General features: G+C 43.3%; 2 protein-coding genes across 2 annotated transcripts; both read left to right on the top strand.

Annotated features, from left to right (window-relative positions):
* Positions 1–31,751: 31,751 nt before the first annotated feature.
* On the top strand, positions 31,752–32,780 carry LOC144493986 (trace amine-associated receptor 1-like). The gene has a single exon (XM_078213561.1). It carries the CDS (start codon positions 31,752–31,754, stop codon positions 32,778–32,780), a length of 1,029 nt encoding a protein of 342 aa, XP_078069687.1.
* A 29,381-nt stretch (positions 32,781–62,161) lies between these two features.
* Positions 62,162–63,202, top strand: LOC144494130 (trace amine-associated receptor 4-like). Its single transcript, XM_078213725.1, has one exon. It carries the CDS (start codon positions 62,162–62,164, stop codon positions 63,200–63,202), a length of 1,041 nt encoding a protein of 346 aa, XP_078069851.1.
* The last annotated feature ends 8,887 nt before the right edge of the window (positions 63,203–72,089 follow it).

The raw sequence follows: 72,089 nt of genomic DNA, 5'->3' as shown, positions 1-72,089 counted from the left end.
TGTCTCATGAGGCTACCTGTCCATTCAGGTATTGTTCTAATAGACCTTCTCTGAACTGCTTCCAGTGCATTTACCTCTTTCCTTAAATAATGAGACCAACACTGTCCACAATACTCCAGATGTGGTCTTACCAATGGCCTGTATAACTGAAGCACAACTCTTGTATTCAATTCTCCTGGCAGTAAATTGGATTTGCCTGCTGTACCTGCATACTAACCATTTGAAATTCATGCACTAGGACATTCAGAGCCTTCTGAATCTCAGAACTCTGCAATCTCTCACCATTGAGATAACATGCTTCTTTTTCACTCTTCCTGCCAAAATGGACAATTTCATATTCTCTCACATTATACTGCATTTGCCAGGTCTTTTCCCACTCACCTAACCTATCTATATCCTTTTGTAGCCTCCTTATGTCCTGTCCGTATTTAATTTCCTACCTATATTTGTGTCATCAGCAAATTAGCAAGCAACCATATAATTAGTCCCTTTATCCAAATCGTTTACATAAATTGTAAACAGTTGAGGTCCCAGCACTGATCCCTGTGGTACCACTTGTCATATCTTGCCTACCATAAAATGACCCATTTATGTCAACTGTTTTAATTAGCTAACCAATTTTCTATCCATGCCAAGATGCTACCCTCTACCCTATGAGCTTTATTTTCCACAATAACCTTTGATGTGGCACCTTATCAAATGCCTTCTGAAAATCTAAATACAGTATATTCACTGATTCTCCTTTATCCATAGCACCCATTACTTCTTCAAAGAACTCCATTAAATTGGTTAAACATGATTTCTGTTTCGCAAAGCCATGTTAATTCCGCCTGATTACTTTAAATTTACTTAGGGCTCTTTAATAATAGCTTTTAACTTTTTCCTCTGACAAATGTTGAGTTTCTTGCTTTCTGTCTCCCTCCATTTTTGAATAGTGGACCTAATAACATTAGCTATTTTCCAATTTAATGCAACCTTCCCCGAATGTAGTGAATTTTGGAAAATTAAAACCAACACATCAACTATCTCACTAGCCACTTCTTTTAAAACTCTAGGATGAAGTCCATCTGAACTCAAGGTCTTGTCAGCCCTTGGTTCCAACTGTTAAATACCACTTCCTTAGCGATTGGGTTCCTTCCTCCTTTCCAATTCCTGATTCACCACTAGTTCTAGGAAGTTACCTATATCCTCTATAGTGCAGATTGATGCAAAGTATTGGTTGAATTCATCTACCATCTCCTTATTTTCCATTTTTAACTGTCAGACATACTTCCCATCGGACGAATGCTCACTTTGTTGACTCTTTTCTTTTTTAAGTATCAGTAGAAACTCTTACATTATATATTATATTTCTATTTCTTATATTTCCAGATAACTTTCTCTCATGTCTCCCTCTTTATTAATCTTTTAGTCATTCTTTGCTGTTTTTTACATCCTATCCAATCTCCTGACCTGCCACCCATCTTTGCACAATTATTATACTGTGTTTAATTTTTTTAGTTAACCACGGATGATGGGCCTTTGCCTTGGAATTTCTTTTTTTGTTGGAATGTATTTCTTCTGTATATTCTGAAATATCCCCTTAAATGTTTGCCACTGCATCTTTGTTGACATACACCTTAACCTAAACTGCCTGTCCACTTTCATGAGCTCTGCTTTCATGTCCTCATGTTTCACTTATTACTCTTATCTCTTATTCTCTTATTTCACATTAAAATATGACACACACTTTTCTCTCCCTCAAATTGAATGTAAAACTCAATCATATTATAATCACTGTTAAGTAAGAGCACCATCACTACGGAGTCATTAATTAACTTTATGTCATTGCGCAATATTGGGTCTAATATATCCTGTTTCCTGGTTGGCTCCAGAATATGCTGATGTAAGAAATTATCTGAAAAACATTTAATGAGTTTGTAATCTATGCCCATCTTTGCCCATTTGATTATTCCAGTCTGTATGTAAATTAAAATGATTCAGGATAATTGCCATAACTTTCTGACAAGCTTCCACTATTTCTTCTTTGATATCCTATCATACAATGTGATACTGTCAGGGGACCTGCACATCATTTCCACAAGTGACCTCTTGCCTTTATCATTCCTCATCTCTACCCAAGCCACTTCTATATCCTGGTTTCCTGAACTGAAGTCATCCCTTTCTATTGTGCTAACAGAACTCTCCACTTTTGTTGAATTTCTTATCCTCCCTAAAATTTGTATAGCCTTCAATTTTTAGGTCCCAATCTAAGCCATCCTGCAACCATGTCTCTATAATGGCTATTAGATCACACTTATTAATCTCAATTTGCACTGTCATTGTTTCGAATGCCACATGTTCAGATACAGAGCCTTAAGCATTATCCTTTTATGATTTTTGTAATCTGTCATATCTTCTCATATTTGATTCCTTGCCCCACTATTTTGTTCTACTTCCCAAGTAATGCAGTTTGCAAAGAACTAATCCCTATACAGTTCAGGTGCAGATGGTCCCAATGGTACAGCCCCCACTTAACCAGTACTAGTGCCAGCACCCCACACACTGGAACCCATTTCTCCAACACCAGTCTTTGAGCCACTTATTCTTGTGTCTCTAATTTTATGTACCCTATGCCAATTTTCAGGTGGTCTTGTGGAGCAGTGGGTAACGTCCCTGCCTCTGAACCAGAAGCTCCAGGTTTGAGTCCTACCCCAGGACTTGATGGCCAAGGAAGGTGTGTTCATAATGCGGTCAAATAGGCTGAGTGTCAACCTGCAAAACATTCCATACATGCCAACGACTGGTGGTATGAGCGGGAGAAATGCCTGGTCAGCTACACTTGAAGTGGAGTGGCGCCCGTCAGGCTATAAGCCCCTGGTGACAGACTAGTGACCTGCTCCAGAATTGCTAGCCTTGGAAAGTCAAAAGCCTGCACTATGAGATGCAGGAAGAGAATTGGAATGGAATGCCAATTTGCACATTGCTCAAGTAATAATCCAAAGAACAAAGAACTGCACAGCACAGGAACAGGCCCTTCGGCCCACCCAAGCCTGTGCCGATCATGATGCGTGCTGAAACCAAAACCGTATGCACTTACAGAGTCCTTTTCCTTCCATTCCTATCCTATTCATCTATTCGTCTAGTTGCCCCTTAAATGCTGCTATCGTACCTGCTCCCACCACCTCCCTGGGCAGCGCATTCCAGATACTCACCACTCTCTGTGTAAAAAACTTGCCTCGCACATCTCCTCTAAACTTTTCCCAGCGCACCTTAAACCTATGTCCCTGAGTACTTGACTTTTCTATCCTAGGAAAGAGCATCTGACTATTCACTCTATCCATGCTACTTATAATCTTGTAACGTTTGAGGTTCTGCTTTATAATTTAGTGCCTAACTCTTAATAGGCTCTACGTAAAACCCCTTTCCTACTTCTACCTCTGCTATAGTTACCTACAAGAACAACGACAGAAGTGTTTGCTCTGGATCACACTGGAATCCAGGAGCTGCCACATAAGCAGCCTTGACACATTACTTGCCCTGATATTGTTAATCAATTTCAATTAACTACTTAATTGTATTATACATAGAACATAGAACAGTACAGCACAGAACAGGCCCTTCGGCCCACGATGTTGTGCCGAGCTTTATCTGAAACCAAGATCAAGCTATCCCACTCCCTATCATCCTGGTGTGCTCCATGTGCCTATCCAATAACCGCTTAAATGTTTCTAAAGTGTCTGACTCCACTATCACTGCAGGCAGTCCATTCCACACCCCAACCACTCTCTGCGTAAAGAACCTACCTCTGATATCCATCCTGTATCTCCCACCACGAACCCTATAGTTATGCCCCCTTGTAATAGCTCCATCCACCCGAGGAAATAGTCTTTGAACGTTCACTCTATCTATCCCCTTCATCATTTTATACACCTCTATTAAGTCTCCCCTCAGCCTCCTCCGCTCCAGAGAGAACAGCCCTAGCTCCCTCAACCTTTCCTCATATGACCTACCCTCCAAACCAGGCAGCATCCTGGTAAATCTCCTCTGCACTCTTTCCAGTGCTTCCACATCCTTCTTATAGTGAGGTGACCAGAACTGCACACAATATTCCAAATGTGGTCTCACCAAGGTCCTGTACAGTTGCAGCATAACCCCACGGCTCTTAAACTCCAACCCCCTGTTAATAAAAGCTAACACACTATAGGCCTTCTTCACAGCTCTATCCACTTGACTGGCAACCTTTAGAGATCTGTGGATATGGACCCCAAGATCTCTCTGTTCCTCCACAGTCTTCAGAACCCTACCTTTGACCCTGTAATCCACATTTAAATTTGTCCTACCAAAATGAATCACCTCACATTTATCAGGGTTAAACTCCATTTGCCATTTTTCAGCCCAGCTTTGCATCCTATCTATGTCTCTTTGCAGCCTACAACAGCCCTCCACCTCATCCACTACTCCACCAATCTTGGTGTCATCAGCAAATTTACTGATCCACCCTTCAGCCCCCTCCTCTAAGTCATTAATAAAAATCACAAAGAGCAAAGGACCAAGCACTGATCCCTGCGGCACACCGCTAGCAACCTGCCTCCAATCCGAAAATTTTCCATCGACCACCACCCTCTGTCTTCGGTCAGACAGCCAGTTACCTATCCAATCGACCAACTTTCCCTCTATCCCACACCTCCTCACTTTCATCATAAGCCGACCATGGGGGACCTTATCAAACGCCTTACTAAAATCCATGTATATGACATCAACTGCCCTACCTTCATCAACACACTTAGTTACCTCCTCAAAAAATTCTATCAAATTTGTGAGGCACGACTTGCCCTTCACGAATCCGTGCTGACTATCTCGGATTAATCCGCATCTTTCTAAATGGTCGTAAATCCCATCCCTAAGGACCCTTTCCATCAATTTACCAACCACCGAAGTAAGACTAACCGGTCTATAATTACCAGGGTCATTTCTATTCCCTTTCTTAAACAGAGGAACAACATTCGCCATTCTCCAGTCCTCTGGCACCATCCCCGTGGACAGCGAGGACCCAAAGATCAACGCCAAAGGCTCTGCAATCTCATCCCTTGCCTCCCAAAGAATCCTAGGATACATTTCATCAGGCCCAGGGGACTTATCGACCTTCAGTTTATTCAAAACTGCCAAGACATCCTCCCTCCGAACATCTATTTCCTCCAGCCTATTAGCCTGTAACACCTTCTCTTCCTCAAAAACATGGCCCCTCTCCTTGGTGAACACTGAAGAAAAGTATTCATTCATCACCTCGCCTATCTCTACTGACTCCATACACAAGTTCCCACTACTGTCCTTGACCGGCCCTAACCTCACCCTGGTCATTCTTTTATTCCTCACATAAGAGTAAAAAGCCTTGGGGTTGTCCTTGATCCGACCCGCCAAGGACTTCTCATGTCCCCTCCTAGCTCTCCTAAGCCCCTTTTTCAGCTCATTCCTTGCTAACTTGTAACCCTCAATCGAGCCATCTGAACCTTGTTTCCTCATCCCTACATAAGCTTCCCTCTTCCTTTTCACAAGACATTCCACCTCTTTTGTGAACCATGGTTCCCTCACTCGGCCATTTCCTCCCTGCCTGACAGGAACATACCTATCAAGGACATCCAGTATTTGTTCCTTGAAAAAGTTCCACTTTCTCTGACAGTTTCTGTTCCCAACTTATGCCCCCTAATTCTTGCCTAATCGCATCATAATTACCCCTCCCCCAATTGTAAACCTTGCCCTGCCGTACAGCCCTATCCCTCTCCATTGCAATAACAAAAGACACCGAATTGTGGTCACTATCTCCAAATTGCTCTCCCACAACCAAATCTAACACTTGGCCCGGTTCATTTCCCAGTACCAAATCCAATGTGGCCTCACCTCTAGTCGGCCCATCCACATATTGTGTCAGGAAACCCTCCCGCACACACTGCACAAAAACTGCCCCATCCAAACTATTTGACCTACAAAGGTTCCAATCAATATTTGGAAAGTTAAAGTCCCCCATGACAACTACCCTGTGACCCCCACACATATCCATAATCTGCTTAGCAATTTCTTCCTCCACATCTCTATTACTATTTGGGGGCCTATAGTAAACTCCTAGCAATGTGACCGCTCCTTTCCTATTTCTAACTTCAGCCCATATTACCTCAGTGTGCAGATCCCCCACGAAGTGCCTTTCCGCAGCCGTTAAACTATCCTTGATTAACAATGCCACTCCTCCACCTCTTTTACCAGCTTCCCTACACTTAGTGAAACATCTATACCCCGGAACGTCCAACAACCATTCCTGTCCTTGTTCTACCCACGTCTCCGTAATGGCCACAACATCGTAGTCCCAAGTACCAATCCACGCCCCAAGTTCATCTACCTTGTTCCGGATGCTCCTTGCATTGAAGTAGACACACTTCAACCCACCTTCCTGTCTACCAGTACCCACCCTTGACCCTGATACCTTCCCCAATACCTCACCACCCTCACTGACTTCTGGACTACAACTCCCTTTCCCACTCCCCTGACAAATTAGTTTAAACCCCCCTGAAGAGCCGTAACAAATTTCCCTCCGAGGATATTGGTGCCCCTCTGGTTCAGGTGCACCCCGTCCTGTTTGTACAGGTCCCACCTTCCCCAGAACGTGTTCCAATTATCCACGTATCTGAAACCCTCCCTCCTACACCATCCCTGCAACCACATATTTAACTGCACTCTCTCCCTGTTCCTCAACTCGCTATCACGTGGTACCGGCAACGTACCAGAGATGACCACCTTCATCAACACACTTAGTTACCTCCTCAAAAAATTCTATCAAATTTGTGAGGCACGACTTGCCCTTCACGAATCCGTGCTGACTATCTCGGATTAATCCGCATCTTTCTAAATGGTCGTAAATCCCATCCCTAAGGACCCTTTCCATCAATTTACCAACCACCGAAGTAAGACTAACCGGTCTATAATTACCAGGGTCATTTCTATTCCCTTTCTTAAACAGAGGAACAACATTCGCCATTCTCCAGTCCTCTGGCACCATCCCCGTGGACAGCGAGGACCCAAAGATCTCTTGGCTCTCAGCTTCCAGCCCAGCTCCAGAAATTCCTGCTTTAAATCCCCGTCCCTTCTCTTACCTATGTCATTGGTACCAATGTGCACCATTAGTTACTTACTTATGTTGCTTTTATTATATTTTATCAATGTTACCACCAGTGTGTTTATTATTTTAAAGCTTAATACTGAACAGATCTTAACTGCTTATCAGATACTTACCAAACAGTTAGCTCCTTTCCCTGTAGTAGAGTAAGAACCAATTCCTCTAGGGCGAGAAAGGTAGAGAAACCAAAAGGAAGTAAGCACCACCTTCCTCCCTTCACCAAACTTCCCACTTACCAAACTCTCAGGTACGCACTCAGTTCCTCTGTGCTCTGTTTGCCTGAGCTGCACTAAAGAATCCTGAATTTATAGTAAACTGAACCAGGGCTAGGGAAAACAGATTCAACCAGCTAATTAACCACTCAGCCCTTCAGCAAAATGTGTTTACCTGTCTAAGGTTGGAAAAATGAATGAAACTTAGGCCAGAATGTTACGGCCATTCACGCCGGTGGGATTTTGCCATCCCGCTGCAATAAATGAAGATTTGGCTGGATGCCAAATTCTCTGACCTCACTGCAGTGGGAGCATGGCATGAACGGCTGGTAAGATTGCGTCCTTAGTCTACCTACTCAGTACTTTCCAGTGTAGGGAGGGTGCAGAAGGTAGTGTGGGTAAGGTGGTAGGGTGGGTAAAGGGTAGGGTAGGTAAGGGGATTGGTTAGGTAAAGGGTAGGGTAGGTAAGGGGGATGGGTGGTCGCTGGGTAGGTTGATGAGATCAGGCCAGGTCGGATTGGGGCGGGGGAGTCAGTGAGAGTCAAGTCATGAGGTTGGATCAGATCATGTCAAGGATGTGTCAAGGGGTTTGGGGGGAGTTGGGACATCAAAGAGGAGTAGGGATAAGGTTGGATCATGGAGAATCATGGGGGGAGGGTAGATTGAATGTTGGGTGGTGGGTGGGGCAGTGGGGATTGAGGTTGGTCCATGTCAGTGAGGGTGGAGCTGGGATGTCTTGAGAATCATGGGGTGGTCAAGGAGTTGGGGTGATAGCAAGGGAATTGGGTGCTGAGTTTGGGATAGGTTGGATCAGAGAGATTCAGGGACTCAAGGTGGTCTCAAGTTAGGGTGTTGGGGGAGTCGGATGATAAGTTTGGGTCAAGGGAGTTGGGGTTGAGGAGTTAAGGGGGGAATCAGGGGCTAAGTGTAAGTGATTGGATGTTAGTCCTGTAGTTACACAGGTATTAGACTAGGATTTTTCAGTCTAACATTTTCTGGGTAACTATTCAGATAAGTAAGTTAGAACCTGAGACTATTTCAGAGTCTCCTGTAGAGCAGAGGAATTTCCCATGGAGCATTCAAATTTCTGAGCAGTTCGCATGGAATCATTGTGTTGGGACTTCTGAGGGTCCAGTAGCGTAGTTTGAGGATTACATCCGGTTTCTGACTATCTGGAGTCCAGTAGATTAGGGCTGTGGTCATTCTTGATGAGAAATCTTTTATTCTTAGAAAGCCACCTTGCTTTGATACCACAAGATCTGCATTCTTTAATAGTTAAAACAAAAAATACTGGGAATACTCAGCAGGTTAGGCAGTTGAATATTTTCAGCAATTTCTGTTTTTCTTTTGGATTTCCAGCATCCACAGTATTCTACTTTGCGATCTGCTTCCTTTTGTTTAATGTCATTCAGATGTTGCAATGTAGGACATTGTGGGAAATTAGATTCACAGAAATTAAAGTTTATCTGTTTAGAAGAGTTAATCATTAATCCATGGTAACATCTGTTGCTTCAAATTTATCAAGATTGCTTCAGCACTTTGTATAGCCCTGTTTTAATAAGTCTCACCTGTACATTTTCACAAAGATAGATCATGACAGTAATAAATTAGTCATGGTCATATATTTATTTTGTAAATGGAATGATCCATTGAGAGTTTCATTACTAAAGATTGATTGAAGCAGTCAAAACTCAGTTAACCTCTCCTGCAGTTGCAAACATTCACTGGTTTCATGCAAAAAGGAGCATATGAAATTTCTGCACCATCTCTGATCGGTAAACTTAAATTATTAAGAGAGCTAGTTTGGTGAAAGTAAAATAAATTCTAATGTTTCCAATGATTTCTCGAATAGTTGTTCTAATTTACACAACGATGGTTGGAATTCTCTGGCCATTCCAGCACCGCTACTGCTTCCAGCGAGAACAGAGAATTTGGCACTCAACCAAATCGGCGTTCACTGCCACGGGCCTGGAGAATTCCAGCTATGGGCGGGGTTGGAGAATACCAGCGTATATTTTGATGCAGCATTGTAAACAGTGGCAGGAAGGGTGTTGCAATCAACTTTATAAAGAGTAACAGAAGGAGTGCCACAAATGATCATGGCATCCAGGGGAATTGAGAAGGAAATTAGCCAGTGATTTTGCTCCTCATAGTAATCCGCTGCAAGTCTATTACTGCATTTGTCCAATGGGCATTAGATCAGCTTAACTCTGATGATGTTCATGATAGAATAGCCTGTTAAGAAATATTACCAGTAGGTCAAATATGAAATCACAGCAGCTTGGGTGAGATACCATCAAGTGACATATTCTGTGCCCACGGAATCAAACTTCAGCAAAATATTAACTTCTTTCAGGACAGGAGAGGAAGAAGTAGGGAAAAAATTGTTGATGGGGAAGACATGAACAAAACCCTTCAGCCATTTGTGAGTGTATCACGGATTAATGAGTTAATGTGTGTTTCTAGTGGAAATCTCTGAATAGGGATACAGATTTGTAAAATTAAATGTCTCTCTGCCAGGCACTTGGTATTCAATGGTCACTGTATACTTAAGATTAAAGTTTCACAATTAATTGACAGTAAACAATAAACTAACTTGAATAGATTTCATTTTCATTAGCAAAAGTGGATCTATGTTAGTCTTTTTTAGGGTGAGTGCACCTTCACTAATTGCTCCCCTTTCTCCTGATTGCATGATGCCTCGTGATTGCTTCCTTTCTATAATTTAGTTTTTTTCCTCTGTATTTTGTGCCCACCATACTTAATGGGCCATGATTCATTCTAGCAGAGCACATAATAGCATCTGCCATTAGTTGATGTGTTCTAGCGTGCTTAAGCTTTTACATTTCCTGTGTGACAAGATGCTGTAAGTATGAACCGATAACATTGCCGTAAGGGAAACTGGATGCATGGGGCTTGAGTGAATAATGCAATCTCAATCCTGCAATCAGATTGAATTCAGTGTCAAATCAGGAATGGAAAGAGAAGCAAGGAGAGTGAAAGAAAAATTGGAGTGAAATAGAAAACAAAAAAATGAAAAATATCAAGTGTTACATTTTTAAAGTCTCCGACATGAAAGAACGTGGCTTCACACTTGCAGGTTAATTTTCAGTTCCAAATAGGTTCTTTTGAAGTAATTAACAGTTATCACATTGTTAAAAGTGTACATTGACTTATCTGGACATGACCTAACTTTCAGTGGTGAGTTTAGTTCATATCTGTCACACAGATACAGCAACTTCATTCTATTCAATGCATTTCAACAGTGAAGCAGATGGCCAATTCATGAAGCCAATGCCAGAGCAATGCAACTCAACCAGCATTTGAGTTCTTACGCACAGCTGTACCTCCCCTGAAGCTTCCACCTACATAACAGTGGCCATCATCAGCCTTACCATTAGTGTGACTGTACAAAGTTAACTTCAACCTGAATTTATTGAACACTTTGCCCAACCTCCTGCTTTTTAACTTGGTGTTTCTTTACTCAGCTGAATTTCTGTTCATATTGTTCATTTTATTTGGAGCCTGCTTTGAAAAATACCCTTCTAGCATTGTTTGGTCCATGCAGGATCTGAGTGCTCGTCTGGGTACCTCATCCAGGCCAGTCGCTTTCCGTGGGTTGACTTTCGAGAAGGCTGCTATGACGTCTGCAGTGATGACCCCGGATATAGGCTCGTCCGAGGCTTCCGGAATGGAGGGTGTGCTCCCGCTGACCTCTTGCTCAAAGCGGGCATAAAATGCATTGAGCTCATCAGGGAGGGGTGCATTGATGCCGGCGATTTTACATGGCTTCATCTTGTAGCCTGTTATGTCTTGCAGACCTTGCCATAGATGGCGGGAGTCTGTGTGGCTAGCCTGCAACTTTATAACTTGGTCTGGTACTGACCCTATAAGGAGGAGATGGCAAGTCTGACAAATTCACCAAAGTCAATGGCTCCCCTGGGAAGTGCAAATGACTCTTTTCCTGCCATATCAAAGATATCCATGGAAGCAACAACAGTATAGAAATTAAAACATTCAACTATAGAAACTAAACATTCAGAGACTAATTGCTTGGACAAAAGGTCTAGGCCGGGATTTTCCAGTCCCGCCAGATACAGGAATTGTTGTGGGTGGGATGGAAAATTTGACACACCAGCAAAAGATCCATTGACTTTGGGTGGGAATTTCTCCTGACTCCTGATTTTTTGTAAGCTAACTCTACAGACCAACCAATTGAGTTATTGAACTAAGAACAAAGAACAAAGAACAATACAGCACAGGAACAGGCCCTTCGGCCCTCCAAGCCCGCGCCGCTCCCTGGTCCCAACTAGACCATTCTTTTGTATCCCTCCATTACCACTCCATTCATGTGGCTATCTAGATAAGTCTTAAACGTTCCCAGTGTGTCTGCCTCCACCACCTTGCCCGGCAGCGCATTCCAGGCCCCCACCACCCTCTGTGTAAAATGCGTCCTTCTGATATCCGTGTTAAACCTCCCCCCCGTCACCTTGAACCTATGACCCCTCGTGAATGTCACCACTGACCTGGGAAAAAGCTTCCCACCGTTCACCCTATCTATGCCTTTCATAATTTTATACATCTCTATTAGGTCACCCCTCGTCCTCTGTCTTTCCAGTGAGAACAACCCCAGTTTACCCAATCTCTCCTCATAACTAAGCCCTTCCATACCAGGCAACATCCTGGAAATAGAGGCAGTGGGAGAGAAGTCACATAACCAAACAAGATTTTTATGTATGTTGAAGCATGAGCTTGGAGCAGAACATCAATAGCAGTTGAGTGAAGGAAAGCCATTGAACCGTAGAATCCCTTCAGTGCAGAAGGAGGCCATTTGGCCAATTGGGTCTGCACCGACTCCTCAAAAAGAGCATCTTACCCAGACCCACTCCCCTTACACTATCCCTGTAACCACACATATGCTAATCCCCCTAACCCACACATTTTTGGACTTTAAGGGGCAATTTAGCATGGCCAATTCACATAACCTACACATCATTGGATTGTGGGAAGAAACTGGAGCACCCAGAGGAAACGCTGGCAGTCAAGGGGAGAAAGTGCAAACTCCACACAGACAGTCACCCTAGGCCAGAATCGAACCTGGATCCCTGGAGCTATGAAGCAGCAGTGCTAACCACTGTGTCACCATACCACCTATCTTATTTGTGTAATGTAAAAGACACAATTCCCTGACTCGGAATTGAGACGGACCCACAGCAGTGAGAGTACGATATCCTAATCACTAACCACCAGGGAACTCCTGCTCATTTCCTCTCCCCTCTGCAGCCTGAGCCCTGTCTACTAAATTTGCTTATGAAGATAAATGTTGTAATAACTTTAGCAAGGTCCACGAGGTGGTCCTGCTAGAGTATGAGCTCTCTGATCGAGGTAGTTAATGCTGTCCAATCCGGGAGCCCTGCAGAGGTATATAATGTGGAGTGTCAGGTTGCGAGCACTCAATGTGTATACTCTGTTCTGGGAAGTACCTCTCTGAGTGTTACTAACTATTGTAAATAAATCTGGATTTGGTGAAGGAACACTGACCTCGTGGTCATTATTTCAAATGTGATTGTTTCTTCATTACTATAGTGGACACAGAGTTTTTAAAGAAAGACTTCAGTTTTATATCAGCACCTTGCGAGCAGAAGAAAACACCTACTACAACATCAAACACCCAACTTTGAAAGTAAAACCATCAAATCCAACCTGTAACCAGACAAGAGACCAAGTTAGAATCCCTTCAGTGCAGAAGGAGGTCATTTGGCCAATTGGGTCTGCACCGACTCCTCAAAAAGAGCATCTTACCCAGACCCACTCCCCTTACACTATCCCTGTAACCACACACATTTGCTAATCCACCTAACCCACACTTGTTTTATTTTGTCCAAATCTATCCTCCCCCATAATCTGTAATCTGTATTTGCACAGTTAGTTTTCAGGCATGTGTGCATGCCCGTGAGTTTGCAGGAGTCAGAACATATTTTTAAATAGTTTTACCTGCGTTAGTTTTAGTGCCATAAAAACTAACCCTTTACTCTGTTAAATCTAATAAAAACCCTGTTGTGGTCAAGCAAGGAGGAGGAAGAGAGCGGAACCCTTTGACCTCTCCTCATTTTGTAACAATATCATCTTCATGCTGTTGCTTGTTTGTTTGATCACTTTCTTCCTTTGGATTTCTTCATCCTTTTAGCCTTCCGCAAGGTGGTCTCTTTGACCATCTAAAGTCAAGTTCTGCAGCATGCTGCACTGTGCCATTATCCATGACATCTGGCTGCATTACCTCTCATCCTCACTTCAATCCAGGTATTTGAAAAATGCCTTTACAGTTTCAAGAGCCTGCTCCATGATTATTCTGCTGGGCGAGTGGACATTACTATTGTGGTCTCCGGCTTGCACCTGGGGAAAGGATACAGCTGTCATTAGTCATGGCTTTTAGAGGATAGACTTTATATTGTAGGATCCACTCAGATGCTTTCTGTCACTTTGTGAAAGAGTAAGGATCCTGTCATGCTGCTAGTGTTGGCCATCAAAAAGGTAATGATGATTTGGTTTGAGAAGACAAGATTTCTGTGATTTGATGGAACCTTATGAAAATGTTGCTGATGTCCTGAGCAAAACTGGATTCAAAAGAAATGAAAGTCAGAAGAGATTTATAATGGGTGACTGACCCAATATCACCTGTTGTACACTATCACCCAAAGTCAAAATTCCTCCCACTGACTTCCATAACACCAACCAAACCAGAAATGCAGAGTATGCACCTACTTGAAATCCTTCAATCCATGCAATTAGCCATCCTTGGCATAATTTCTACTGAAACAATGGATAGATTAGGAGATTTGAAAAAGAAGACCCTCTAAAAAGTATTCGATTTTGATATTATGGTAAGATTGTGGGGGGCAAAATCTATTATCACTGGAGGATACACAGCTGTATATATTCCACTGTAATTCCTACTGCTGACAAATAAGGTGTCAGGAACAGTTGCATGTATGCCTTCGGCCTACCTTGCAGTCACCAGCACATGCGCAACTCTTTCTGATGTCTTTCGGGTCGGTGAGAGAACGTTCAATAAAGTTTTAAAACCTAACTTTATAAGTGTTGTAGTGCATTAAAATAAAGACCAGGATGGCAAATCCATGACAGAGTTCAAGAGGAAAATAGCATTGAGAAATTAGCAGCAGTGCCAGCAACAATAACAATGAATGGGCCAGTAAAACATTTCAGAATGGAAAATACATTAGCTGCCAAAGATTGTGCCCAAACTATCTTGCCCACAAGTTTCTTGTGAAGATTGGTGAGGGAATAAATTTAAGAAGTGTCAGACAGTGGATTGTGGACTTGTCACCCATTTGGAAAAGCTTTATGGTGTAAGTTTCTGAACAGGTTGGCTAGCTCAGGTATTAGTTGACTGGACTGTTAATCCCATGTTTATGATCTCGCGTCTAAATTAGCTAATATTGTACCTTTGAGACTGAATCAGTTGAAGTTAAACTGGGGTAGAATTTTACTATATTGACAGAATGGGAGGTGGGTGGACTTGGAATATGTTGGCATTGGATGGAAGCTCGATATATTTATATCGGAATCAGACAGTCTTTGAAGCACAGTGTCATGACAGGAGGACCTTGCACTCAAACACGGCAGGAAGATAATTAAACTCGTTAAACTGGCAATGAACTGCAATTTTACGGGGGATTTTGAATTTTACAAAGAGTGCAAGGGCATCATAGTGTTTCAGAGCTTCAAAATCACCGGTTATAAGAAGGCAGTGAGTTAGTGGAAGGTTAATGCTTGGTTCCAGGTGAATGCTCATGTGCCTTGGCAGGGAGGATTGAACAGCGTGGGCATTGGCAATCGGGAGCAGGCACAAGCTTGCCGGCACTTCTGGGGCATACTGTTTGGATGCCATCTCAGATTGGCACTTGTGTAGATAAAGCATGTAGAGGTTCAGTGAGAAAGTTTATCAGACAGGGAGAGTTCAGCAGCCGCAGGCAACAAGCCCACAGCAACATGAAGGCCAACGTAAGGAGCTTTCAGCCTCCATTGAGGGGGACGGGGGACGGGGGGGAACAACACAGAAAAAGGACATGGGGGGGGGGGGAGCGGGCAGGGTGTCGTGCAATCACATCTAATGTGCAAAGCAGTTATCCACCAGAGAGGGTCTACTGTCCAAATTACAGATATCTTCAGATACCAAAGCAGATGTTTCACTACATATTGTGCCTGTCAAAGGTGGCTATGAGAGAGCTGTGTGTCATGCTGTAAGGCAAGCCAAGCCCAATGAAAAGTGATGGGCACCCAATGCCTGTTGAACTTCATGGTTGAACTTCTATGCCTCATGATCATACTTATTTGCGAAAGGATATATTGGCCTTGGAGGGAGTGCAGAGAAGGTTCACCAGGTTGATAACGGAGATGAGGGGTGTAGTTTATGAGGAGAGATTAAACAGATTGGGTCTGTACTCGTTGGAGTTTAGAAGGATGAGGGGTGATCTTATAGAGACATATAAGATAATGAAGGGGCTGGATAGGGTAGAGGTGGAGAGATTCTTTCCACTTAGAAGGGAAACCAGAACTAGAGGGCACAGCCTCAAAATAAGGGGGGGCCGGTTCAGAACAGAGTTGAGGGGGAACTTCTTCTCTCAGAGGGTAGTGAATCTCTGGAATTCTCTGCCCATTGAAGTGGTGGAGGCTTCCTCGTTGAATATGTTTAAATCACGGGTAGATAGTTTTCTGATCGATAAGGGAATTAGGGGATATGGGGAGCAGGCGGGTAAGTGGAACTGATTCGCTTCAGATCAGCCATGATCTTGTTGAATGGCGGGGCAGGCTCGAAGGGCCAGATGGCCTACTCCTGCTCCTATTTCTTATGTTCTTATGTACTAGGGATCCTCTGGAGATATGTGTGGGGCATCCCAGAGACTAGATCCACAGACTAATCAAGCAACGACATGACATAGTCATACTCATGGAATCATACCATACAGATAATGTTCCAGAACCGCCATCACTATTCCTGGGTATTGTGGTCAGTGACCCATGACCTCCAGGATTGCTACAGAAATATTGATTTTTTTTATGAGCATGGATAAAAACTCAAAATGTGGAAGCCAAGTTTAAACCTAGCCGGACTCTGCAATTTGCAAACTGCAGAGCTGGAACAGAATGTGTTCATGCAGCAGGCCTTGGACAATCAACTTCCCGTTGAAACCACATAGACCTGGAACTGCCAGGCCTGGTGCTAACTGCCATATTGCTTCAGAACAAACTGTTGTTTGTACCTTCAGTGAACCTGTTAGAAGAATGCTACACAGACTTGGCGGCACCCAGCTCAGTAGGAGGCTAGAGGTATAATGTGACAAGGACAGCACTTGGCAGTTGAAGGTTCCCAACCATGTTCTGCTACCTCCAAATATAGAAAGTAGTCACCTCATTAGATCTTCCTGCCCCTGCCTGGTGCTAGTATATGATAGAATCTTCAAGGAGAGCACGAAGGGGGGATAAAGGGAGCAACCTGAAACCCCAGCTCTCTCTGCTTTTTGCACCCTCTTCAATGGCACCTCCAGAGAGCACCTTTGATTGGCAGCTGAGCAGGATAGCATCTCCAACTTTTTTTACCTTTTGGGTGACTGTCTGTGTGGAGTTTGCACATCCTCCCCGTGTCTGCATGGGTTTCCTCTGGGTGCTCCGGTTTCCTTCCACAATCCAAAGATGTGTAGGTTAAGTGGATTGGCCATGCTAAATTGCCCCTTAGTTTCCAAAAGATGTAAAGGTTAAGTGGATTAGCCATGGTAAATGCTTGGGGTTACAGGGATAGAGTGGGAGAGTGGATCTTAGGTAGAATGCTTTTTTGGAGAGCTGGTGCAGACTTGATGGGCCAAATGGGATATTTTTGCACTGTAGGGATTTTATGGATTCTTCAGTTTCTTGACCTCCACATCATATCTACAGTATCCTGTGGTGGACAATTAACTAACAAGAGAAGGAGGCTCCACAAATATTCCCACCCCCAATTTTGTGGCGTGTCCAGCACATCAGTCAATAAGACAAGACATTTGCAAGCATTTTAGGAAGTTCCAAGTGCATCTTGATCTCCCCAGCCAATTCTATGGACTCCACATAATGTCAAGAAATGGCTGAAGGCACTGGATGCTGCAGAACTAGCCCCAGGCCAAGCTGCTCCAGTGCAGCTACAACACTGGCATCTACCCAGCAACTTGGAAAATAGCCCAGCTATGTCCTGCCCTCAAAAACCAGGACAAATACAACCTGGCTAATTATCACCCTATCAGCCTACTGTCAATCAGCAGCAAAGTGACGGAAAGTGTTGACAGTGCTATCAAGCAGCATTTACTCACTGACACTCAGAGGGGCGATTCTCCCAAAAATGCTGATTTGACGGGAAAACTGTTTTAAATCCCGTCTGCCCTGACAGTTCAGCTTCTCACCTGAATCTCCATACTCTGTGCACTGAAGAGGTCCTAGTCGTGAATATTATTAAACATCCAGGGGGGCGGGGCCTATTTGCGCCGGAGTCTGACAGTTCTGGAACTCTGCGCATGCGTAGTTGTCCCGATCTGTCAATCTCCCCATTTGCTGGTCAGCTCGATCGCTGGCCAGCCCGGGACCCCCAAGGTGCTGCCCCTCCAGCGCCCCCCCCACGGCCAGATCGCGGCCCCCACAGCAATTCCTGGGCCAGCCCAGATCCCCCCCACCCCCCCAGTCCCGGAGCGCCCCGATGCCCAGTCCCCACCCCCCAGCAGTGGTGATCCCCCCACCACCCTCACCTCGGCAGATCCCCCCATTCCGCCCCCCCCCCCCCCCCCAGGGTCAGACCCCCCCAGGCAGGTCCCCCCCATAAGACCATATGACAGGAGCAGAATTAGGCCACTCAGCCCATCGAGTCTGCTCCGCCATTCAATCATGGCTGATATTTTTCTCATCCCCATTCTCCTGCCTTTTCCCCATAACCCCTGATCCCCTTATTAATCAAGAACGTATCTTTCTCTGTCTTAAAGACACTCAATGACCTGGCCTCCACAGCCTTCTGCAGCAAAGAGTTCCACAGATTCACCATTCTCTGGCTGAAGAAATTCCTCCTCATCTCTGTTTTAAAGGATCATCCCTTTAACCTGAGATTGTGCCCTCTGGTTCTAGTTTTTCCTACTAGTGGAAATATCCTCTCCACATCCACTCTATCCAGGCCTCGCAGTATCCTGTAATTTTCAATAAGATCCCCCCTCATCCTTCTAAACTCTAACGAGTACAGACCCAGAGTCCTCAACCATTTCTCATACCATTCCTCTTCATTCCAGGGATCATTCTTGTGAACCTCCTCTGGACCCTTTCCAAGGCCAGCACATCCTTTCTTAGGTAGGGGACCCAAAACTGTTCACAATACTCCAAATGGGATCTGACCAGAGCTTTATATAGCCTCAGAAGTACATCCCTGCTCTTGTATTCTAGCCCTCTCGACATGAATGCGAACATTACATTTGCCTTCCTAACTGCCGACTGAACCTGCATGTCAACCTTAAGAGAATCTTGAACAATGACTCCCAAGCCCCTTTGTGTTTCTGATTTCCTAAGCATTTTCCCATTCAAAAAATAGTCTATGCCTCCATTCTCCTTCTAAAGTGCATAACCTCACACTTTTCCACATTGTATCCCATCTGCCACTTCTTTGTCCACTCTCCTAACCTGTCCAAGTCCTTCTGCTGCCCCCCTGCTTCCTCAATACTACTTGTCCCTCTACATATCTTTGATGCATCTGCAAACTTAGCAACAGTGCCTTCAGTTCCTTCTTCAAATCGTTAATGTATATTGTGAAAAGTTGTGGTCCCAGCACCGACCCCTGAGGCACACCACTAGTCACCAGCTGCCGTCCTGAAAAAGACCCCTTTGTCCCCACTCTCTGCCTTCTGCTAGTCAGCCAATCCTCTGGCCGTGCCAGGATCTTACCCTTAACACCATGGGCGCTTAACTTATTTAACAGTCTCCTATGCGGCACCTTGTCAAAGGCCTTCTGGAAATCTACATAAATCACATCCACTGGTTCTCCTTTATCTAACCTCCTTGTTACCTCCTCAAAGAACCACCCCCCCCAGCAGACCACACCCCAACACCCCCCCCCCCCACCCCACAAAGCCAGCATGCCCTAATCGCTGCCCTCTCTCCATCCCACACCGATCCTAATGCAGAGTGGCAGCGGGACCCCCACCAATCGCACCTCAGCCCCGCCCACAATAGGCCCCACCCCTTGGCACTGCCTGATGCCTGGTGGGCAGTGCCAAGGTGCCCCCGGGCATGGGCACTTTTCCCCTTAGGCAGTGCCAGGGGGCACAGGCTGGCACTGCCAGAGTGTCCATGCCCAGGGGACACTACGCCCCTGCTGCCTGACCCCCTAGGGAGCCCCGATTGCCCTCCTTCATTCCCATGGGGTCTCCCGCTAGTTCCCCGAACATGGGGAGCTAGTCTGAACCCGGTCGGAATGAAGTACTCCTGGCGGGGTGGGAGATTCAATGGGACCTGAAAGGTCCTGATAATTAACAAAAATACATATTTAAAATAGATTTAAAACAGATTTAAATTACTTACCTGCCTTCCCGCCGGTTTCCAGTGTGGTCTGGCCGGCGACTGGCCGCCGACTCTGGGAGATGCGCATGCGTTCCCAGCGCACGCACAAATCCCTGTTGAAGGCCGCAGACGCACAATTCCCGGCCGGACCCACCAGAAAAGTGGCGGGCCGCAATGGGAGAATCGTGGCCTCAGTTTGAGTTCTGCCACAATCCCTCAGCTCCAAAACTCAGTACAGTCCTGACATCAAGGCAGCATTTGACCACATGTGGCATTAAGGAGTCCTAGCAAAACTGAAGTCAATAGGAATCAGGGTCAAAACTCTCCACTGTTTGGAATTATAGACATGGAAAAAAAATAGGAGCAGGAGAAGGACATTCAGCCTCTCAAGCCCGCCCTGCCATTCGATATGATCATGGCTGATCCTCTATCTCAACAGCATTCTCCCGTGCTCTCCCCATTCTCCTTGACAGCTTTAGGGCGTGCCACGCTCACGCCGCAGCGAGGAGAATTTGGCACCCAGCCAAATCTCTGTTCACTACAGTGGGATGGGAAAATCCCATCGATGTGAATGGTGGTACCATTCCAGGCTTAGAGTTTAGAAATCTATTTATTTCCTTCCTAAATACATTCAGTGACTTGGCCTCCATTATCTACTGTGGTAGAGTATTCCACAGGTTCACTACCCTCTAAGTGAAGAACTTTCCCCTCATGTCTATCCTATATCCTGAGACTGTGACCCCTTGCTTCCTATTCTGTTCAATTCTTCAACTGCTTAAACTTCCTTCCATTATAAGGTCAGAATTAGGGATGTTCGCTGATGATTGTACAAACAAATCATCAGCAACATTCACGACTTCTCAGATACTGAAGCAGTTCATGTCCAAATGCAGCAAGATCTGAACAATGTTCCAGGCTTGGACTGATAACTGGTAACTAACAATGGTGCCACACAAGTTCCAGGCAATGACAATTTCCAGCAAGAGAGAATCTAACCATTGCCCCTTGACATTCAATGATATCACCATCACTATCAACATCCTAGGTGTTACTATTGACCAGAAACTGAATGAATTAGCCAGATAAATACTGTGACTATGAGAGCAGGTCAGAGGCAAGGAATTCTGTGGTGAGAATCACAGTTCCTGACTCCCCAAAGCCTGTCTACAATCTAAAAGGCACAAGTCAGCAGTGGTGGAACTCTCACCTCTTGCTGGATGAGTGCAGCTCCAACAACATGCAAGAAGCTTGAAGTCATCCAGGACAAAGAAGCTCGCTTTATAGGCACCCCTTCGTCACCTTAAACTTTCACTAAATCCATGACCGACGTACACTGTGTACCATCTACAGGATACACTGCAGCAACTCACCAAGAGCCCATTCGACAGCACCTTCCAAACCTGCAGGCTCTACCACCAAGATGGACAAGAGCAGCAGATGCATGGGAACACCACCACTTTCAAGTTCCCCTCCAAAACACTCATCATTTTGACTTTAAAATACCACTCTTCCTTCACTAACCCTGGGTCAAAATCCTGGAACTCCGTCCCTAGCAGCACTCTGAGTGTTTCTGCAACACATAGACTGCAGCAGTTCGAGAAGGCAACTTCTCAAGTTAGGAATAGGCAATAAATGCTGGCTTAGCCAGCGACACCCACATCCCATGAACAAATAAAATAAGTCTTTTGAAATGGGAAAACCTTCGCCCCCATTGTTTAAAATATTCAAAGTATGGAAACATCCATATGATCTCATGGTTTACGCCTCAGAGCTGGACAAATATTTAACTCTTCTGGTTGAGAGGGGTTAATAATAGACTTATGAACCTTATTGCATAAGTAGGTGGAAGAAAAGTGGCATATTTTATTGGCCTTCATCTGCACTATAAAATTGTCATTTATACAACATGTTCATATTAATGGCATTATACATTGTTTGTTTTTATTGTAAAACACAAAATTTAATAAAATATAAGCTAGTAAAATAAATTACGTCCTAGGATTGTGAAATCTATTTTTGTATCAACACGTATGTTAAAAAGAAGTTAATATTGGCATTTACTTCTGGGCAAGGCAATTATTGTCACAACCTTCGTTTCCTTAACAACCCATTCATTGATATTGTTTGCCATTGGCCTTATGTTTAATTGACATTTTGAATGTAAAGGGCATTGTCAAAGGGCCATTTGTACAGAGCAGTTTGTAATATAGGGAATAATGACTAACTACTTGCTGTATATAAATATTTGCGAAGGGTTAACACCATGTTATTCATAAATAGAAGAGAATGTTCTCTGAAGATTGTGCAGTCCTGGGTTTTGAGCCTGTTGTTTGTCCCTTGAGTGAATAACCTTAGCTATTGATTTGCAACTTACAACTACTGTGACCAAAATCTGAATTACAGAACAGGTTGGTTTGGAGGTAGATAAACAATTAATGATTTTAAGGAGGTAGAGACTGATCATGACAGGGGTCAGATGTATGTATGGTAAGTATTCAATTTTGTTTCAGATCCATGAAGTTTACTAATCTTTATGGCATGCTTACTTACATTTTCTTGAAAATATACATGAAGTAAACTGAGAAAATATTAGATTAATTTTTGGATATCTCATAACCTTCCTTTTTCTGATGGATGTACACATCACCTGTACTATAAACATCGTTGCTGCTAAAGAAAATCAAGCAGAAAGTATTTGTTTCTTATGAACAGTAATTGTGAATCTCAGTTATATGTCCATTTTTGGTTATTAATTACTTGTAAATCAAAACTATAATGTGCACAATTTGTAATGAATAGGTTAATGCATTTGTATACAATCACTTTCCTATTTTAGCAAAAGTATTAGCACCTCGTTGGAATAAGTTTATTCATGCATTGACATTATCATCTTCGAAGTGCCATATTGCCGAGTTGTGTCGACGATTATGTGTATCCAAATTTTCGGATCATAGCAATAGTGAATGATTTTGTTGTGGGAGTTTCTCATCAACCCAGTCTGTAATGTTGTCTAGGTTAGTCTCTTGTTCTTCTTCCATTAATCTTTCTGGGTGACAAGGCATTCCAACCCTCTGCACAGATTAGTGTCCAAAGAATTCCTTATGTCTTCTTTTGAAATTATTTAACAGTTCTCTTGTTCTTCTAACCTCATTCATTACTTCTTTGTCAGCTTATCCTTAGAATCCTTTCGTAAACAGCACATTTCAAGGCTCTTGGTTTACTTTTCTTCCTCTTCGCCAGTGCTTTAAACATCAGAACCATAATTCTTTATGAGCAGAAGATTTACATTTCAAACCTCAAACTGACATTTCTTAATTTAATTTTGTAAAAACACTTTTGGTTTGTCCCGTCCTTTTTCAGATTTCAGTACAGCTTTTAACATTGCCAATGTCACTGCTCTTCAATTCACAGATTGCAATTTCATTCCAAGGAGATGTTCCATGTGGGCTACTTCTAGTAGTTGGTTAAAACTGAAACAGGTGTGGGATTACGTGCGCGTATGTGTGTGTAAGTCTTTATGCATGTGTGATGTATCTATCTGTGGTGTGTGCAATATGGGTATAAATATGTATGTGTATGTGGTGTGTATGTATGAACTCTCCCAGGTCCCACTATTCAGAACTGATAGCTCTGAATTTATCCACCTCTCATTCCAATATTCCACCCACCCAAGCAACCCCCACCTCCTCACCTGCCCCCAATGCAAAAACTACTGCATCCTCTGCTAAGCCGAGTAAGAATGGAGCACCCAGATTTGGCAAAAATGTCCAAATTGAAGTCATGCCTCAGATACCGGATCCAGGTTGCATACAGATTTTAAGAGACATATTCCGGGCAATATGTGAAGGCCGTGACTCCCTGACATTTCAAGTAGCCATGTCATAGAAACATAGAAACTGGAAGCAGGAGTAGGCTATTTGGCCCTCTGAACCTGCTCTGCCATTCATTTTGATCATGGTTGATCATCAAATTCAATATCCTGATCCCCCCCTTCCCCCATAACCCTTGATCCCTTTAACCCCTAGAACTATATCTAATTTCTTCTTAAAATCAGGCAATGTTTTGGCCTCAATTACATTCTGTGGTAGTGAATTCCACACATTCACCACCCTCTGGGTGAAGAAATTTCTCCTCACCTCAGTTCTAAAAGCTTTACCCCTTATCCTCAAACTATGACTCCTAGTTCTGGACTCACCCACCATTGGGAACATTCTTTCTGAATCTACCCTGACTAACCCTGTTAGAATTTTATAAGTTTCTATGAGATCCCCCTCACTCTTCTAAACTCCAGTGAATATAATCCTAATTGACTTAGTCTCTCCTCATTTGACAGATCTGTCACACCAGGAATCAGCCTGGTAAACCTTCATTGTACTCCCTCTATAGCAAGGACAGCCTTCCTCAGAAAAGGACACCAAAACTGCACACAACACTCCATGTGTGGCCTCATCAACGCCCTATACAATTGCAGCAAAAAAGGTCATTTTAGTCAGTCAGTCATTGAACAGGTCACTCAGAAACATCACAAAATTTCCCCTTGGAATTGACTCTCTGCCAGTTCCCTCAGCTCTCGCTGCTCATTGAAGTTACTCCATCCAGGTCTTCCCGTAAGCAGGTCCAGGATCTCAACTTTGGACTTCGACATGACCTTACTCTTACTGAGCCATTACTCTACAAGGCTATCAATTTCAGCTAGTCCCTGATCATCAAAATCTACTCACCATAGCTTGCTTTGCTGCAGCGTGCAACAAACTTTTAATCATTGCTTTGGCATTGACCATTTTCTTCACCATTGTTGGAGTTCAGCTCGACGTACAGAACAGGAGAGTCAACTGAATACTCATTTCATCACTGTCTTTGTCATGTTTTGTGGGCAGTCTCTCTTCATTTTGCATTGTTTCTGTAACTCATCAAAAACATTAAAAATACATTTCAGCTTTGTGCTGTTTTTCTGCTCATCCATTTAAACAGCTGAACTATATATATATATCATATGATCATCTGTGTGGTTACATTTTAAGCTCTATGAAGTATTTTGTACATAATTTACCATTACTTAATCCTACCCTTCGAGTGCTCTGTTCTGAAATGAATAATTCAGTTCATGAATAAATGGCCTTTAGTGGGAGCATTACAAATTACCTTTGCTGTCTGATAAATGAAAGAACAATCATTACCAGGCTTATTCCTTTACATCAAAGTTAAATAACCTGCTGATGCACACTACCTGGGACCATAAATGATTGCTAGTCACTTAGAATGAGGTATTAGAGGGCATCCAATAGAATTATGCACCCAAAATGAATCTTCAGGAACAGAGAAGAGAGGAGAAGAGAGGAGTTGAAAAACTTAATATCACTTTTGAAATGAAGTCTCAGATTCCAGTTATAAAGAAGTGCAATACTTCTTCCGGTGTGGATTCATGAGCAGTGAGAAAATGAAATGATTACCTCCTGACATTTTGCTGTGTTATATTTTTGACAGCTCTAAAACATTCTATAGATTAGATCTAATTCTTATTACCACACCTTGCTATTTAACATTTCGACTGCCGTTAAACTATTTAAAAAGTGACAAAAAACTGCTCATATGATGCAACAATAAATTAAGAAATGTCATTAATTTATGCAAACTAAACAATCAAGTTATTAAGTGAGTTATTAAGAAAAATTAAGATGTCAAAAGTTCCATTCCATTTCTGTTCCCGCACTTAGTGATGCACTAAGACAGACCTTTGTATGTTTCCATAGCTAGTAATTCCCAGAATATGTCACTAGTCTGTTGCCAGGGGCTCATAGCTTGAGGGGCACCACTCCACATCAAGTGTGGCTGACCAGGAGTCTCTCCCGCTCTTACCACCACCAGCCATTGATGTGTTTGGAAGGATTTGCAGGCTGACACACTGAACCTGTTTGGCTGCATTATGAGTGTACCTTCCCTAGCCATTGAGTACCAGGATGGGTCTCAAACCCCAAACTTCTGGCTCCGGGATTCTGCTCACTGCGCCACAAGACCACATATTAAAAATACTCGTTCTGATTTTTATAATGTGAGGTACCTTTCTCAAAACCTTTTCATAAGGTGCTATGATTTTACTTCAGATTTCAAAACAACATTGTGACATCGAATCATAGAATCCTTACAGTGCAGAAGAGGCCATTCGGCCCATTGAGTCTGCACTAGTTCTCTGACAGAGTATCTTTCCCAGGCCCGCTCCCCCACTGTATCCCCATAACCCCACATATTTACCCCGCTAATCCACCTAACGTACACAGCTTGGGACACTAAGGGGCAATTTAGCAGGGCCAATCCACCTAACCTGCACATGTTTGGACTGTGGGAGGAAACCGGAGAACCCGGAAAAAACTCACACAGACACAAAGAGAACATGCAAACTCCACACATACAGCCACCCAAGGCCGGAATTGAACCTGGGTCTCTGGCGCTATGAGGAAGCAGCGCTAATTACTGTGCCACCATGCTGCCCTTAATGGGTGACATAACAGGTGATATATATACCCATGCTAGTATTAGTAAATTCTATACAACATGAGTAGCTCAGTATCAGGTTTGATTAAGATCCTGAATAGAAACAATATAATTAAATGCTTTAGGTAAATGTTTGGTTAACATTAGTCTTTTGAACTGAAGATGTGCCGCCTCAAAACAAATTGTTATCTATGCAGCATTTCAACAGAAAAGATGTGGATAAATAAATAACAACAATGAAGATGGGACTTAAGTGCACAATGTTCAAATACCATTGAAAATGAAAGTGACTGTTCAATTTGAGAAGTGGATGTCCTTAAATGTTTGCTGGCTAAAAAAATCAATAGTTGTAATTTCTGTTACAACTTAAATATTGCAACACATTAACTATTATTGTATGAACTAAATCTCAATATAGAAAAATAATATAGGGAAAAGCATCCAGGTTTTAAAAGGTTAAACAATATACAATTTATTATTAGTGATAAATACTGACATATCAAATATGTCCCATAGATTATTGTGATCAGATATTGAGGTAAATGAGAATTAATCCATTGTGGATATACACTTCAGACAAGAGATTTCCATAAATATATTTAGAAAGTAAAGGTAAGTTAATTTACATGTATTATCTCTATGTGTAATTTGATATCTATACTTCATATAGGATTATAAAATACAGTAGGATGGCAAAACACAATTTTGCTTCTTGAATAATTAAATCTATGTTTTTTCTTCCATGAGATCTGGGTGTCACTGGCAAGGTCAGCATTTGTTTCCCATCCCTAATTGTCTGGGAACTGAGTACCTTACTTGACCATTTCAGAGGGCAGTTAGGAGTCAACCACATTGCTATGGATCTGGAGTCACATATATGCTAGAACAAGTTAGGATGGCATTGAGCACCAGGATGGGACTTGAACCCGGAACTTCTGGTTCAGGGATGCTACTCATTTTTCCCTTCCCCAAAGGACATTAGTGAACCAAAAGAGTTTTCACGCCAATTGGCAGAGTCACCATTACTGAAAGGAGTTTTATATTTCAGATTTATTAATTGAACTTAAATTCCTCCTGCTGCTGTGGTGGTGGGATTGGAGCCCATGTACTCAGAGCTTTAGCTTGGGCCTCTTCATTACTAATTCAACAATGTCACCATTACACCACTGCCTTCCCTCTAGCATAAAGTGACCATTTTCTTCAGAGCAAATTAAATTAATTACAGAGTCATCATTTTAGCAACCGACAGGCAATTTAAGGACAGCAGAACTTAAGTATAGTAGTTGTTTCTCAGCCCAAGGAGATTGCCACAATAGTTCCTTAAGGTAGTGCCCTAGGCTCAGTCATCTTTAGCTGTTTCATCATTGGCCTTCCCTCCATCATAAGGTCAAATGTGGAGGTGTTCTCTCATGGTTGCACAGCTTTCAACCCCATTCATAATCTCTCAGATATTGAAGCAATCCGCACGTGCACACAACAAGACTTACACAATGTTTGGACTTGGGTGGATAAATAGCAAGTAACTTTCATGTCAGGCAATGACCATCTCCAATAAGAGAGAATCTAACCATCCCCTCTTGACATTCAACTACATTCCCAAGACTGAAATCCCCACCATGAACATCCTAGGGGATGCCATTGACTAGAAACTTATTTAAATCAGCCATATAAATACTGTGATACGTGATCAGCTTTAGAGGCTAAGAGTTCTGCAGTGAGTAACTGACCTGACTCCCCAAGCGTACATTCTACAAAGCACAAGTCAGGATTGTGATGGAATAATTTATACATTTAGTTAGGCTCCACCAACACTCAGGAGGCTCAGCACCATCCAGGGCAATGTAGCCCAATTGGTTGGCACCCTATCCATCACTTTAAACATTCACTTCCTCCATCAACAGTGCAGCAGTGTGCACCATCTTTTTTTAATTTGTTCATGGGTTGTGGGCATCACTGGCTGGGCCAGCATTTATTGCCCATTCCTGAGAGCATTTAAGAGTCTACCACTTTGCTGTGGATCTGGAGTCACATATAGGCCAGACCAAGTAAGGATGGCAGATTTCCTTCCCTAAAGGATATCAGTGAACCAGATGGGTTTTTTATGACAATTGACAATGGTTTCAAGGTTATCTTTAGACTTTTAATTCCAGATACTTAGTGAGTTCAACATCTGCCGTGGTGGGATTCGAACCTGGGTCCACAGAACGTTACCCTGAATTTCTAGTCTAGAGACAATACCACTGCCTCCCTTGGTTCTATTAGTGCTCAAAAATCTATCAGTCTCTGTCTTGAATACACCCAATGATTGAACATCAACAGCCCTCAGAGAATTCCAAGATTCAAAATCCTCCGAGTGAAGAAATTTTGCTGGATCTCTGACTGCTTTAAAAACTCTTTTTAACTGAAATGCTGTGGAACATGGTGGCTGAACATCAGATGTGTATTTTTTGAGTTGCCAAGTTGATTGCTGTAAATTGGAAAAAAAGCTTCTTTAATATGGTTAATATTTGGTTACAAATATATATTTGTTGTATGAAATGGTCAATTCCCAAAAACCAACATATTAGATGGAATTTTCCAGCTGTTCACACTGGTGTGATTTTCTGGACCTGCTGCAGTGAACAGAGATTTGGCTGAGCGCCAAATTCTCCTTCTTTGCTTGCAGCAGCAGGGGGAGGGAATGGCTGGAAAATTCCAGCCATTACATTTATTTATACTGTTTTTGAACAGCAAGACATTTTGCACACACTTTTTGCCTTGAATTCACCAGGGCAAATACAAGAATGCCAAATTTCAAAATTACGTTCTACCACATAATTGACCAATGTCATATATAAATTTCAGGGCCAGTGAGATACCAGGTAAATAGGTTGTACGTCCCAGCAACTGGCTGATCATATCAAACAGAATATTCCTTTAGTTATTCGTAATAGGCAGAGTAAAGGCTGTGCTCAACGACTGCACTCGCAAAACTCCAAATAAAACATTTACTGTTGGATGTGATTCCACAATTCGGTAGCACTTGCTGAACAATCTTGAGTGTGCCAATAGCTGCACTAACAACCAATTTAAGATAATCAGTCATAACATTGTCCGTTTGCATTTGCTGGAAGTGGCATGTGCAGCGGCCAGTTCTGTGCAAGCAGAAAGAATATGTTCAAGCCTTGTGCCTTTTTCAAAGGAGTTTGGGGAGTCTATAGTGCCCCATTGCTTTCTCCATGGCAATGCCTCAGCCAATCAGAGTTGACCTGCCAACAAATCAGCACCCTTTCGTTTTGTGGCATGAACTGCTGTGGTAGTTGGAAATTTGGCATTCTTGCATTTGTCCTGATGAGTGCAAGGTGATAAGCTTCAGCAACATTTCTCTCTTTTCAGCATTACTCATATCAGTGGTTTGCAAATCTTTCAGTAACATGGCACACTCCAATGAGACAAACAATTCCACGGCACACCCACTTTTTTCAGCCAAATCGGTTGCTGATAAATGTCACACTGACTGACATTTTCTATGGTTACGGTCTTACTAGAGGGCAAACTTCAAAGCAAATTCACTGGATTGCAGTTTTGGGAATTCTGCCTATGTTTGAAGCTTTGCTCGAAGTTGAAAGCAATAATTTGACTTCTAATTTGCCGGATCCCCGGGATTTTGATGTTTACAAATTTTGCTGTTCATCTTATCCCATTTCTTACCCTACTCCCGGATGGAAAATGATTTAGTTATTCTTAACCGTGTGTCACACATGCCTATAACCTGCCATCCATTCTCAGGAGGACAAAGTATTCCTGAATGGATGTGCTTGCAGTTGCACAGCAACTCTGGAGCCGTAGATCGTCAACATGACTGAGTCAAATAAAGTTGCACTGATATCGCAAAGCATGTTACAGTGATGAGGAATTCGACAGGGATGATGTGAAAGAGCGTTGTTTTCTTCATGTGCTTTGCAGTGGGAAAAAGGATGGAGGATAAACATGGGATCACTCCATCACATTGTCAGCCTTGTGTTTTAGTGCTGAAATGAGGCGGCAATGCTGAAGGGACTATGTCTGTTGCCATTATTCACTGTGCAGATATGTCACCCGGTAACAACCCAGCCCGCACAGGCTGATCCCAATCCATCTGCACACTCATAATGGGCAGGCCCATCAGTAACTCTGTTGAGCATTCTTGCCAATGCCTGCAACACATTATTTAAGAATGAAAAATAAAATTGAAACTAAGTTGTGGTATGCTTGCAAATGGGTGAATGCTAATTTGGAAGGGCATGGTGGGTGATGAGGAAAATGGGAATGCACTTTTGCAAAAACAAGGGAAAACTTTCTCCCATGGGAGGCAAGCCCCCCCCCCCCCCCCCCCAGGAATGTGCCAAGAAAATGAAGGAGAAATTTCTGGAAAGCGAATGCTTCAGCAGCATCGGGCAGGTCTTCTTTCCCCTAGGAGACTTGGTGACTGTCAAGCTATCACTAAAGAAGACATTTATTCTAGGCTCACAGCAGCAGTCAGAGCTCTGGGTCCGCCACACTCCTGCTACCTCCTTTCTTCCCCCACTCTCCTCATCACTATGTTCCCACACTGGGTCTGCCAGATCCCCCTCCCCCTGCTTTCCTCAGCGCCGTGCTCACAGATCCCAGTCCCAGTTGTTTTCTTGATTTTTCTCAGTCTCCTGTGGTACGCAGCAAGCCATGGCACACTTAGAAACTTTGCCACGGCACAGCGGTTGGGAAACACTGACACATATACAGCTTTTGTACAAAGATCTTCTGGACCAAACCTGATAGTGATCTAGTTACAGTGTAAACATTTGCGATAATTCTAGTAGATTGGACCTACATTAACCATAATGGCACAAGGTTGTTTTGATGTTTGAAATGAAATCAAATAGAATTTGGAAAATGTGACAGATTATTCTAAAAGGACTAATATTTCTGGTATGTCAACTCTATTTCATAATCATAGAATTTTGCTAAATTTATATAAACATATGACATTTTGAATACAAACAGAAAATGCTGGAAAATCTCAGCAGGACTGACTCAAAACGTTGGCCCTATTCTCTCTCCACAGATGTTGTCAGACCTGTTGAGATTTTCCAGCATTTTCTGTTTTTGTTTCAGATTCCGACTTCCGCTGTATTTTGCTTTAGTATTTATGACATTTTGAATATTTTAGCTTGTTAGACTAAAAACTGGAATTGAAAAAGGAAACATTATTTACTTCTGTTTTGCACCTCTTCCAGCGTATCTTGATAGAATGAAGACGAGAAGCAACAAAGTACGGAATCCAATACTGGCTTTGGACTAGATTGAGAAGTCGAATTCCGACAGGAAGGACAATGGACACAAATCTCTCTGAGACAACAGAAGTTGCTCAATGCTGCTATGACTTTGTAAATGGATCTTGCCTTAAAGCAAACCGATCAAATGGCTTTCGATTTACAATGTATATATTTCTGGTGCTAATAATTCTCTGCACTCTCATTGGTAACATGTTACTCATCATTTCAATTTTGCATTTCAAACACCTTCATTCGCCCACCAACTATCTGATTCTTTCCTTGGCTACTGCTGATTTTCTGTTGGGCTGTCTAGTTATGCCTTACAGTATGGTGAGGTCTGTTGAAACGTGTTGGTACTTGGGGCATTTGTTTTGCAAGATTCATTCCAGCTGTGATATTATGCTCAGCACGGTTTCAATATTACATCTGTGTTTCATCTCTGTTGACCGTTACTACGCAGTGTGTGACCCACTGAGATACAAAATAAGAATGACTTTCTCGTCAGTGAAGAGGATGATCATTGTTAGTTGGGTCATTTCAGCTGTTTTTGCTTTTCCCTTAATCTTTTTCGAATTAAACCTAAAAGGAATTGAAGAATTTTACTCCAATCATGTTGCTTGCTATGGAAGCTGCGTACTTATATTTAGTGATATATCAGGGGTGGTTTCCTCAATCATTTCCTTTTACATTCCGGGAGTCACCATGCTGTGTATTTATTGTAAGATTTATTTTGCGGCTATGAAACAGGTCAGAAGCATAAACCAAATAACAGTTCAAATTTCAAGCAGCCAAGGAAGCGAAATTAGATTTTCACGAAACCACGAAAGAAAAGCTGCCAAAACTCTCGGACTGGTGATGGGTGTCTTCCTGATGTGTTGGTCTCCATTTTTCATTTGCAACACAATGGATGGTTTTGTCAATTATACAACCTCTCCTGTCTTGATCGACACTCTTGTATGGTTTGGCTACTTGAATTCTACCTTCAATCCCATAATCTACGGCTACTTCTTTTCCTGGTTTAGAAAAGCTGTAACAATCATTTGTAGCTGCAAAACCTGTTCCGTCCAGAATGAACTTGATCTGTGAATAAACTACACATAAATAGTAAACAGTGTGCAAAAATGGATAGTCAACAAGCTATTTTTCAATTTGACTAATTTGCACTGGGAGTGTTTTAATGCATGAGTAATTGTTGTGAATATGAATTTAGAAGGGTTGATTTTGAGACCCACTCATACTCAAACTATCCAAAGGCCTAAGTCTCACTTGGGGTGGCACGGTAGCACAGTGGTTAGCACTGCTGCTTCACAGCTCCAGGGACCTGGGTTCGATTCCCGGCTCGGGTCACTGTCTGTGTGGAGTTTGCACATTCTCCCTGTGTCTGCGTGGGTTTCCTCCGGGTGCTCCGGTTTCCTCCCACAGTCCAAAGATGTGCGGGTTAGGTTAATTGGCCATGCTAAATTGCCCCTTAGTGTCCCGGGATGTGTAGATTAGCGGGTAAATATGTGGGGATAGGGCCTGGGAGGGATTGTGTTCGGTGCAGACTCGATGGGCCGAATGGCCTCTTTCTGCACTGTAGGGTTTCTATGATTTCTATGTCACCAGCTAATTGCAGACGGTGAACAGACATTCCACTGCAACTTCAGACTTTAAAAAAAATTATTCTTTCTTGTGATGTGGACATCGGTGGGCTAGGCCAGCATTTATCGCCCATTCCTAATTTTCCTTGAGGAAGTGGTGGTGAGTTGCCTTGTTGAAAAGCACAATAGTCCATGTGTGGAAGGAACATCCAAAGTGCTGTTAGGAGGGAAGTTCCAAGATTTTGACCCAGCGACAGTGAAGAAACAGCTATATATATTTCCAAGTCAGGATGATATGTGGACTGGAGGAGAACTTGCAGGTGTTCACATGGTTCTGCTGCCCTTGTCCTTTTACCTGTTGGAGGTGGTGTGTTTCAAAGGTGCTATTGATGGAAACTTGGTGAGTTACTGCAGTTCATCTTGTAGATGGTGCACACTGCCTTACAATGCGTCAGTTCTGGAGAGAGTGAAAGTTTAAGGTAGTGGATGGGGTACAATCAAGCAAAGTGCTTTGTCCTGGATGGTGCTGATCTTCTTGAATGTTGGTGGAGCTGCACTCCTCCGGCTTCACAAAACCATAATCTGAAAAATTGATTGCGGGATATTTAAGAAACAATCGACAGCAGCCTCCTAAAGAATAACTTTTTATTCTGTTTATCATCCAGTTATAACTGCCATAGCATTATACACATGGTACAGATTACAGTCACTGCAATATTTATAATTTAAATAATTGTATTTCAGAATCAGGCAATGTATCTCACAAAACAAGGTAATATTCTTTCATGTACAGGTTCTCAAATTCAGCACCCATCAACATAGGAAGGGTGAGACCAGGACTGAGATACTAAAAGTCAGAATTCCTGAATCCTGGGCCTTTGGTGGGACCCAGGATATCGCCAATGAGTTCTGACATTTTACTATTTTAAGCATACTTGGTGTGTAAACAGGTTCAATCCCATCCGCTCTTTGGGCACTTCGGGTACCAAATGGCATTGAATGGGGGCGATTTTACCATTGCATTACTCCCATTTTCGGGCGTGAAAACTTGGTAAAGTTGGGCGTGAGGCGAATAGCGCAATCCGCGCCCGCATCCGCCAGATTCCCACTTTATCAAGGCTTGAAAATGGCCGTGATCAGCACCGGGCCCAAAACAGACGCGACGTCAATTTAAATGCATTTGCAAGCATTTAAATTGACTTAATGAGCTGGACACCCAAACTTACCGGCACTTCCCCCTTTACCATCGTGTTCGCCCGTCCAGAGTTGGCACGAAACAGACATGCTTGGCAAAGGTCTGTTTCGGGTGCTCCAGCTTCTGAACAGGTAAGTTCAGAGCTTCCAACGATTCTCTAACTCAGATCAGTGGTGGTGGTGGGGGGGGGGAGGCAGGCCAGATCATCCTCTGGTGGGGAGGGGAGGAGAGAGGTCTGACTGTTCTCTGGTGGGGGGGGGGGGGGGGGGAAGGAGGGCCAGATGTATCTCTGGTGGGGGGGAGCGAGGAGGAGGGAGGCCTGATCGTTCTCTGGTGCTGGGGCGGGGGGAGGTGGAGGGAGGCCCGATTATTCTCTGGTGGGGGGGAGACCAGATCATTCTCTTGTGGGGGGGGGGGGGGGGCGAAGGGGCAGGAGTGGAGGGGGTCCACTGCCACTCTGTGGGCAATCGGTGGGGGGAAGAGGGGCAGGGGGTCGTGATCGGTCTGGGTAGCGAGGGGGTGGGTGGATAAGGGGGACAGTTATGTTGTGGGGATGGGGTGATGTCTGTGGGGGCCATCACTCCTGGGCCGCTTTATCCACTTTTTGCGGCCCGCGAGCAATATGACAGGGGAGCATTTAAAAAATTTTTTTTACTGCGCATGCGCAGTTGATGGGTCCGAACGGAGCAGCAGCGTTTCGGGCGCAATAAGCCCCGCCCACAGCACGATTTAGACTCGCGTTTTTTTTTCAGGCTAAGTGCGTATGGGGGCGCCTGAGAACAGGTTTACAAGTCGGATCTGAATTGCGCCCAGATTCAGCACTTAGAATCAAAATGGTAAAATTGTCCCAAATGTTTGTGCCCAAAATGATTGAACACCATCTTGGTGAGGGCAATGATGTACCTGTAGCTACCATCTGACTGAAGTATGAAGTGTAGACAGATCATGATGTCAATCAGAATGTAACAAACAAAGAACAAAGAACAAAGAACAGTACAGCACAGGAAACAGGCCCTTCGGCCCTCCAAGCCTGTGCCACTCCTTGGTCCAACTAGACCAATCGTTTGTATCCCTCCATTCCCAGGCTGCTCATGTGACTATCCAGGTAAGTCTTAAACGATGTCAGCGTGCCTGCCTCCACCACACTACTTGGCAGCGCATTCCAGGCCCCCACCACCCTCTGTGTAAAAAACGTCCCTCTGATATCTGAGTTATACTTCGCCCCTCTCACCTTGAGCCCGTGACCCCTCGTGATCGTCACCTCCGACCTGGGAAAAAGCTTCCCACTGTTCACCCTATCTATACCCTTCATAATCTTGTACATCTCTATTAGATCTCCCCTCATTCTCCGTCTTTCCAAGGAGAACAACCCCAGTCTACCCAATCTCTCCTCATAGCTAAGATCCTCCATACCAGGCAACATCCTGGTAAACCTTCTCTGCACTCTCTCTAACACCTCCACGTCCTTCTGGTAGTGCGGCGACCAGAACTGGACGCAGTACTCCAAATGTGGCCTAACCAGCGTTCTATACAGCTGCATCATCAGACTCCAGCTTTTATACTCTATACCCCATCCTATAAAGGCAAGCATACCATATGCCTTCTTCACCACCTTCTCCACCTGTGTTGCCACCTTCAAGGATTTGTGGACTTGCACACCTCGGTCCCTCTGTGTTTCTATACTCCTGATGACTCTGCCATTTATTGTATAACTCCTCCCTACATTATTTCTTCCAAAATGCATCACTTCGCATTTATCCGGATTAAACTCCATCTGCCACCTCTCCGCCCAATTTTCCAGCCTATCTATATCCTGCTGTATTGCCCGACAATGCTCTTCGCTATCCACAAGTCCAGCCATCTTCGTGTCATCCGCAAACTTGCTGATTACACCAGTTACACCTTCTTCCAAATCATTTATATATATCACAAATAGCAGAGGTCCCAGTACAGAGCCCTGCGGAACACCACTGGTCACAGACCTCCAGCCGGAAAAAGACCCTTCGACCACTACCCTCTGTCTCCTATGGCCAAGCCAGTTCTCCACCCATCTAGCCACTTCTCCTTGTATCCCATGAGCCTTAACCTTCTTAACCAACCTGCTGATTGAACACCAGTGGGTGAGATGTTGAAGCTCAACTCTCTGATTAATAGACCTTCATGGTATTATTCTTGATTGGGATGTTATCTTTTGGTTGTTGATTTATCACATGAAGATTAATTGCTTGCAAAAGGAAATTGGATGAAAGTCATCTGGTGATAAGGTATAATAACCAGGAAGCATGATGCTACTTTCAACATTATTTATTGCTAACAAAATAAAGACCAAAACTGAAAAGAAAAGAGAAATCAATCATGAAGAAATAATACTGAATCATGAAACAAGATGAGATATATAAATGCATTACGTATCAATTAAATATTGACATTTTCACTTTGGCAGTATTTTATTTGTTCCTTCACAGGATGTGGGCTCGGCTACAACTATTGTCCATCCTTAGTCATGGGTGGCATGGTGACACATTGATTAACACAGCTGCCTCACCGCGCCAGGGACCCGAGTTCAATTCCCACCTTGGGTTACTATTTGTGTAGTGTTTGCACACTCTCCCCGTGTCTGTGTGGATTTCCTCCAGATGCTCCAGTTTCATCCCACGGTCCAAAGATGTGCAGGTTTGGTTGATTGGCCATGCTAAATTGTTCTTTCATGTCCCAAGATGTGTAGGTTAGGAGGATTAGCAGGGTAAATACGTGGAGTTACAGAAATAAGGCCTTGGTAAGATGATCTGTTGGAGGGCCGGTACAGACTCAATGGGCCAAATGGCCTTCTTCTGAACTGTAGGGATTCCATGATCCCAATAGCCCTTGACAAGGTAGTGGTGTGCCACCTTCTTAAACTGCTGTAGCTCACGTGGTGCAGATATATCCACAACACTGTTAGGTTGGGGGAGGGGGGGGAGGGGTGGGGGGGAGGGGGGGAGGGGTGGGGGGGAGGAGCCAGTGGTGCCGAGGGGAGTTCCAGAATTTTGACCTAATGACAATGAAGGGATGGTGACATAGACCTGAATTTTCAGTATAGTGGGGGCTCACGAAGAGTTAGCGGGAAACATGTCCTCATCCAAACTCATTCTGAAGTGCCCACTTCATTGGAATTCATTTGCAATTATGTTGGCTAGATTTCCTTCGGAGTCTTTGGAAATTGCTCTATTTTGCAAACATTTAGCTGAATGGATTATCTAGTGAACAAAAAATCCGATAGATCAGTAAAGGTTCTGGGTTGCTCTCTAATTTGATTTGGGTTAGGTGATCTCAGCTGGTATGCAACCATGGGCTTAGCTTCCCTCCCCCCTCCTTTAAAAGTTAAAGTTTATTTACTAGTGTCACAAGTAGGCTTATAGTAACACGGCAATGAAGTTACTGTGAAAATCCCCTAGTCACCACACTCCGGCGCCTGTTCGGGTACACTGAGGGAGAATTTAGCATGGCCAATGCACCTAACCAGCACATCTTTTGAACTGTGGGAGAAAATCGGAGCACCCAGAGGAAATCCACACGGACACAGGGAGAACGTGCAGACTTCGCACAGACAGTGACCCGAACCAGGAATCAAACCCAGGTCCCTAGTGCTGTGAGGCAACAGTGCTAACCACTGCGCCACTTTAACTGGGTTAGATAGATAGAGTCCAGAGTTTCTGCTCTTAATCGTTATTCAAAAGGACTGTGGTGGTCTGAAGATGTTCTTTGAAGACAGGATTGGGCTCAGATGTATTGCCTCCTCAAAAGGTAAATAACCATTTTTCTTGATGTTCAAGAGCTAAGCTCTCACTCTAAGAAAGACTTCTTGGTTAAGTTGATAGAAGGCCAATGTCAGTGTAACTGTAGCCAGCAAACATCAGAGCTGTCAGGAAAGGAAGGAAGAAAATTGGAGAGATTTTAGAAAAGGTAAAAATTTTAAAATGATATCAAAAGGGTAAGATCGTGGATATGCTTTGATAGGTTAATTGAAATATAGCCAAGTTTGTTCAGCACCACAGGGTACAAGCACGTACCTACTCTTAACATGACAGTGCGAACATTCCCAGGAAAGGTTTGATGAGTTTTTTCAAAGCAAAATTGATTAAATTAACAAATGACAAAATTAGAGGAATCAAAATAAATATAATTAAGTTTGTGAAACTAGAAAATAAATAGGAATTAACAGAATATGAATTATTCTTATTAGCAAAACTCAACTTTACTTCAGGTTGATCATAACGTTAACCTAGTATTGAACATCTGTTTTCATCCTTTTCCTTTATTTAACGATGTTTTCAGATGATTGCACAAGTAACTATTTGCAGATGTCTTGATAACATTCCATGACTGTGCCAGTGGGAACAAAGCTTTTCATAGTGTAGCCTGTGATGAGATATATAATTATTGGATACCTACAGAAACTGAGACATTGAAGTGATGCATTACATTTCGAGAGATGAAATCGCTGGGCCTCTGACGGAGAGATGAAATCGCTGGGCATCTGACACAAATCTTTGTCTCGTCACTGGACACAGGTGAGGTCCCAGAGGATTGGAGGATAGCTAATGTGGTCCCGTTGTATAAGAAGGGTAGGAAGGGTAACCCGGGAAATTATAGGCCGGTGAGCTTGACGTCCGTGGTAGGGAAGTTGTTGGAGAGGATTCTTAGAGATAGGATGTATGCGCATTTAGAAAGGAATAAACTCATTAACGATAGTCAGCATGGTTTTGTGAGAGGGAGGTCATGCCTCACTAACCTGGTGGAGTTTTTTGAAGAAGTGACTAGAATGGTTGACGAGGGAAGGGCCGTGGATGTCGTCTATATGGACTTTAGTAAGGCGTATGATAAAGTCCCTCATGGTAGGTTGGTGCAAAAGGTTGGATCTCATGAGATAAAGGGGGAGGTGGCTAGATGGGTGGAGAACTGGCTTGGTCACAGAAGACAGAGGGTGGTAGTGGAAGGGTCTTTTTCCGGCTGGATGCCTGTGACTAGTGGTGTTCCGCAGGGCTCTGTATTGGGACCTCTGCTGTTCGTGATTTATATAAACGATCTGGAAGAAGGTGTAACTGGGGTGATCAGTAAGTTTGCGGACAACACGAAAATGGCTGGACTTGCAGATAGTGAGGAACATTGTCAGAGGCTACAGATGGATATAGATAGGCTGGAAATTTGGGCAAAGAAATGGCAGATGGAGTTCAATCCAGATAAATACGAAGTGATGCATTTTGGTAGAACTAACGTAGGGGGGAGCTATACGATAAATGGCAGAACCATAAAGGGTGTAGATACGCAGAGGGACCTGGGTGTGCAAGTCCACAGATCCTTGAAGGTGACGTCACAGGTGGAGAAGGTAGTGAAGAAGGCATATGGCATGCTTGCCTCCATAGGACGGGGCATAGAGTATAAAAGTTGGGGTCTGATGTTGCGGTTATATAGAACGTTGGTTCGGCCGCATTTGGAATACTTCGCCCAGTTCTGGTCACCACACTCCCGGAAGGACGTGGAGGCTTTAGAGAGAGTACAGAGGAGGTTTACCAGGATGTTGCCTGTTATGGAAGGGCTTAGTTATGAGGAGAGATTGGGTAAACTGGGGTTGTTCTCACTAGAAAGACGGAGGATGAGGGGTGACCTAATAGAGGTGAATAAAATTATGAAAGGCATAGATAGGGTGAACGGTGGGAAGCTTTTTCCCAGGTCGGTGGTGACATTCACGAGGGGTCATAGGTTCAAGGTGAGGGGGGGCGGGGGGGGGAGGTTTAACACGGATATCAGAAGGACGTATTTAACGCAGAGGGTGGTGGGGGCCTGAAATGCGCTGCCGGGCAAGGTGGTGGAGGCGGACACACTGGGAACGTTTAAGACTTATCTAGATAGCCACATGAATGGAGTGGGAATGGAGGGATACAAAAGAATGGTCTAGTTTGGACCAGGAAGCGGCGCGGGCTTGGAGGGCTGAAGGGCCTGTTCCTGTGCTGTATTGTTCTTTGTTCTTTGTATTAAAAATGTGCTTATTAGAGCTAGAGGATATTCTACATGCACATCAGACTGCATGCAATTTTCAAGTTAGAACTGTATAAGAAAACAGCCCTCTAAACTAATGGCAGATCCTGAAATCTGAAACAAAAAAAAAATGCTGGAAAAACCCAGCAGGTCTGACAGCATCTGTGGTGAGAGAATAGAGCCAATGTATCGAGTCAGCCTGCTGAGTTTTTCCAGCATTTTCTGTTTTTGAGCTCTCTAAACTAATCAGCTGCAGAAATCAGATTGGGCTTCTGTCTAGACTCTGTTGCAAACATTGCCTAAGCAGATGCAGATGCAGGCTGTAAATCTACAATATTCATTACCATGTTTGAGCAGGAGCTTCATTAAATATTCATATCCTAGATTTAAAAAATGGTCTTAGTAGCCCTATTGATACTTGCAATGTTAGGATGGTGTCCCACCAGTGAATTGTCTAGGAATGTGTTTCTACATTGAAAGCACTAACGTATATACAGAGCCTTGTTGTTTTTGTAAAGGACAAGGACTTTCAAACCCTCATTTCAATGGATAAACACAACAAATTTTCAATAAAATTCCAATTTTGCCTATTCCCTGTCCAATATAAGCTCGGCACAACATTGTGGGCCGAAGGGCCTGTTCTGTGCTGTACTGTTCTATGTTCTAATATAAATTGTTAAGGTACGAATTGTACAGGTAACAAAGTTTATCGATGTTTTATTAGTTTTGTAGTCGAGGTTTAATGCATTTTTCCCACCTTTCTAAATCAGACCATGATAGAAATGGATATGCAATAAAAAAAAGGAGACTGATGATACACAAATGCTTTCAAATAATTCTTTTGAACAACAATATGCATTAAACAGATGGAAGAAGCAGCCAATCTTCACAGTGCACCATTAACCATAAGTACAGCATGTGCAGTCTTTTGGCAAATTATCAATACCTTAATGCTAGAGTTTGCTGTTAAATCAGACCATTTGCAATAATTAAATCTCAATTCATAGAAATCATACAATAGTACAACACAGGCAAGACCATTCAGCCCATCAATTCTGTGCAAGCCTTGTCAAAGAGCAATCCATTTGTCCCTCCTCTGGTATTTCAAAAACAAGTTACGAATACACGTTTATGTATTTATCCTCAAATCCCTGTATTTTTTCCTCTAATTATTTTTCCAGTTTCTTTTTGAAAACCCACTATTGGATCAGTATGCATCACCCATTTTGGGCAGCACATTCCAAATCCTAACCTCTCATTGTGTAACAAAGGTTTTCCTCATGCTGCCACTGGAAAGAGCTGCCAGAGAAAGTGGTTGAGGCAGGTTGAATAGCAACATTTAAAAAGCATTTGGATAAGTACATGGATGGGAAAGGATTAGAGGCATATGGGCCACACGTGGGCAATTGGCACTAGCTGGGAGGGCACCAAAATCGACATGAACTGGTTGGACCGAGGGCTTGTTTCTGTGCTGTATTGCTCTATGGCTCTATGGTGCTTTTGCCAATCCATTTAAATCTGTACTCTCTATCTATCGATCCTTCGGTCACTGGAAATAAGTTTGTTTCATTTGCTCTATCTCAACCTTCATTATAAACATCTCCAGCATATCTCTTTTGCAGCCAGTCAAAAGCCCTCATGTCCTTTCTTAAGTGTGGTGGTCACTACTACAATTGGGGCTGAACTGGTGTTCTTTTGAATAGTGTTTGATGAATGTTGCTGTGTTTTGTTCTTGTTAGTGAACAAGTCATTTAGACCAAACCCTCATTGGTCTGATGTCAGTTTAGAAACTGCATTCATTCCTGTAATATAGGAAAATAAGGGTAGATTTTCAGTTTCTCATATTCAATAGATAGAACATTTACCACATAGATACAAGTAATAGGTTTTTCAATTCATTTAATCCATTTCATTATTTTGTGAGTTGTTTATCTTCCTACTTTGCAACAGGGACTAAGCTACAAAAATAGCTGTAAAGCACTTAGGACATTTGAAATGCAAGTTCATTCCTCTTCGAAATGCAGTTATCAATACAACTAAGGTATAAAGTTTATTTATTAGTCACAAGTAGGCTTACATTAACACTGCAACGAAGTTACTGTGAAAATCCCTTAGTCGCCACACTCCAGCGCCTGGTTGGGTACACTGAGGGAAAATTTAACATGGCCAATCCACCTAACCAGCACATTTTTCGGATTGTGGGAGGAAACAGGAGCAACCGGAGGAAACTCACACAGAAACTAGTACCAGGAAGAGGTAATGAAAACTTGAGTACAGCTGCAGATCTCTTAGGTGAATCAAATTTATGGTCAGAAGGCCAGGTTGGCTGTGAGCATTGTGTAAGGAGTGGAATAATTAAACAGTCATTTTACCTTCCGCCTGTCCAATACCTATAGAGACCCTCTAATCAGCAGAGGCCAAAGTCAAACACAGTGTTTTTTTCACTGGGGCATTCAATAACAGGAAAATGAGGTAGGTGTAATAAAACTGCAGAGGCAGAGGTCCCGTCACCAAAATCCCTCTATTTACAATTCCAACAGCAGTACACAGAATACTATCAGTCAGCAGTCTACCCTTAGGAGTACCAGAGGAACTGACACTCCCAGTTAAATACAAGGAAAAGACTCCCTGATTGGCCCATCAATTGACTCCTTAATCGGGGAACTATTTTTTTCCCCAACTAAATTAACAAAATCAGATTAACTTAGGGACAACTCAAAAGGGGCAGCTCACTAAAAGGAGGGGAACTCCTTAATCGGGGAGTTCATATTCCAATAGGCCAACCTCAATGGCCTGATTGAAGTCATTATAGTAGGAATACCCCCTTCTACCTCATAAACTGCTACACCGTCTTCAGAGACCTAACTACCCCTTCCCACCTCAAAAGCCTTGGAAATCCTGGAGCAATAAAAGGGAAGGAGATACAGACCAGCAGCTGTTGTCTCTTTTTCCTTACTTTTGCACCAAGGGGAATTAACGTTTGTCCGATATTATTAATAAAATAAGTGACTTAAGTAAACACCGCAATTTGAAAACCATTATAGTCCTCTGTTTGGTTATTACCTTTATTGAATAATCCCTTATGAAAGCAGAATACTATGATTTCTTCATGGTACAATAACAAAGTCTAATTGCCTTTAAGTTTGTAGATAAGTTTGAGAGTAAATTTATTTTGGTTTATGCTTCATTTACCTCACCTGTGATATAATCATAGAACATCACACAGACATGAGATCCAGGTGTAATTCACTCCTAAATTAATGTCTTATATCTAACTCATGATTTTATTATTTGTAGATTGAATCATCAATAAAGTTGACCTTCCTCATTGCATGAGTTCTCTTGTGAACTTTGAGCCTGAATGCTGAATGAAGCCACTGGAGGGCAGAAGTGGTTTACTTACTTAACCAGCAACAACAATTTAATTATACATCACGATATTTTAACTCAATTTTCAAATATGATAATTGAAAAATAATATATTTAAGCAACTTTGGTTTTACTTTCTTGTGTTTACACAGCAGACGTTACTAAATTATAAAGACAGGAAGTTGAATTTTGATGCAATCTATCATTGAGTATGTTGAAATATTGGATCAAAGATGGTTTTGCACAAGAATGTTGTGGGCAGAATTTCACAATACTTTTTTCCTGTAAGTAAATCAGGGAGGGTCGCGTCGGCTCTGATGGGAATACTCGCCATATATTCAGCCTCAACACTTTTCCACAAGATTCACAGCTTGCACATGGCGGCTTGACTCTGATTCACTCACCCTGGGAAAATGTAATCTCTGCAATCAGTGGAGCGCTCCGCTTAAATGCCTCCCCAGCACTTGTCCCGAGTCCATTAGGGGGGATTGGCTGCCAGGAAGACAATGCCACATTTCATGGAGGGAGTCCTCAACAAACTCCTGGATGGTGTGGAGCAGAGGCATGACATTCTCTACCCGTGACCAGGCAGACGTCCAGCAAGCAAGATCATCACCCAGCCTGGGAGGCAGTGGCCATGATATTGAGTGAGTCCATGAGAGGATAGGGCTACAGTGCTGAAAGAAGATGAATAATCTTCTTTTTACAACCAGGGTAAGTCTGCCTTTTCAGGTCATAGAATCATAGTATCCTACAGTGCAGAAGGAGGCCATTCGGCCCATCACGTCTGCACCAATGACAATCACACCCATCCTATCCCCATACCCCCATGCATTTACCCTAGCTAGCCCCCCCAACACTAATGGGCAATTTAGCATGGCCAATCCACCTAACCGCACATCTTTGGACTGTGAGAGGAAACTGGAGCACTCGGAGGAAACCCATGCAGACACGAGGAGAACGTGCAAACTCCACACAGTGACCCAAGCCGGGAATTGAACCTGGGTTCCTGGCGCTGTGGAGCAGCAGTGTTAACCACTGTGCCACTGTGTCACCGTGCCACCCTAAGGTCTCCCGTTGCACTCCTTAATACATCCACCACACCTCCATAGTGATCTCTTCCCCAGCCACCACCATTGTCATGCCGTCCTCTTTCCACAACTCGCACCCTGCTCCCCCCCACCCCCCGCCCCATCTCCGCCCCATCCCCACCACTCCTCCATGGTCCCTGCGGTAGCTATTCTGCTCCTCACATTCCCACTCCCACTCACCTCCCATGGCATTCCAGACTTCATCACCATATGATCTGGCAGGAATCCCACTTACACTCTCCCCATCTGTCTCAGTGCAGGACAAACTCAGGCACAAGTGGTGTGGGCGGGCACAGCTAGCTAAAGTCATACCTGAGCTGAAACACCTATTGCCCTTAGAGGAGAGAGTCCTTGAGCTGGCCAGTGAGAAGCAGGGCCACACCAGTGCAGGGGGTGAGGTGGCGGCAAGAGACAAAAGTGAGAACCCTTAACACATGCAGCCATGTTGCAAACCTCAATTGAGTTAACTTTCTCACATCAGTCTGCCCCTGTGACGCAGTACTGCCATCTTGCTTCCCTGGCAGGTCACTCAGTCAACCAGCCTGGGCCATCCTCTCGCCCTCTGGAGATCACAGGCCCAAGCTGCTTTGTTGCCTGAGCATCACTGCAGTGAGCCTCAGCGGGTGTATGTGGTCTGTCCACTGGCATAACCAGCCACCTCCTGAGGCGGTACCCTTTGTCCCCAAGGAGCCATCCATGCAGCTACACCTCTCCCTCAAAAACCACTAGGATCTGAAGGTGTCCCAAGGTGCAACTATCATAGACAGTCCCCAGGAAATGGGCACAAACCTGTATGATGCGCATGGTGTGGTCACAGACAATCTGGACATTGAGGGAGTGTTATCCTTTGCGGTTCACAAACGGTGCTCATGCTGCCATGGGGAGCACAGAACCACATGGGTGCTGTCGATGACACCCTGCACCTGGGCATGCCTGCTATGAGAAACAGAGTTAACATAAGAACATAAGAACATAAGAAATAGGAGCAGGAGTAGGCCATCTAGCCCCTCGAGCCTGCCCCGCCATTCAATAAGATCATGGCTGATCTGAAGTGGATCAGTTCCACTTACCCGCCTGATCCCTATAACCCCTAATTCCCTTACCGATCAGGAATCCATCTATCCGTGATTTAAACATATTCAACGAGGGAGCCTCCACCACTTCAGTGGGCAGAGAATTCCAGAGATTCACCACCCTCTGAGAGAAGAAGTTCCTCCTCAACTCTGTCCTAAACTGACCCCCCTTTATTTTGAGGCTGTGCCCTCTAGTTCTAGTTTCCTTTCTAAGTGGAAAGAATCTCTCCATCTCTATCCCATCCAGCCCCTTCATTATCTTATAGGTCTCTATAAGATCCCCCCTCAGCCTTCTAAATTCCAACAAATACAAACCCAATCTGCTCAGTCTCTCCTCATAATCAACACCCCTCATCTCTGGTATCAACCTGGTGAACCTTCTCTGCACTCCCTCCAAGGCCAATATATCCTTCCGCAAATAAGGGGACCAAAACTGCACACAGTATTCCAGCTGCGGCCTCACCAATGCCCTGTACAGATGCAGCAAGACATCTCTGCTTTTATATTCTATCCCCCTGGCGATATAGGCCAACATCCCATTTGCCTGGCTGTGTTGATTCCAGCACAACCCCCCTTCCCCTCCTTGGGGAGGCGATGGCCTAGTGATATTATCATTAGACTATTAATCCAGAAACTCAGCTGTCCACATCTTGAGTCCCCACTGGCAATCTCGCGGACGGCAAGCATGGGCTCAATATTCCGTGTTTCAAGTCCATTATGACTCTTCATGCTGCCAGGTCTGCCAAATTTCCCAGCATATTCTGTTTTGATTTCAGACCTCCAGCATCCACGGTATTTTGGTTTATCTTTGGGATTTGGGCATCAGCCTTGTGCTGATGGAATGCTGAGTAACGGCCTTGGGTTGTTCTGCCAGCCAATGAAAGCTGCTTACTTTTATTCTGAGGTGTCACTCTTCGGAGCTGGGATAATCACCATAGTCGTCGAAGTCCTCGCGGGGTTCGTCCACGTGCGAGTCCAGGACGATGCCATTGCGGTCGACGGAGTCGGAGGAGTATGACCACCAGGGGTCACTGAGTTTGGCGCCCTCACCCATGTGCGATTCATGGGGGCGGCCATGTTGGTCGACGATGACCACGAGCGACCAGCAGGGGTCCTCAGCATCGACTTCAGCTGCCTGCAGTGGCGTTCATGGACCAACGGTGGCGTCGATCATCCTGGACCAGGCTAAGCCTCACAGGCTTGATCGTTCAATGATGGATATCCAGGTAAACAATCATGTGCTTTATTGTCTGTTTGACAGCGGGAGCACTGAGAGCTTTATCCACCCTGGCACTGTGAAGAGGTGTGGACTCCAGATTCAACCTGCCAAACAGACAATGTCTATGGCATCAAGGTCCCGGTCTGTCGCCGTGCTAGGGAGTTGTGTGGTAACCTTGAAAGTACAAGGCACAATTTACGAGCGTTTCAAGCTCCTTGTGTTGCCGTATCTTTGCGCACCAATTCTTCTTGGACTAAACTTCATGGTCCACTTGAGGAGTGTGATCCTACAGTACGGTGGGCCACTCCCTTCGCTGGCAGTGGGAGAACAGCTGCAGTCTCCAAATTGCCCAACACGCCCCGCCTGCAATCTTTCTACGTTAAAGATCACCACACCCTCTTTATTTCAGAATCTGGTACCAGGCTGCAAGCCCATCGCTACTAAAAGTAGGCGTTACAGCACTGAGGATCGGATCTTCATCAGATCTGAGGTTCAGCGACTCCTCAAAGAAGGGATCATACAGCCCAGTGTTAGTCCATGGAGAGCACAGGTTGTGGTGGTCAAGAGCGGGAACAAACCCCGGATGGTCATTGATTACAGTCAGACCATTAACCGATATACGCAGCTGGATGCGTATCCTCTCCCGCGCATATCTGATATGGTCAATCAGATTGCGCAGTACCGGGTGTTCTCCACCATAGACCTATAACTACGATATCATGTATCGTCCAGGGAAACTCAATGAGCCCTCGGATGCCCTCTCGCACGGAACATGCGCTAGTATTCAGGAGGATCGCTTGAACGCCCTCCATAATGATCTGTGCCATCCTGGGGTCACTCGGCTCTACCACTTTGTCAAAGCCCGCAACCTGCCTTACTCGGTGGAGGACGTCAGGTCGGTAACAAGGAGCTGTCGGATTTGCGCGGAATGCAAACCGCACTTTTACCGACCCATTCGCCCAGAGGACCGACAGTACACGGCCTTTGAGGCGGATGGTCGTTTGTATCATTTTCTTAGGGTTCCATTTGGTGTCACCAATGGGGTCTCGGTCTTCCAGCGTGCTATGGACCGAATGGTGGACCAGAACAGGCTGCGGGCTACCTTCCCGTACCTGGATAACGTCACCATCTGCGGCCATGATCAGCAGGACCATGACACAAACCTCCATAACTTCTGACGCACTGCATCTCGCCTGAACTTGACCTACAACAGGGAGAAGTGTGTATTCCGTACGCGCCGGTTAGCCATCCTGGGATACGTGGTGGAAAACGGGGTCATTGGCCCTGATCCAGACCGTATGCGCCCCCTTGCTGAACTACCCTTGCCCGCTAGCGCAAAAGCACTGAGAAGATGCCTAGGCTTCTTCTCCTATTATGCGCAGTGGGTCCCCAACTACGCAGACAAAGCCCGTCCGCTTATTAAGTCCACGACTTTTCCATTCACGCCAGAGGCCCAATTGGCCTTCAAGAAATTGAAAGACGACATCGCGAAAGCCACGATGCACACGGTAGACGAATCCATCCCTTTTCAGGTGGAAAGCGATGCATCTGATTTCGCTCTGGCCGCCACACTTAACCAGGCGGGCAGGCCCGTCGCGTTTTTTTCCCGCACCCTCCAAGGCCCCGAAATTCGGCATTCAGCGGTGGAGAAGGAGGCCCAGGCCATTGTGGAGGCCGTCAGACACTGGCGCCATTACCTGGCGGGAAAGCGGTTCACCCTGATCACGGACCAGCGGTCCGTGGCGTTCATGTTCAACAACACGCAGAGGGGCAAGATCGAGAATGACAAGATCTTGCGGTGGAGAATTGAACTCTCCACCTATAACTACGATATCATGTATCGTCCAGGGAAACTCAATGAGCCCTCGGATGCCCTCTCGCACGGAACATGCGCTAGTATTCAGGAGGATCGCTTGAACGCCCTCCATAATGATCTGTGCCATCCTGGGGTCACTGGGCTCTACCACTTTGTCAAAGCCCGCAACCTGCCTTACTCGGTGGAGGACGTCAGGTCGGTAACAAGGAGCTGTCGGATTTGCGCGGAATGCAAACCGCACTTTTACCGACCTGATCGGGCACATTTGGTCAAGGCCACTCGCCCCTTCAAGAGGCTGAGTGTTGATTTTAAGGGCCCCTTCCCTCAACAGATCGGAATGTGTACTTTCTGAACATAATCGATGAGTACTCCCAGCTCCCGTTTGTTGTCCCCTGCTCGGACACATCAGCTGCCACGGTGATCAAGGCATTCCGTGATCTTTTTACCCTGTTCGGGTACCCCAGCTATATCCATAGCGACAGGGGCTCGTCGTTCATGAGCGATGCCTTGAGGCAATTCCTGCTCTCATACGGGATTGCCTCTAGTAGGACCACGAGTTACAACCCTAGGGGTAATGGACAGGTGGAACGAGAGAATGCTACAGTCTGGAAGGCTGTCCTATTGGCGCTAAAATCCAAAGGTCTTCCAGTCTCCCGTTGGCAGGAGGTCCTCCCTGATGCGCTTCACTCTATTCGCTCCCTCCTGTGTACGGCAACCAATGCTACTCCCCACGAGAGGATGTTCTCATTCCCTCGGAAGTCTTCCTCGGGGATATCTTTACCAGCCTGGTTGACGTACCCAGGACCCGTCCTCCTGCGGCGACATGTAAGGGCCCGCAAGTCCGACCCCTTGGTCGAACAGGTCCACCTCCTCCACGGCAACCCTCAGTATGCCTATGTGGCATATCCTGACGGGCGAGAGGACACGGTCTCGATCCGAGACCGGCACCTGCAGGGGACGTAGCAACTCCTGTCGCTCCCATACCCCCAGTGACGAATCCATTATCCCTTATTTCTTCCCCGGACATAGCGCAGGCAGCATCGGGACCATTGCTTAACAGTTTTACTCCAATGCACAGCTTGCCTGAGCCCCGAAGATGGTCGCCACTGCAGGACGTGTCAGGATCCCCTGCACTACCGTCTCATCAGGGTCAACCGGCCTGTGAGTCCGTGGAAGAACAGCTGGACGCCATTTTGGGGAGAACGCCATCGCAAGTGCCTACTCCGGTGTCACCGCCAGTATTGAGGAGGTCACAACGACGGTGCGGTCCTCCAGACCGTCTGAACTTATAATCTGCTGACATTTTATTCTGTTTTCGTACCCCGCCGGCCTTTGTTCTCAAAGGAGGGGTGAATGTGGTGAACCATCGTTGGTTCCCACTGGATAGTACTGAGCCAGGGCTGGCCAGTACTACAGGAATGTATATAGGTTACTGTGGGATTGTACTAATGTTGCTGTTGGGTTAGGGTGGGATTGTTACACCTGTGTTTGTTACTGTTGTGGCACATTCCAGTCGGGCTCCGCCTCCTGGGAGAGGTATAAGAGTCCCTGCTCGGGGACGGGACCCCTTCAGTCTGGGATAGTGTGTTAAAGTTCTGATAGCTTCATTGTTAGTTAATAAAAGCCTTCTTTTACTGAAGCTGCGAGCCTCGTGTCCAATTGATGTGCATCACCCCCTTCCCCCCATCAATCTCAGGCAGAATAGCAATGGAAACCAAAAGAGAAAATGCTGGAAAATCTCAGCAGATCTGGTAGCATCTGCAAGGAGGGAGAAGAGCTGACATTTCGAGTCCAGATGATCCTTTGTCAAAGCTGTCTGCTTTGACAAAGGGTCATCTGGACTCGAAACATCAGCTCTTCTCCCTCCTTGCAGATGCTGTCAGACCTGCTGAGACTTTCCAGCATTTTCTCTTTTGGTTTCAGATTCCAGCATCCGCAGTAATTTGCTTTTATTACAGAGTAGCACAGATCCCCCTTCCCCCCAACTGATCACAGGCAGAGTGGCAGCAGAACCCCCCTCCCCCCCACTGATCACAGGCAGAGAGCCATCGGACCCACCTTCCCCCCCGCCCCCCCCCCCCCCACCCCCCACCGATCTCAAGCAGAGAGCCGTCGGACGCTCAGCACTTACTTCCTCACTAACCCTCACTGATGGAGCGCCCGAATGGGATTTATATGGAACATGTCTGTTTCATGCCAATTCCGGATGGGCGAACGTGGTGGTAAAGGGGGAAGTGCTGGTAAAGTTGGGCATGCAGCCCATTAAGTCAATTTAAATGCATGCAAATGCATTTAACTGGCCGTTGTGCCTGTTTTGGGCACGGTCCCGATCGCGTCCATTTTCAGGCCTTGGTAAAGGGGGAACCGGCACAGAGGCGGGCGAGGATCACGCTACTCGCCTCACACCCGACTTTACCAAGTTTTCACGCCCAAAAATGGGCGCAACGCGATGGTAAAATCTGGCCCATGGTCTCCTCAAGAAAGACAAACAAGATCCATGCTGACAAGATAAGGCATTGCACCCCATCTTGGGCTTGACCCAATGCTTGATCTCAGCCAAAAGGCCGAGAAGCAATAGTGTCCTAATATTCTATCGATGGAAAAGAAACGTTGGGTACCTGCTTGTGTTTGTGGAAACTTCACACCACTTCACAGATCACTTCAACATAAACTGTACAGGTAAACAAAACATTAAATAACATGCTTCACTTGCCGCCTGACGCTAATAGGTTGTAAATTACTTATTACTTGAACAATCCACTCTGAGCAGGGCTCCAAAATAACTATGTAAACACCATCGCCCAATGAATGTATTGTGATATTTATAGCAAAGTGCTATGCAAACATAGAGCTCTTATCAACACTTGGCCCTCGTTTCTCATTTAGATTTGTATTCAAATTCTCATGGGCATCCTAGTTATAAACAAATGGGTCGTCAGAATAATGGCAAAATGTGTTATATCAGTAAACAGCTCTGTTGGGATTCAAAACCCTCAAGGTTTCAAAGAGTTCTGCAAACTGAAGGTTGCCTTTGAACCAATGTGAGGAGTTTCTGCTCATTATCTTCATCAGAGATATTGTAAATGTGTTTGGCTTAGTCTGCTAATATATATTTTTGACATTTTTAAATTTAAGAGTTATAGCATTTTAATAGGGAGCCTGCAAATAAGACTAACATAAATATTAGCATGCTCCTGCTACTGTCACCAGATCATGACATAGGTCACAGTGAGAATAATCAATCATTGCACCACAAGGCTGCAAACAAATTTAATGCATTTTTTATGAAATAGTTGAAAAACAATCACGCTAAAAGAGGGTGGAGTGCAATATAAATAATTTTAATTTAATCCTAAATATGGTTGATGAATGCATTCTCTGTTCACAGTGAGTGTCATTAGATATCTAAAAGTTACTTTTTCTAAGTAAAATGTCTAGATGAATTTTCAGTGACCCTAATCTGTCTTTCACTGAAGTGATACATGCAGAGAGTAGGTTTTTTCATCTGCAATAAGAACTTGGATGCACTGCCAGAACTCTCCAATTGTGTAAATCTTGACACTTGACCTACAGCTCAACTGTAACTAGCATACCACTATCATCAATGTTTATGCCCCAATCTTTGACTCCAATAAACATGTAAAGGAAAGGTTTTAAAGGACAGTGATGAATCAGTTGGGCACTTATAATAATCATGTCACTATTACTGAGAGTCACTATTATAATTCCATATTTATTCATTGAATTTAACTTCCACCAGCTGCCATAGTGGAATTTAAACCTATGCCCCCATATCATTAGCCTGGGTCCCTGGATTACTGCAAGTCCAATGATAATACCACTATGCCCGTTAGGCCATCCCCCTCCCTTTACAAATTGAGACTTGCCTATGCGAACTCATGTACAACTCTGCATAAAAAGCAGCTTCTCTCAGGTCACTTGTAATTTCTTCATTCTGTTCAAGCTTCACAAATGAGGCATGCATCTGAGAGTCCAGCATGTCTCCTTCATATTTCAGTATTCCTACTGTCAGCTTGTCAAGAGCAGAATCTTTGCAGTTTTTCATCTGCTTGACAGCAGTTATTGCTTCATCAGGTGTTGGATCATTGTCTAGCTAGCTCACTTGTGGGAGGTTTTCCAGCAGGTATATATCCACCATGAAGTCCTGAATGAGTAGCTCTACAAAATGCTCTATGTAGAGGATGTTCATACTGCCCATGCCTTTGAGAGTACCTTCCCATCTTTGGACCTTATCAGTGTTGGTCCATGTTTTGATTGTCCATAGATCTCTTTGATTGCCTTCAACAAGGGCTCGTGTCTCATGTAGGTCAGCAAGGAATTGAATTTTCTCAGTCTTCTTGATTCTTTGTTCTGCAAATCACTGGCTCCTCTTTAAACTAGTTTGGCTTCTGGTGGCGGAGTTTCTCTTCTGTGCAGTTTGGATCTTGTTGACAGGCCTCCCAACTAGTCAAGGCATAGAGCCCCAAAACTGGTGGAGAATGACTTACTACCCAGTTTCTGCCATCACAGTGGCTGCTGCAATCTTCCCATTCATCCTCGTTCACCCTCTGCCACCGTGCACCCCACCAGCCCCAAGGACAGAGTGTCCACCTAAGGCAGGTGTCAGAACCTTTCATTGTGCAAATCAACATCATGTGAGGTATCCTTGAGGTCTCTGCCATCAGGGGGGGTGTGGTGGGGAAAGCTCAGTGTTTAGGCTGATGGAGAGGTGGTTCTTGGTGAGTGGGCCAAGGAATTCAGAATAAATGGGACTAATCTTACAATTAGAGCTCAGTTATTTAAGAGTAGAATCAGGAAGCACTTTTGTGCAAAGCACGGTGGAAATCTAGAAATATGTCCTCACAAAAGAGTGTTGATGTTGGCTCAAATGAAATTTTCAAGATTGAGTATGGCATATTTTTGTTCAGTAGCATGGAACCAATGGTAAGTGGGGTAAGATAAAATCAGCCGTGATCTAATTATGTTGTGGAATTGCAATGTAACAACAGTGACCTCACTTTAAAATTACCAAATTAGAAATAAAATGCTTTGGTGTCCTGACATTGTGAAATACACCATTTGAATGTGAGTTCTTTCTTCATTATGGTGATTAAGTAAGTTAAGATGTTTGGCAACATTGGACTTCTGCTTGGTTCAGCTGTCGAAGCTTATTGCAGGCATAAAATGCTGCTTTGTAGAGATGTCTTGCATTCATCCAGGCACAATGACCAATTACTGGCACAACGGTGTTTAAAAAGACTTAAATTCATTTTTTTTAACCAGGTCAGATTGTCACTCCCTTAGAATTGAGCTCTGTAATCTAATGATGTTGCCCCATGATTACTTTCCCTTCAACAGGATAAACAATAGGAACATAGTTTAATAAGTTTATTGATCAAAGTTACTTCTGAATTCAGTTGCTTTAAGAATCAAAAATAACATTGATATAAAGTAATGTAACACTGAACTGTTCAATTGCAGCATTATAAAAAGCTCACATCCGTCACATTTTTCTTAGGAAATCTAGAAAATATGAGTGCTGTTTTCAGATTAATTGCATTATATGTCACATTTTGCTGTCAGAACTTTGTCTTTAAGCATGTTTGCATGTATCAAATAGATAAAAGTAGATTCTAGTTAATTTTTATATGGCAGAATTATCAATGAGGAATGCAGGGACATTGTGAACCACTAGAGGGAAGTTCAACTAGTAATGTATAATACATCCAAAATATAAGCAATATTTTGTAATTATTCATATTTATCATTTTTTAGTAAAAAACGTTTGTGGATTCTTTTAACCTATAGCAAGAACTTCTATTGATGTAAATGGAAAAACACTCCACAGTTTAATGATGAGGATACTCATAGTAAATGGTAACAATTTTAACATGTTCATTACAGGTTTATTGAGTACTGAGCAAAAGTTGATTACATGGAAATGAAGGTATAGCCTTGAAATTATGATTCATGAAGGTTACTGTATTAACACTTAATATGTTTGTATGCTGGAATTCCTCCATCTGCCACTTTAATGGAGATATTCAGCAGTTTGCTTTGATTTCCTGTTGGGTTCCTTCCAATTGTCTGTTGCACTTTAACGGAAGTTTCAGAGAAAGGTTGTCTATTAGTTTATTCAGGGTTCCGACAGATGTCCTGGTTGAAGATGCAGCAGGCTATAGGGAGGACATTTGCAGAAATTCAAACTCTTTAGCTAACACCCTCCCTCACCAACCCTCCTACCCCATTAATCCAGAAAGGGTCAATGGATGACATTGCACACAAAGTGTTTTTTATAACTTTCATGCAGTTTTATTGCCACTTTAAACTAGCTAAATCATCATGATGGTGGTGAAAATCCTGGAAATGGCTAGAAATCCTAAGTCCTGGAACACAGCATGTTCTATTTTCATGTAGGATAGGGTGGAGTTGAGCCAGAGTTCATGCATGCATGGTTGACTGAGGCAGCTGGCCATTTAAATCACCAATAGTCCCCAGTGAAGTGAGATTTTGTTAGGCTAGGAATGTGAAACCCAGAGTGTGCAGATTAGTCCAGGTGAAAGGAGGTCTGAACTTGGTGAATTCAGTTGGAGAGACAGGGTATCCCTTTGGAGAGGTAAGGTACCCTTTTGGATATGGCCCCAAGGCACTTTTGGGAGCTGTAAGATACATTTTGGGAGGGGTTAGAACACCCTTTGGGATTGTTAAGAGTAAACATCATAGAAATCATAGAATCCCTACAGTGCAGAAGGAGGCCAATCAGCCCATCAAGTCTGCACCGACCACAATCCCACCAAGGCCCTATCCCCATAACCCCACATATTTCCCCTGCTAATCCCCCTGATACCAGGGTCAATTTAGCATGGCCAATCCACCTAACCTGCACGTCTTTGGACTGTAGGAGGAAACTGGAGCACCCGGAGGAAACCCACGCAGACATGGGGAGAATGTGCAAACTCCACACAGACAGTGACTTGAGGCTGGAATTGAACCCGGATCCCTGGCGCTGTGAGGCAGCAGTACTAACCACTGTGCTACCGTGCCGCCCTAAACATGACTGTGCGTACAAAGTGCATAAACTCACTGGAACTGTCAAGCTGTCAAAGAACTGTCAAAGTAGTCAAAGCAGCCAAGGAATTTTAACACTGTCAAGAAACTGTCAAAGGACAGTAGGTGAGTTGACATGAGCAAAGTAAGGTCAAATGGGGCATAGATTGGCATGAGTTGGCACTGTGTTGGCATAGGGCTATAAAGGGCTATGGGGATGTTGGGGCATTGGGGTTAAGGAAGGCCCTGGGAGGTGGATAGAGGGGCATGCATTGGCAGAAGAGGTATGAAGGGCCATGGAGTGTGGCTGGGGGCATGAGGTGGCAGAGGTTGGCATGGGTGTGGCATGGGAAGTGTGTGGGGACTGAGGGGCGATGGGAGCTGGAGAGCTGTTTTTTAAAAATGTAATTCAACTCAGTGCAGGAGCGCAATGGCAGACCTTCCCCCCAGCCCCACCTCCGCATCCAGCAGTCTCCTCACTCATGGTGGTGGAGGTCCAAATTCCAATCCAGCTTGCCCACCTCCCAGGAATTCTCTGATCTCTCCGTACCCGACCTGGGAACAAATATCTGCGCCTTTGTCTTTGGAATGGATTTTTAAAATTAGAACCTCTGTTTAAGTTTTCTACAGATAAAATGCTCCCAAGCATGTTAAATGTTTTCACACCACTAGTAATCTTCAAACGGAGAAATTTAAACGCTGTATTATTGAATTACATTTCAATATGTATTTCTGGCAGAGAGCACTTGCTCGCCAACAGTGTGCATCAGACACCCTCCCAGCCATTCCATTTAAATGTCAGAAAATCAGACAGAGTCAATCAGTCATTTTAATTAGTTGGAATATAACCCAGAATTTTAAACAGAGCTTGCTGTTGGGAAAGGATCCCCACTGGGAGTATCCTACATGCATTCAACTTAAATGCAACATTTCCTGGAAAACAGACCAAATTACGAATAACTATATAATAATATTCATAGAATCCTTACAGTGCAGAAGGAGGCCATTTGGCCCATGGAGTTTGCACCAACTCTCAGAAGAGCATCTTACCCAGGCCACATTCCCTTAACCCCATGCACTTACCCCACCAATCCCCCTAACCTACACATGACAGGACGTGGAAATGCCAGCGTTGGACTGGGATAGGTGCAGTAAGAAGTCTCACAACACCAGGTTAAAGTCCAACAGGTTTATTTGGTAGCACAAGCTTTCGGAGCGTCACCCCTTCATCAGGCAAATTATTCCAATGCATTGCCAGTAGGCAGATTTATCCATTTGTCTATGCACATAGACTTATAAACATAAACTTATAAACATAATTATAAATATTTATTATGCTATTTATGAGTTATGTTGGGAAATAGAAACGTCTGTAATATAGATCATAAAAAATCTCCTTCACAATAAAAGGCATAGTTACATTTATAAAATCAATACTTAGAAAGACGGCACAGTGAGCATGAACATGGTGACAATATCACTTCCACACTGACTTACGGATCCTGTTAATGTTTCAGTGCAAGTACTTCCTTCTAATACACATTACGCGCATACAATATTGTGCCTTAAATGATCAACGTAGCATTGTTTTCTTTCAAAATATATGTGGTAAAAATCAAATGATCAAACTCCAGAATTATAGGCTCCTAGAGATTAATGCATAGCCAGAATTCACGCACTGCATAATTGTAAAAATGATGAATTATGAGTCAAATATTCTAATTCATTCTACTCTTGATTGATGTAACCAAGTTTAGAAGTCAAGGGAAATGGCACAACAGTTCACGTGTAACTACTATAATTAGTATTGGTATCCGTAACAAAAGCAGGCAGAAAAAATCTCTTGAATATTAAGGACTCATTAGCAGGATAAATATGGGAGTAATTTACAGCAAAATGCTTCATTGGCCACAGCTTTCATATGTAAATATGCAATACACCTCCCAGCACTAATACCTTTAAAATTGACTGTGAGAGCTTCAGACTGCAAGAACTCTTTAACTCAATTGTTTGCAGATTATTGTTTTAATGAGGAGAATTAAGTTGTGTTTTATCTGTTGCTATTTGCAAATCAGCACAGTATCATAGGCAACCACAAATCTGGGAGGAATGCTGACAACAAGCAACAAGGGAAACTATTGCTGTCCAGAGAGGAGCTTCTTCAGGGAAGACTTTGGCTTGTGGTAAAAATGTAATGCAGATTTATTGCAGTAATTTCTAGTTAAAGTTAAAGTTTATTTATTAATCACAAGTAAGGCTTACATTAACACTGCAATGAAGTTACTGTGAAATTCCCCTAGTGAAAGAAGAGTTGTGTCTTGAGTTCTTAAGGCACAGCATTTTTTAAATATAATGGAACAAGAGGTCAGAGTCTAGGGTGAGAGGTCATAGTCTTAGGATAAGAGGTGGCAAACTTAAAACACAGTTGAGGAGAAACTACTTCTCCCAAAGGGTTGGTGAATCTGTGGAATTAGCTACCCCAAAGTGCGGTGGATGCTGGGACAGTAAGTAAATTTGAGGAGTTAGATAGATTTCTAATTGGTAATGGGTTGAAGGGTTATGGGGAGAAGGCAGGAAAATGGGGATGAGGATCATATCAGCCATGATCGAATGGCGGAGCAGACCCAATGGGCCGAATGGCCTAATTATGCTCCGATATCTTATGAACTTATGAATGTCAAGTATATATTTTTGATTTTGGGAACAGTGTGTTCAAAGTCTGTGTAGCTAAGTCAAGATGTGGAGATGCCGGCGTTGGACTGGGGTAAGCACAGTAAGAAGTCTCACAACACCAGGTTAAAGTCCAACAGGTTTATTTGGTAGCAAACACCATAAGCTTTCGGAGCTTGATGCTCCTTCGTCAGATGGAGTGGTCTCTGTTCTCCAACAGTGCACAGACACAGAAATCAAGTTACAGAATACTAATTAGAATGCAAATCTCTACAGCCAGCCAGGTCTTAAAAGGTACAGATAATGTGGTTGGAGGGAACATTAAACACAGGTTAAAGAGATGTGTATTGTCTCCAGACAGAACAGCTGGTGAGATTATGCAAGACCAGGGGCGAGCTGTGGGGGTTACTGATAATGTGACATAAATCCAACATCCCGGTTTAGGCCGTCCTCATGTGTGCGGAACTTGGCTATCAGTTTCTGCTCAGCGACTCTGCGCTGTCGTGTGTCGTGAAGGCCGCCTTGGAGAACGCACCATGCATTGTCATCAAGTGTCTGAGTTTCCTCAGTACTAGCATGTACAAGTATGTACTTACACCATTATAGGTTTGTAGTGTGCCTTAGGTAGCCTTTTGAGTATAACAGTGCTAGCCAGGCTGAGCAATTCCATTTAGGATTATGCCCTGACCAACATCTACTTGTATGACAGCTTTGGTGTAACAATAGGAACCTATGTGGTCTGAATTAGGTGCCTATCATGTCTATCATGTACTGTGATCTGTACATTTCCAATCTTTGAGAAACGCTTGACAAGAAAAAGCAAGGATGTGGAGATGCCGGCGTTGGACTGGGGTAAACACAGTAAGAAGTTTAACAACACCAGGTTAAAGTCCAACAGGTTTATTTGGTAGCAAAAGCCACACAAGCTTTCGGAGCTCTAAGCCCCTTCTTCAGGTGAGTGGGAATTCTGTTCACAAACAGAGCTTATAAAGACACAGACTCAATTTACATGAATAATGGTTGGAATGCGAATACTTACAACTAATCAAGTCTTTAAGAAACGAAACAATGTGAGTGGAGAGAGCATCAAGACAGGCTAAAAAGATGTGTATTGTCTCCAGACAAGACAGCCAGTGAAACTCTGCAGGTCCACGCAACTGTGGGAGAAAAGATGTGTATTGTCTCCAGACAAGACAGCCAGTGAAACTCTGCAGGTCCACGCAACTGTGGGAGTTGAAAAAGAAAAAGCAGGCACAAATCATTAAGCAGCTTTGTTTCACAGATTGCAGGTGAATTGAGCCCCTTTTTGCTCAGTGAAAATTGAGCAGTGGGACAGTTAGAATATTAGCTGATAGTTTAATTGCCCGATGATGCACCGCACACTTCTTGTGGTCTTCAGCTTTAATTTGCTCTTCCAAGCAGTGGGAAGCACACTGGCTGGAAACCAGCAAGGTACTTTTTTCTAAAATAAACAGATATATCGTCAGGGCCCGACTACTATTTTAATCAGTTGCCCAAAATGGGATGGGTTTCAGGTCAGGTGAAGTGAACAGGAAGAATGGTTACGACCACAAGAAGCCCAAAAAGTTTTTTTTAAACTTCTGTTTATTTGCTTGTGAAATTAGTTATCCGCTCAGGACAGAAGCTACCCAACAAATATGAAAATCAGATAGCTGATCCCTTCCCTCTGATAATTTACCACCCAAACAGTAAATGTAAAAAATTGCCCTCATGTGTATTTTCAATCAAATGGATTCCTGATTTCTCCCCATCTTCATTTGTAGGCCATCCTGCAATTACTCTTGCACTTTCTGAGCAAGTTGTTTCTTTGAAAAACAAAGCCACTGAGCATAACTCACTTCCACAATACTTTCATAAACGATTCACTAGAACTAGGGGCCATAGCCTCAAAATAAGGGGCAGCAGATTGAGGACTGAATTGAGGAGGAACTTCTTCACCCAAAGGGTTGTGAATCTGTGGAACTCCCTGCCCAGTGAAGCAATTGAGACTACCGTGTTAAATGTTTTTAAAGCAAAGATAGATAGATTTTTGAAGAGTAAAGGAATTAAGGGCATGGTGAGTGGGCGGGTATGAGTCCACAAAAAGATCAGCTATGATCTTATTGAATGGCAGAGCAGGCTCGAGGGGCCAGAGGGCCTACTCCTGCGCCTAATTCTTATGTTCTTACAATTCTGCTATAATATTATTTTTGGCATAATTTGTTTTCAAAATATTGCCCTAATGGTGATTTATCTCATACCAACTAAACAATGAATTGGTATTCCTAAGTTGGGCAGTAGAAAAACAGATACATTTGCTATTTCCAAATATTATTTAATTCATTGAGGTAAAAAGTTGAGTCCAATTCCAGGCACTAGGCTTTAGGAAAGACATGAAGGCTTTGGAAAGGTACAAAAATCCACAGATGCTGTCAGACCTGCTGAGATTTTCCAACATTTTCTGTTCATTTTTCAGATTCCAACATCCACAGTATTTTACCTTTATAGATTATAGTTATGTGGATAGATTAGAGAAACTGAGATTGCTATCCTGCTAGCTCAGAAGGCTCAGAAATGATTCGATAAGGTTTAGATAGAGTAATTGATTCCAAAGGGTGAAGGATCAATAACCAAAGGATGCAAATTTAAGGCAATTGGCAAAGGAGCAAAAGCAACATTGGGAAAAAGGTTTACTCGATTTGTGGTTAGGATTTCAAATTCACTGCCCGATAAATTGGTACAGATTCAGTATTAGCATTCAAAAAGGAATTGGATGTATACTCGAAGGAGAAAATATTGCATGGATTGCAACTAGCTAGTTTGTTCTTTGAAAGAGACAGTACTGACTCCTGTGTTGTAATTTGTAAGATTTTATTGACCTGTACTGAAAGTGTGGGGTAAAGAATTGGCCCACAGACAGAATGTTGGCTGTGATGTCCTTTACTCAGATAACATCTGGATGCTTATCATTTCAGCTTAGTTTTAAGATGGCCAGTTTTTAAGGCATAAGTTAAAAATATCAGAACCCAACACAAGTTAGCATGTGCGTGTATTTGGAGAAGGAAGAAACTTGCACTGTCATGTAATTTTATTCAAAAATAGATTTTGGGCAGTTCCAATAACACAAAGTTCCATACATCTGATCTCATAGGAAATCATTTAAACGGCCAATATAATGTACAAAATACCGATAGAATTTAGAGCAATTACGAATATTAAAGTTTTAAATATTTCAACGTCAAAGTATATTTTTCTAACTGAATCAATTTCTGAAAACATCTGTACTAAACAGCAAAACTTTTTTTCTCTAGGACCTCCAGAAAACAGCACTAAGAATCTGCCAAAGATAAATTAATAGAAGTGTTTCATACATTTTTTCAGAAACTAAAGCGATGACAAATTCAACTTCTGGTGCGATTCTGGAAAACCTGCAATACTGCTTTGAATATGTTAACGAATCCTGCCCCAAAGCTGTCAGGTCAACGGGAACTCAGGCGACGCTGTACGTTTTTTTGATGATGTCAATACTTGTCACAGTCTTTGGAAACTCAATAGTGATCATTTCAATCTCATACTTCAGGCAGCTCCAGACACCAACAAACTACCTTGTACTTTCCTTGGCTATTGCAGATTTTCTCGTGGGCTTCCTTGTCATGCCGTACAGCATGGTGAGATCCATTGAAACATGCTGGTATTTTGGGAGTACATTTTGCAAAATTCACTCAAGCTTAGATATGATGATGAGTACGACATCTATTTTTCATTTGTGCTTTATTGCAATTGACCGCTGTTGTGCTGTGTGTGACCCTTTACTCTACCTGACAAAAATCACTCCTCCTGTAATTACCATTTTTGTCACAGTTAGCTGGGTGATTCCTGCCCTATTTGCATTTGGTGTAGTCTTCTCTGAGATTAATCTGGTGGGCATTGAGGATTTAATTGCTTCCAGTTCTTGTGTAGGTAGTTGTGTTCTTCTCTTTAATAAACTGTGGGGAGTATTGGCTCCAACAATTTCATTTTTTATTCCAGGTGCTATAATGCTGAGTATTTATATCAAAATATTTTTTGTGGCAAGTAAACATGCTAGAGTAATTGGGAATACAAACAAGGAAACTAGTTCTACAGAAGAAAATAAAAGCAGAATCTCAAGAAGTAAAGAAAACAAGGCTGCAAAAACATTAGGGATAGTCATGGGTATCTTTTTGACTTGTTGGATTCCTTTCTTTATCACTACTGTTATCGATCCAATTATAAATTTTTCCACTTTACCAATTATCTTTGACACATTTGTATGGTTTGGGTATTTTAATTCTGCTTTCAACCCAATGCTTTATGCTTTCTTTTACCCCTGGTTTCGTAAATCACTAAAACTTATCCTGACCTGGAAAATATTGAACTCCGATTCTTCAACAATTAATTTATTTTCGGAATAGTTACTATCAGTACCTTGTACCAAAAACCAATGAATTTGACCCAGAACACTTGATTTGGAAGACAGGGAAATATGCTTTGTACAATCTGCTATTCAATCTAATCACACTGTTAATGTTAAGTCTTTGCACTGGTGGGAACATTTCTGATGTTTGGAGATTTATAAATAATTATTTGACTGTTTGATAATCTTCTTACATCCTTCTTTGTCTACATAAACTATCTTTCTGTTGCTCAGCGTGAAACTTTGGATCCATTCCTTATAGTTAGTGAAAGAAACTGTTATTTCTCTAGACTGACCTGATGGTTTATTACACATATAGATAATTACACTGTGCCCCTTTTTATAACTCCCCCTGCATTTACAAATGCAGTCAATATTAAAGTGAAAATATGAGGAAAACACATTGTCAAAATTGAAGTTAATGACAAGTGAATATAAGCTTCATTTCTCCAGACTTTTGATCATTTAATTGTTAAGATTTTATGTTATTTAGAAACTGACCATAGACCCAAACCCAGTGATCAAGGAGACATGTAGATTAGAACTTAAAACAAGTAAGGTTTATTCACCCACAGCAGTTATGCATTTAAGTGCAGTTACAAATAAAACAGTAACACCAATTTAGGCCTTCACTCTCGGCTCTGTCCTCTCCAAACTTCTCTGTTCAAATTGTTATTGATTAAAGGCAATTACCATCAATGGTTTCTTAAAGCTGTACCACCTTGTCTTAGTCCATCTGACCAATTATATAACTTCTTAAAGTTATACCCCTATCATAGATGCAGACTCACATATGATATGGCTCACATATCATCCCTTTTACTGTTACATTTTCCTCTCACTCATGAAAAGCCAGGGACTCAAACAGTTTCTGTGGTAAAGCACAATATGAGACAGGACATCCACATTCTCTGCACCAGTCTGGCTCTACACTCAGATGTAAATGCTTGCACTACAAGGAACAAAAACCAACATTTGACCTGAGAACTCATTTCCTTATTTGCCCACATCCAATTGCCTGGAAGGTTTAGTGTCTCCAATGCCCATTTGATCACTAAACACTCCTTCTGGACAGTAACATAATGGTGTTTTCAAAGTAGCAGGTATGTTATGGGATGCCTGGTATAATATTGTGATAACCTGGGAAATTACTGTATAAAGCTCGACAGCTCTGAAAGCTGAGCAAAAGGTATCTTAGTAGTCCAGAATTGAAGGGACTATCAGACCATATTTTGCTCTGATTTTGATTTGATCTGCAGAAGGACTGCCCTGATGGCAAATTCTGGAATAAATCAGCAATGAAATTTAAAAAGATCCAGGGAAGTTCTTATTTGTTTCTTTTTAATGGACCTGACCCAATTTCCTCATTGCCTTGGCTTTGTCGAGTTGGGTTTAACCTCTCTGCACAGCTACATTCCCCAGGTAATACACCTCTGACAAACTCAGATGGCACTTCCCTAGGATGGCAGTGAAACCTGCTTTTCTTTGTCTATAAGTTTTGCTGATGGGACTGTGGGTTGTCACTGTAAGTTACACAGTTAACTAGGTATGCAGCAATGACCTGAACATGAGGCTTCAAAGTACAATCCATTTACAATCCATTTACCACTGAAAGGTGGGAGGAACCTTGTGCAGCCCAAAGACAAAACTCGACATAGGTATAGATCTCCAGGGATTATAAAGACCATTCCTTCTATGGCGGAATTTGTCAACAGTTTCCTTCAATACAGTTCTATAAGGCCCAGAGGAACAAATAATTTTCCAGATATCAATTGCTTGTTCACATTAAGTGCAATGCAGACTAGATGGGCCAAATGGCCTCTTTCTGCACTGTAGTGTTTCTATGATTCTATGAAGGTAAGTATCAAACTTGGATGTGTCATTTAATTTTCTAAAATCATTACAGGATCTCCACAACTCACCACGTACCTTAACTACGGAACTTGACATTAACTTTAAAACTCTTCTTTCACCATAAACAATGATATTGTCCTGTCCTCTTGCAAAACCTGCTGTCGTGCCACCTCGGGAAACCAGTACAGTTTCACAGAGATCATTAACCCAAAAGCTATAATGACATCATGTTTAATAATAGGTTTTGCAGGGTTCAGACATATAAACATCCCAATTTCCCTTCACTAATTTGAGCTGTTTTAGTCACTGCTGTTCTGTTAGTTCTTTGGCTAGGTGAACTTCACAACTTTCTCTGCTCTATGGTTCTATGATCACAAACCTGGTCCCAGGGGTGGGGCCAAACGGCAGAACACTGTCCCCCTGACAAAACCACTTCACCCTGGCATGCCTATTGCCATTGACCAAATGTTTTTCTCATGTTATTTTCAGGATATGTTCCACCACTTCCTGCCAAGGGCCATTTTTCTCTAATAATAACCAAAAACCCAAGGGCTGCCTCCCATAGAGAAACCTAAAAGCTGAAAGCACCCTGGAGGCCTACAGCTAAGCTGCTCAAATTCCAGCATGCAATAAACTGTCCTAAAACTTGCCATCCGTGTCCATTACCTTCCTTGACATACGATTGAAAGTTTGACTAAAATGTAGTCTGCCTGAATGCTCTCAGCATTTGCTTCATAATAGCGAGAAACACCATCATTTTGTTTTCGCAGAGAAACAAAACCTCACCCTGACACCGTGCCTGGCAAGCTGAAGCAAGCCCAGGACCCAATTAGACTTACATTAAAATAATTGAGGTTTAAAGTGACGCCTTTGAAAATAGCAATGAAAAGAAGGGCTGGAATTTTATGCTCCCCCTCCAGTGGATTTTAGGCAGGTGTGTGTGGGGGGGTGGGGGGTGGGGGGGGGGGGGGGGGGGGGTGAGGAGGTGTGTGGGGGTGGGGGGAGGTAAAATTGCAGGGACTGGATTCCCTCCAGGTTCCTGTCAGCCCCGACATCGCAGCGATTTTATACTGGGGTGGGCAAAGCCTGAAAGGGAAGCCTGCCCTTGCCCCTGTTGAGGCCCTTAAGTGGCCAATTAATGTTCACTCAGGGCTGTTTCTCACCCAATCTCAATTTTTAGTTGGTGGATGGTTTGAAGCTCCATGCAGGTAAGCCAAAGATAAAGATATTTAGATCTCGGACAGGAGGGTGGGGGAAGACACCCATTAGAAGCCCAGTTCTGACTGAGGGCACCCTCCACTTAAAGCCCGGTGACCTCCCCCACCGGCCTTTACCTTGACACCCCAATCGTTTCCTCCTGACTCCCATGTCTTCCCTACCCTCCCAGCTCTGGGACTTGTGACACTTCACTGGGTCTCCAGTTACCGGGAATTAGGGCGGAATTCTCCCATCTGGACTATGTCTTATGGCGGGGGCGGGAACAAGGACTGTTTCCTGAAGTGGAGGCCCATGGGGAACCACACCATATCTTCCAACTCTCACCTCATTAATTATGCACCCGGGGTTTGGCACCATATTCTATGGTTGGGCAGGCATGATGGCACATATCCCACCTCCATATCTGGGCGCCATATTGAAAAGGTGCCCAACATCACGGTTGAAGAAAGAAGGTGGACCTCCTGTAAAATAAGATGGATCTCCAGGAACATTCTAAGGCTGGAAGATGGATCTCCTCAATGACACTGAATCTGGAAGGTTCACCTGTAGATGCTCCCCCCCACCCACTGCTGTGGTGTTCCTGGGACCAGAGTTGCTGGTGGCTCCATCCTGAACTCTGGAGCAGACCACATATTATTCAGATCAGTCCTGACGTTCGCATGCCACGTTGTTCCCGATGTGTTCTGGACCGGCACTGACATTGCAGAGTGTCAGGTATGAGTGGAAGATTCTAGTTGGGCCTTCACCTGTATCCAATGAGCAGGATGCAAATCAGTTATATTCCATCTCCAGCAGGTTTCCCAATCCTACATGACGTAAGATCCCACAGGAAACTCAAACCAACATAATACAAAGTCTTGGAGTCCTGTCAAATTCTACACCCACCCCCTTCGCCACCTCTCCCTCTCCACGATTGCCATTGAACCCATTAGCTGGACCTTGGAAGAATTCCATCCTTTGTGCAGATCACCTAATGACCACTATAGTGCCTATGCTGCAGGGATGGGTCAGCTGTTGGCCAAGCTGATTAGTTGGCAGCTCTCAAAGGCAGGACTTGCTCCCAAGTGAGGGCAGAATTCCAGCCTACTGCCATTAGATACTCATGACCTTTCATCAGAACTGGAAGCAGCTACAGATGTAACAAGCTGGAAGCAGTTAGAAACATAACAAGCTGGAAGCAGTTAGAGATGTAACAGGCTTTAAGCAAGTGGGAGAGGGGTTTGGGAGGATAGAACAAAAGGGAAGGTCTGTGATAGGCTGGGAAGCAGGAGAGAGGAAATGAAAAAAGGGATGATGGTGCAATGTAACAGGAAGTTGCAATGGATCAAATAATGAAATAAAAGGTGAGGGTAAAGGAGCATAAATGGGAAAAGCTGAATTATCACCAATGGCTGCCTTTCAAAAACAAAAATGCGCATAATTACAAAGGATTTTACTGAGACCATAAGAGCAGGAAATTTGACATGGAGAATGAATTAATTAGATGGATGGCCGAATTTTAATTTCCTGATGGTGGGCTGAGATGCAGAGATAAAGTCTGTGGAGTATCTGTGGTGCCTTCAGCCTCAACCGGCCTATGGCAGGTTCATATTTGTAATACATTTGCATGCCATGAATACTTACTGGCCCTACCTTCAAGATAAAGTCAGCAGCACGCAGGACTCTTCTGCCACCCAGTTCACGATCATTTAAAGATGCCATGCACCAATCGTCTTTGTAGAGTTGTGTCTGAGATCAGTGCTTTTTGTTCAGCTCTGCCGCATTAGTGAGGGCAACGGGGAAACGGGAGTGTGCTCAGGACTGGCAAGGGTGAGTGTGTGGTATGGGAGGAGAGTGTAGAGACATTATGGGGAGAGGTTGGGGACATGGAGGAGTGGAAGAAGGATCCAGGGGAGATCAAAAGAAGTACTGTGGTGACTGGAGGAGTGAAGTGGGAAGGGCCTGATGTCCTGGGTATGATGGGAACAGTCAGTCAAGAAAGAATAGGCAGAGTCAGTACTGCCCAAATGTATGTCCATCTCTGGGTGTCAGCTGGCAGAGTCCTTACAAGGCTTCGGGTTCATTTGCAGCATTTCAATATTCCCCACTGAGTGTGATTTTGGACAATAACCTTTACAATGTTTTTCAATATGATCATGGCCGATCATCAACTTCAAATATTTTTTTCTGACAGTGTCCTCATATCCCTTTGTCATTGATATTTGTCAATCTCTACGTCAAACAAATTCAATGGCTGAGCATCCACGGCCCTCTCGCTTAGAAAATTTTAAAGATTCACAACCCTCTGAGTCAAAGAAATTCTCCTCATCTCATTTCTAAGTGGCTTCCCCCTTATTTTGAAATTGTCCTCTGTTTCTAGACTCCTAAGTAAGAAGTCTCACAGCACCAGGTTGAAGTCCAACAGGTTTATTTGGCAGCACAAGCTTTCGGAGCGCTGCCCCTTCATCAGGTGAGTGGGAGTTGTGTTCACAAACAGGGCATATATAGACACAAATTCAATTTACAAGATAATGGTTGGAATGTGAGTCTTTACAGGTAATCAAGTCTTAAAGGTACAGACAATGTGAGCGGAGAGAGGGCCAAGCACAAGTTTAAGAAGTGTATATTGTCTCCAGCCAGGACAGTTAGTGAGATTTTGCAAGTCCAAGCAAGTCGTAGGGGTTACAGATAGTGTGACATGAACCCAAGATCCCGGTTGAGGCCGTCCTCATGTGTGCGGAACTTGGCTATCAGTTTCTGCTCAGCGATTCTGCATTGTCGTGTGTCGTGAAGGCCGCCTTGGAGAACACTTACCCAAAGATCAGAGGCTGAATGCCCGTGACTGCTGAACTGTTCCCCGACTGGAAGGGAGCACTCCTGCCTGGTGATTGTCGAGCAGTGTTGTGAGACTTCTTACTGTGCTTACCCCAGTCCAACACCGGCATCTCCACATCTAGACTCCTAAAACAGGGGAAATATCTACTCTGCCAATTGCTTTAAATATTTCATAACTTTTAATTAGATCACCTCTCATTCTTCAGAACTTGAGAGAATTCAGGCCCAGTTTCCCCAGTCTCTCTTCATAGAACAGTCCCACCATCCCGGGGACAAGCCCGATGAATTTTCATTGCACTCTCTCTGCTTGCTGAAATCTATACCCAAAAGGGAAAAAAACAGTAAAAACACGGAAATAAGAAAATTGGGCCAAATTGGTCTTGTACACCATAAAATGGAACACCAGTAAAAACTGGGGAATAAGGATACGGGTCCAAACTGTTTTTTCCTTCTGGGCAGCTGGAACTTTGATTGTGGAACTGCAGTTTAAAAAAAACAGAACAAATGAGATGAATATCAGAAAACCTGAAGTGTCACAGAAGTTATAGAAGCACAACAAATGCTCAATGATTGAAATCCTGTTGTTAAGTGAACTTGTACCACAATCACACATTGTCTGATACCTGGTCAGAGACAGTGAACATGTATTGGGAGCACGGTGATAATAAGAACGTTTTTTTACAGCGAATGGCATGATGTTGAATTGAGAGCCACAGACAAAGATTTAATGCACTTAGAATCATGGAAGAAAGATAGATCAAGTAGGGCAAATCACTCTTGTTTGCATAATTTGTTTATTTAAAAACTGAAAAATGCAATCATGTACTGTTATGAACTATAGAATTCACCTATAATTAACCGTGAAAACTGCTAACAACAAGCATTTAAGAGGAAATCACACTTGCATAAAAGATTTCAAAAGGAATACAAATGCTGGTTTTGAGTGATTTTAAATCACTAGGTTAACAAATTCACCTTATGTGTAAATATTTCTGTGGCTGACGTGGTGAGCATTTTTGAAGAATGTTTTCAGCGTCCAGTGGAAATAGGTAGGCCTGGGTATCATCGGAATCAATCCTCGAGTCTCATTGTAATGATAGTGGCGAGCTGGTCCTATTATGTATACAGATATATCCAGAAGTAGCTTGCACAATTGCTGGGATTCATTTTGGCCTAATGGCCTCACTAATTGTGACCCTCAGGTAGGTCTTGGGGAAGATGAGGAAAACAGGAGTGGGAGCTGAACACTGAATAGTGCTGTGGAGCTGAGAGGAGAACTCCTGACACACATAGACTACAGAGGTAACGTTTTTGGTGGCTGCCTGGCAGCTGTCCTGCTCTGCACTGCTGAATTACATATAGAGTTCCTGAGACAGGAATTAGTGTCCTCATTTACACTGGCTTCACCCAGGTGCCTGGGAAAGTAACCAATGTGGCAATGTCTGTAGCCCAGATGCAGATTGTGTGCAGTAAATTGTGCCCTAAAGCTAGTCATCCTTGCAATCATAATATACCTGCAAAATGGTAATGTGCTACTTGACCAGGTAATCTGGTTTCATGGTATTAGTTGAAGGACAAATGTTGGCCAGTGCCCCTGTTCTTCTTTGAATAGTGCCATGAGCATAGATGGGGCCTTGGTTTATCTAAAAGGTGGAAATCTCTTAATGGCACAACACTGCACTGAAGCATCAGCCTAGATTATACACTCAAATCTCTTGAATGACAATGTGTGTTTCTAACTCAGAGGTATGAATACTCTCACTGAGGCAAGGCTGTCCCTTAATAAGATGCTTAGCAAACCAATAATATAAGAACCCTCCATAATTTTAAGTGAAGATTAATTAATGTCTTCTGATTTTTTTGTAGCTCCTCTTCTACGATATAATTATTTAAATGTTGAATCAGTCACAGAACATCCTTCAAAACACTGTGAAGGTTATTTGGGTCACTTATGGAGCATAAACAATCTTATTGGCTGTGCTATTATGTGTCATTAAGACGGGGAAATAAGACAAATCCTTTAATCTCCCTAAAGTACTTCTACCTGTAGTGGAATACTTGAATTGGAACATATACATATCCAGAGAAATGACAATAAAAGACCCGTGTGAACATTGAAATTGGACTGGCGTTATCTGTATCTGGCTATGCAGTTCAGATCCTGGGAATATCCTTCAAAGATGATGATAACATCAAGAAAGGTATTGATGTTTTTTATAATTAGCATTGATAGAAAATTAAGGCAGTTAATAGATTATCATTTTTAAATATTTATGTACTGAAATTGTACAGTAAGTTCAAATACATGTTAAAATATTTCAAATCCTTCTCTTCTACCTTTCTTGCTTTGGAAATATTGGGTGTGTAACTGTACATAATTGCACATTGTGAAAATGTTGAAATAAAGTTTATGATTATCCTTTCTATTTTTGTTTTAGAGGTCACTTTGGCCCACAGTCTTGTCAAAACGTATAGGGAAGTATCTAACCAATATGTAAAGAAAATCTGAACATTTATCTATAAGAGGATTAATAGTGAATTAGCTTAGGGGATACTCTTTAAATGCTGCCAAATGCTGCATCTGTATAGCTATAAATGTAGGTTCTTTAAATTGAAAGCTGCATTTTTCATCAGATATGTCTACGTACTATCCATAATAACATATTAAAATGTCAGGGGAATGTTGCTCTTGTAAGGAGGGGTTATAAGGCTTCCCTCTTTCCATCCCTTGTTTGACTGCAGCAGGGTTTTTTGAATAGCATATACTTGCCAGTTCAGTGAGTGTTTAACTTTTTATGTGGTGTGATCATGAAAGACACAATAAGGCAGGTTTACTTGAGTTTTAACAAAGAAAGAGGTTCACTTTATTGTACTTAATGCAGTGTAAGGAAAAAATAAATAAAATATGCCCTGCAAATAGAATACAGAGTGAGGAAGGATAGATTAATTGAAGTAGATTCCAGGGAAATAAAAGGGGTATATAGTCTATAGAGGTTAAC

This window comes from Mustelus asterias, chromosome 5 (genome assembly GCF_964213995.1).
Source record: "Mustelus asterias chromosome 5, sMusAst1.hap1.1, whole genome shotgun sequence".
Taxonomy (NCBI): domain Eukaryota; kingdom Metazoa; phylum Chordata; class Chondrichthyes; order Carcharhiniformes; family Triakidae; genus Mustelus; species Mustelus asterias.
Note: the sequence above shows the minus strand (reverse complement) of the source record. Positions and strands in the feature narration are given on the sequence as shown.

What these genes read in the sequence shown, in the direction of transcription:
- LOC144494130 (XM_078213725.1), top strand. Translation starts at nt 62,162, where the DNA reads ATGACAAATTCAACTTCTGGTGCGATTCTGGAAAACCTGCAATACTGC.
- LOC144493986 (XM_078213561.1), top strand. Translation starts at nt 31,752, where the DNA reads ATGGACACAAATCTCTCTGAGACAACAGAAGTTGCTCAATGCTGCTAT.